The sequence below is a fragment of the Anoplolepis gracilipes genome, chromosome 14, assembly GCF_047496725.1.
Source record: "Anoplolepis gracilipes chromosome 14, ASM4749672v1, whole genome shotgun sequence".
Classification (NCBI taxonomy): Eukaryota; Metazoa; Arthropoda; class Insecta; order Hymenoptera; family Formicidae; genus Anoplolepis; species Anoplolepis gracilipes.
The window spans coordinates 9,241,464-9,313,552 of NC_132983.1; the positions used below are offsets into that span (position 1 = coordinate 9,241,464).

A 72,089-nucleotide genomic window follows, 5' to 3' on the forward strand; every position below is an offset into this window, starting at 1 on the left:
GAAATAGAACAAAATACGTTGTGTACGTGGCTGTGGAGCAATCAAACAAAACAAAAAATTAAAATAGACATTTTAATGCAAAACGTAAAAAATGAATATAACTTTAATGAAGAACAAATGTCGCAAATAAAAATAAAATTGAAAACAGATTTTCTGCCGGTTTATATAAGTAACTGGAATAATACAACGCGAAATCAGCGTGTGTTTAAACAGAAATATGACTATTTCTTCCAAAATACGTTCAAAGTTTTATTTACATCAACTCATATGCGTAAAAGAAGTAATCCAAATTTAAATACCTCGAATGCTAACCAAAATAAAAAATGTATAGGTCGACCGAAATCTGTTTATGAAAATAGTTCTGACCGAACAAAAAAAAGGAGAATTTAAGAATTTCGAAGTTCTTATAACACAGAACAAATAGCCATAGCTAATTCACGTAATAAAAACATCGAATCCCTTCCTATTAAAAAAGTTGCAAATAATAATTTGTTAAATATAACTCTCGCGATGTACATGGATATGCGATTATCAAAAGCAACGTATGAGACACTCCGAGAATACAACTTACTTATGTTTGACAGTAAAAATTATCCACCTTATAATAAAATAAGATCTACAAAAGAAAATTGCTATCCTAAAAATATAGAAGTATCGGAATATGGAGCAAGCGTGAAACTACAATCATTACTTGACCATACTGTCCATAGAATAATAGAATCATCGCGAACATCAGAATTTAGTATGGTGGTATTAAGAATGGTGAAGAATTTGTGTTAGACGGCAAATGGAGAATGGATGGTGCTTCGGAGCAGCAAACTTTCAAGCAAAGATGGGCGTCAAATGATTCCGTAACAGAATTCCAGGAATATTCTTTCGAAGAAATGTCCAACAAATCTATATTCATGATTTCATTTGTCCCATTACAAATAACATCAAAGAATAATAATAATAGATAATATGAATAAACGATCGGCCTTCGTCAGTCAGATACTGCCGACCGATAAAATTTACCTATAGGAAGGAAACACCTTCCACTACATTGACAGAATATAATTATTATAAGAAAGAAATTAATAATTTAATTCCGACAGTAGTGAAAGTAAATCAAATTAGTTTTACTATTATTTATAACTTGCAATGCACCATGATTGATGAGAAGGTGTGTAATGTCTTAACCAGCCAAAAGTCAAATGCTTCTTGTAATATTTGCAGAGCAAAACCGAGCGAAATGAATCAATTAGATCGAATAATGGCATTACCGATAAATAAAGAAAATTATAAATTTGGGTTATCAACATTACATTGTTGGATTAGATTCATGAAGTGCCTCCTGCATATTTCTTATAATATAGAATTTAAAAAGGATCATGCTTCAGGAGAATGTAAAATATTAAAAGAAAAAAGGAAAAAACAAGTTCAAATGGCTCTAAAATCAAAATTATCCATTAATGTAGATTTTGTTAAACAAGAATATGGCACCACAAATGACGGCAACACAACGAAAAGTTTTTTTTCTAACCCGAATGTTGTAGGGAGAATTCTCAGTATAAATACAAATTTAATTCAACGATTTGCAAATATATTACATGTCATTTCTAGCGGTTTCGAGATCGATACAAATAAGTTTGAACAGTATTCACTTGAAATCGCAAAACTATATATACGAGACTATAATTAGTATAAAATGCCTCCTACAGTGCATAAAGTGTTGCTACATGGCGGTAAAATAATGCAAGAATTTAATGTACCAATTGGTCGCCTTTTGGAGGAAGCTTAGGAAGCTAATAATAAAATTTTTAAAGATGCTCGTGCTCATAATAGCAGATGCTGCTTTCGTAAGGCTAACAATGAGGACGTAATGCATTTTCTTCTGGTTGCATCAGATCCATTAATTAGTTCCATAAGATTAAAAAAAAATAAAAAGATTAAAAAATTATCAAAAGAAGCAAAGTCATTACTAAAAAATGTTATCTTGGACGTTGAATAAATTGTTCAAACAATGCTAATATTTCTTTCTATCTATTCTGTAAATTTATGCAAAAACTTATGCAGTTAAAAAATAGAATAAAAAAATTTAAAAATTTTTTTTAACAAAAAAAATTTTTTTTTAATCAAAAAAATTTTTTTTTAATTTTTATAAACATAGAAAATAAAACTACAATCTATCTTTAAGATCCTCTGTAAATTTCAAAAAGATTTATTACGTTTTAAGGATTTGACAGAATTTTGATCGCAAAATTTCATTTTCTCCCATTGTGCGGCCCTCCTTTCCACGCGAAGCGAAATAGACGGGGTGGGTGTGGGAGGGAGAGGGCCGAAGGCCCCCCCTTGTAGTTCCCGTGTGTGTGTGTGTGTTTTGAAAATATTTCCTCGATCATATTTATATTATTCCATGCGAATAAAAATGAAAATTATTAGTACTATTGCACATGTATGAAGGAAAATTATATTTCAAAGTTGCATTTTTTCACACGCACAGCAATTGGTTTGGGTTAGGTTATATCTTTCGGAAGTGGAGCCCCTCGCAGAGGGACGGAACCCATTGTATCCATGTTTATATTTTTTTATGTACACGAAAATGAATAAATCACCGTATACCAACTAACTGCATACAAGCATATACTTTCCATTTGCTATATGATGGAAAAGTAAAAAACAAAACTATCGAAAGTATATGTAATAAAAATATTTATTTATTAGAATAAAAGGAAATAATAAGAAATAGTAAATTATACATATAAATTTTATTTTTGTTATCAGAATGGTGGATAATGTTTTGCCTCTATTCATTCTGTATATGTAAATTTTCGTTTAAAAAGAAATTCTGCTATGTAGCCTGCATAATGTATTTTTTAAATACCATACCATGGAATGTTAGCACGTGTATCTCTCTAATATATCCAGCTCTTTCAATATTTTAAGTATGAGCATTATTATCAGAATTAACAAAATTATATGAGTGGTTAACTGTTAAATATTTATTATTTTCTAGACAATTATAGGCTTTCCAACAGTCAGATATAATTGTTGTACCAGGTTTGATCCATTTTTGTATAACTGATAATAATGTTTCTGCTGTTCGATCTTGTACACACTCAACAAATAATTTTTTTGTTTCGCGTTCAAAACCATCGAAAATGCACTGGCCTGTAATAAGTCGGCCTTTTTGATATTTTCGTTTTCCTATTTTCGCCTCATCTATTTCCACTATTTTTCCTTCTTCCTAACATTTCACTATAGTCTTCGAGCCAATCTATACAAAACTAAAAAAGAATTTTTAAATAAAAAACAATAAATATTAAAAATAGTAATGTAATGAAAAATATACCTCACGACAGAAATTTGATCAATCAACAACGGTTTGATGACTAATATTAAGTTCATCTTTCAAAAATATCGAATCATTAAAAAATATGCTATAAATCTGCACGAATCTTGAAACTTATATCTAAATGAGAGTATGAAAACCATGATTTATGAAATAGACTAACTGTAAAGTTATATCACATTTTGCGTCGTTTTTATTTTTTTCTTTGTTCATACTTTACATTGTGACACAGTAAACAGTATACATTCTCGATTTAAATTGACATTTGCTTTACACCGTGGACATTTTATTTGTGTAGAAATAACTTTTTGATTACCTAGATAATCAATTAATTTATTAATATCTTCAATGGGACTTAAAAATTGTAGTTTTATTATGAATGCTTGTAACGAACTGCAAATAATACACTACCTTTATTGTTGACAATGAAGGCATATATGATCATACTAGTATGTGTTGAACAATGTAAACAAAAACTTTTCACCTTAGAAGGTCAAAAACAGATTATTATAGTATATATTCTGCATTTACATGATTTTGTGTTTACAGAAGAGGATGGAAATTAATAAAAAAAAAATAGAGACAACAACCACCACGTTCTTGTTCGTGTTTCTGGGCTAAGTGTGGTTTTTGTAATATAAAACGTGACGATTTTATAAGAAATCGATTTATATATGCATAATCAGATCTCTTATTCTGAATTAACTACATTTTGGCATCTAATTTATCGTATAAAATCAATCATATATTTGTATTTTTTAACACTAGGAGTTGCATGAATGTCTTAAAAGTTGTTACTTATCTACTTACACTCATGATATTCTTTATATGTAATGGAACACATGCAAAAATTACAATTTTTCATATTCTGATCTGCTATATTGTATTCACCATTTTGAATTTCGGAATTCCAATATTGAAACATTATTAGGGATCTCAACAACTATTGGATAAGTCAACTAGAGGCTAGTTTGATTGATAATTTTTCCCTGTCGCTGGCTCTAGTTGCCTTCACATCGACGCAATTTTCAATAGATAAATTACGTATTTTCGACACTTTCCACAGGTCTCAAGGAATAAGGACCGTCATTTCCACATCTTATATGGTTCATAGATACTCATGGAACTCATATTTTAGGTTCCATTTTTAGGCAAAAAATCAACCTTTTTTAACATCTTCCTTTAGACGAAGCCATCAAGTGGGTTGTAAAGATTACAAAGAATTTAGAAACGGAAAAATTACGTGAATAACAATCTTTTCAAAAGGCTGCCCTTTTATTACGCTCGGATATATGAAATGTAGAGCCATCACACCCCGCACCACCGAAATCAATTCTAAAAAATTCAAGTGCTCCACAACCATGGATTAAACCTTTGATTCCGGACCAATCAGGTCCAAATTCTCCCAATGTATGTAGATATTGTAAATTCCCGGGATATGAAGTATCTTGTAAAAAATTGGCCTTTCGAAACGCCATGCAAAGTTCGGGAAACTCCGAAAGCCGCCCGGAGACGAGCGCGACCCGGGATACGGCTCAGACTGCAGCGTACCCAATCTCCGCGGAGACAGAGCCAATAATAGTCGAGGGTTGAAGGAAATAACTGTAAATAATCAGGGTTTCAAATCTATTCCAGATGCAACGTAGTGACAATAGTAGTGTCAAATTCGGGAACCACTACTTCTTTGCCTAAAGTAATGTTAACTTGTGAAAATCTAAAAGGATATTGTACTTTTATGATTGACTCTGGCTCTGCCATAAATATAGTTAAGTTACAGATTTTAAATGATATTCCTATAGATTTAAATGATAAGATAATACTAAGAGGCATTAGTAGCAATCCTGTCCAAACGTCAGGGTCTATAACTTTTATAATAGTGGAACGAGTAACAAAATTCTATGTAGTAGAGGATGATATATCCTTCCCTAGTGATGGGATTCTTGGCTCGGAATTCTTAAGAGAGAACAATGCTATTTTAGATTATAACACCGAATGTTTAAAGATAGATAGATGATAATTCCATTTTATAAAGATAAGAAATTAAAGATGTCGGCCCGAACAGTGGTACTGGTCTCGTTTAATGTTACAAATCCTGAGAGCACGGATGGATATATTCCATATCAGGACTTGTCAAAGAATTATATCTGGGTAAAGCCATCGTAGCTAATTCACAGGGCAAAGGGCATTTAAAAGTATACAACACCACCGAGGGTGACCATGAAATAATACTGAAGCTCATGCACCTGATTGATTATGATTCCACTGATTTAATTAATTATACTAATCTCGTTGATTCCACTGATTTTACCACTGAATTTCCTAATTCCACCAATTTCACTGATTTTAGTAGTTCCATTGCTATTTGTTACTATAATGAATCAGATAGCGCTAAGGTCAAGGATCGTTATAGTACATTAAAGAATTTAATTAAGCTTAGTTATTTAAACGAGGAAGAAAAAAATCATATAAAAATTAAATATTAAAAGAAAACAAAAACTGCTTCTTTTTGTCAGGAAATAAGTTAAAATTATTTAACTTTGCTAGCTGCTCTATCCTAATCATTGATAATATCGCTATCCATGTTAAGCAATATAGATATCCGCCTGTCCATAGAGGAGAAAATACTAAACAAGTAAATAAACTTTTAGAAAATGACATCATTAGACTTTTCACTTCCCCATATAATGCGCCTTTTTGGATTATGCCAAAGAAATCGATAGGAGAAGGAGAAAAGAGATGAAGAATGGTAATTGATTTTAGGAAATTAAATGAAAAACTATTGGGGATGCTTACCCATTGCCCAATATTATCGAAATATTGGACCAATTGGGGAGTGCTAAATACTTTTCTATCTTTGACCTAGCACAGGGCTTCCATCAAATCCCTATGAATCCTAACGATAGAGCAAAAACGGTCTTCTTTACTCCGTATGAGCACTATGAGTATCAAAGAATGCCCTTTGGCCTTAAAAATACGCCGGATACATTTCAGAGACTTATGGATAATGTTTTAACTGGGTTACAGGGAAACTGTTTGTATATTTAGATGATATAGTCGTTTATGCCAGGTCGCTCGAAGAACATAAACTAAAGATAAAGAAGTTAATGCAACGGTTAAGAGAAATTAATTTACAACTCCAACCTAAGAAATGCCAGTTCTTGAAACATGAAGTTATATATCTGGGTCATGTCATCAGTTCAACAGGCGTTAAACCAGATTCGAATAAAATAATTGCAGTTAAGAACTTTCCTATTCCACAGAACCGAAAGAATATTAAATTCTTAGGTTTAGCCGGGTACTATTAAACCTTTTATTCTTACAACAGATGCTTGTGAGTATGCCATTGGTGGAGTTTTGAGTCAAGGACCAATCGGAAGAGATTTGCCAATAACATATACTTTCAGAATTTTAAACAGTGCGGAAAAAAATTACTCAACGATAGAGGAGGAGTGCCTGGCAATCGTCTACTGTGTATCATATTTCAGGCATTACTTATACGGACGCCATTTCATTATTCTAACGGATCACAAACCTCTGGTTTGGCTGTACTCCATTAAAGACCTCTGCTCACGGTTGTGAAAATGGAGACTAAAGTTATCCAAGTATGACTTTGAGATAAATTATAAAACTGGGAAAACTAACGTGGTTGCTGATGGTTTGGCCAGAAACCCTCCTACCTCGATATCATTTCCTATAAATTTAGTTAACAATGAGTCCAGTGAATCATCATTTCTTTCTCAGTCCACTATTCAATCTTCTCAGTCTTCTGTACTTTCAGTATATACTAACATCCCAATCTTATCGCTTGTTAACCAACACTTCTAGTCCTCTTTGGCAAACTCAGAAAATGTTCTATCAATGCTTTATTCTGGACTTTATAATATTAATGATTTATTACACTCTGAAAATATAAACGACAATGATCAGTCCATAGACTCAGGGCCAAACTTCATTAATGACAATGACGAACAACTCTTAAGACTAAAAGAATCTCGCGACTCGTTATTGACGCAAAAGGACAATCATATTATTTTTATAAAATTGAATGGATAATCTAACTTTTGAAAAAGCTTGCGTAACTTATATAAAGGGCAAAACCTTAATAGCCCTCCCAATCAAGGCAAATGAGCATACCTCAATTGAACCTGATGGGATTATAAATTGCATAAGATTTTTAACTGATGTAATACAAGAATTGCAACTCACCTCCGATAGCATAGCACAGACAGACCATTTTGATAGGATCCCATGGATTTTTTTACACAAACAGTTGAAACGGTTTCTGTTCGACCAGCCAATAACGTTAATCATTTGTAAATCCTTGATACTTTGTCCCGAAGTAAAGGATAGAGGAAATTTAATACACGAGAAACATGCAACAAAAATAGGGGGACATAAAGGCGTGAATAAAACGTATAATAGACTCCGTCAAAATTTCTGTTGGCCTACAATGAAACAAGACATTCAAAATTTCATTAAGAATTACCGAGACTATCAGATTAAAAAATTTACGCGGGTAAAGACTAAGCAGCCTATGTTGATAACAGATACTCCAAAGACAGCTTTTGATAAAATTTCGATGAACATGTGGGACCTTTACCTACTACTCAAAATAATAACTCATATATTTAACTATACAAGACATATTAACCAAATATTCAGTAGCAATACCCCTAGAGAGAGCCGACTCCTTTTCAATTGCCGACGTATTCATAAAAAATTTTATTTGCATTTATGGAGCGCCTAGAGCTCTATTGACTGACCAAGCTCCCACCTTTTTCACCTCTTTAATGAAAGCAGTAGCTTTTAACTTCAAAATTAAACAATGTCGAACCACTGCCTATCGTTCTCAACCTAATGGTTTAATTAAAAAATCGAACCATGTGCTGACAGAATATTTAAAAATGTATACTAATAACAATAGTGAATGGGATAAACATATTATGCCTGCCATGTTTGCCTACAACACTTCTGTGCATGAGGGTACTAACTACACTCCGTATGCCCTAGTATTCGGACATCTTCCTAGAGTGCCTTCTTTCACTACCATTCTGGAAGAATACATGGAAGTATCTTATGAGGATTATTTAACCAACCTTTTTAACGTTTTAAAGTCATCTTAAGAATTAGCACGAAGCAATTTATTAAGCTCAAAAGAAAAAAGTAAACGCTACTATGATCAGAAATTAAACGTACAAAAATTCAAGGTTGGAGATAAAGTTTATCTACTAAAAGAACCTATAAAGGGCAAATTTTCAGACCAATACTCGGATCCACACGAAATTCTTGAGATGCTGAGATGAGATTTCGCGCGCTCAGGCACGGCAAAATGACAAGTGATAATAGTGCTCTTATGAATAGCGCCCTTTTTCACGATAATATTGTATAAATTTTCAATAAGCATTGTCAATATATTTTTTTCCGCTTTTCTATTGCATTAGTATATTTTTTTGCGAAAAATAAGTATAAGAACTAAAGCATTTTGAATTTGATTCAAATAAACATTTCCGACATGTTTCAATTTCATCTGTCAAAGTGTCGATCAATATTATCACCATGAAGGTGTTCACTATGCTACGCGGTGTGTGACAAATAAAATGTAATAAAAACAAGATTAACATTTGTTTATATTTTTAATAAATAATAAGATTACAGAAAGAGCTCCGAATTATTAAATATAAATAAGTAAGTAAGAAAGAGGCAATAGGAGCGAGGAGATATGAATCAAAATTATAAGTTTTTTATATAGGTGATGTGTCGCAGGTATATTGACATTAAGTACATTAGTAACATTCTATATAAAGACGGAAATTATAATAAAAATCTGAACGTTTCGATTCATGTTTTGAATCCTTTTCAGCATAATATATAAAACAAATAAGTAAATTATAAATAGATAAAAACGAAATTAATGAGAAAGCATCGCATAATAAAGGCGTAAGCAATGTGTGAACTAAAAATCGTGATCGTATTCGCATGATTAAATGGATCAATGCCTTAGAACCGCTGTACATATTTGTCGCATGTTAGTTGTATAAATTACATATATATAAAACGATCCAACTTGTTCGGCTCTTTTATTGTACGGCTTGCATAATAATCCCGTGAGGCCTTTCAGACCGTTCGGTCTTTCAGACCGAAGGAGGTATTATGTAATTAGAATGAGGGGTTAAGTCTGTATTAATAAAATGAGTATAATAAATACCTGTTTGTAATAAAGTTATTTACCGCTAGTTTGTGTATAATGGTGGTGACTCAGAAAAAGCTTACAGCATATGCATTCCGTTTGTTGAATCTATGGTATATATGTCGCGCAATTGATATTTAACGTGTGGTTATGCCGATGGTACAGATGATAATGAGCTCAAGGGCGAAAAATACATTTAAAATGGAAAGAGTTAGATAGGTGACATTAGATCTTAGGCAGTTTGTTTATTATATCATCGTAAATAGCTGGCAAACATTCTATATCTGTTTGTAGATTTATGCTATTTATTTGTCGTTTGATGTATAACATTTCAGATATCAGTCTTTTTGTGTAATAAGGCTCATTGTCTAGTATTTGTGCATTGTCCCAGTCAAAGTCATGATTGTATGTTAGGCGGTAGTCAGTGATCACTGATTTGTTGTTATTGGGCTTCATTATGTTGGTCTTATGTTCTTTTATCCTAGTATTCAGCTTTCTGCCCGTTTGACCAACATATGAAGCGTCGCAATTTAAACAATTTTATATACCACGTTTGTTTTCATGGGAATAGGGATAGGATCTTTGTGTCTTAATAAATTTGTTGTTTTTGTTTATACTGTAGTAGGATAATTTAATGTCGACATCTTTTAAAGCATTCTTTATTTTATCAGTTACTGAATGTAAATATGGAATTGTGAAGTATGAGTTATTATTGGATGTTTGTGATTTTCTGGATGGTCTATTGTTAATTAAAAATTTTATACGGTTGTTAATTGTTTTGAATATAAAATCGGTTGGATAGGAGTTGTCCAGTAAAATCTTTATTATAAATTTGATATTCTTTTCATGGAGCATGGGATGTGATAATAAGATACTCTATTGATTAAGCCTATTATAGTGCCTCTTTTTTGGTTGTTAGGATGTTGGGAATGGAAATTGAGATATCTACCCGAGAACGTGTTCTTATGGTACCAGTCAAATATTAGATGGTTATTAGTTAAAATGAGTGTGAAGTCTAAAAAGTTAATCTTGTTGTGGTCATTTTTTTCCACTGTGAACTGTACTCTGTTATGAAAAGAATTAAAAATTGTCACTGTCTGGTCAATAAATTTTGGAGATACCGATATTAATATGTCGTCTACGTATCTAAAGTAAATGGGAGGGGTAAAATTCAATAATGTCAATGCTTTCTCCTCTATGTCTTGTAGGACTATGTCGGCGATGATCGGAGAGAGTGGGGAGCCCATTGGTGTGCCAAAAGTTTGTTGATAAAATTTGTTATTGAAGACAAAGTATGTAGAGTTTAAGACTAGGTTTATTGCTGTTAAAAATTCTGGTTCCGGGATGTTGCAATTATTTGTGATATATTGCCATCTCTTTGATATGCTTTCTACTGCTAAATTGATCGGGATATTGGTGAACAGTGAGATTACATCTAGCGAAAACAACTCATCATAATCATTATCAATATGTAAATTAGATAATTTGTTGACTAGATCGAAACTATTTGCAATATGACTATTCGGTTTCGGGAAGCTGTCATACATGATTTTCTGTAACCAACTGGCTAAGTTGTATAATGGGCTATTGATAGATGATACAATCAACTTGTAAGGGATGTTAATCTTATGGATTTTGGGTAACCCATATGCTCGCGGTAAATTACCTTTACTGAAGGACATTTTACGATATTCAATGGTCGAGATGTATTCTTGTTTTTTCCACCGTTTGAGTATGTCATTGAGGCTTGAGATTAGTTTATTAATAGGGTTTTTATTTAATAAAATATAAGTCTCTTTATCTGACAATAAATTTTCCATTATTTGGGTGTATTTGTCTTTATCTAAAGCAACAGTAACATTATCTTTATCCGCTCTGGTAAGGATAAGATAATTTAATAAATAAATTATGCATAGATTGTGAACGCAATATTCATAAACGAGAAATAGTTTCCTATTGAAAGTATAAAATTACAGGAAATATTTAAGTAATTAATAACATAATGAAATATTTAACAAATTTTAAATTATAAGATATTAAAATAAGCTCTTAAAATAAAAAATAAAAAATGATCAATTTTGATGGCTAGTAAGAGCAAATCGCTGTTCTTGGAGCGCAAGAATTTATTTTGGATATAAAAATACAAATTACATAAAAGAACGTTTCGGTCTACTTTAAGACCCTCCTCAGCGCTAATTACATTGGTAAAAAACGGAAACACTTTGTTTACATAATTCTATGTTTTCGTTAATATTACGTGTCGGATTCGAAATTCGCATAAATATTAGTCAAATTCTAAGTCAAATACAATTAGTCGTTACGGTACTGCGGTAATATTAGCATCACTTTCATAAAAAACATGATTTAATTAAAGTTGAAAATGATGTGTTTAGTGAGTTCTTCCTTTGGTCGATAAGCCAAAGGAAGACAAAGATTCATGGACAGACATGGTCAAACTAAACTGGTTTTTGGCAGTTTTCCTTACCCTTGCAACAAATGTTGGTATTCTTTGAAATTTCTGCCAAATAAAAAAATTTATTTTATTTATGTAAAAATTGTTTTATTAGACGAATATATAATAATCGCCTTTTTTTCCTTCCTTTTTATCTTTTATATTATAATTAATATTTATAATAATTAAATTTTTTATATCTTTTTAAATATACATATATGTATATATTTTGTTTTTAAATACATTAAAAAACATTTTTAAATTTAATTATAATCGGGTGACATTGTCTCTTTTTATTAATGCAAGATACTTCACTGATGCCGTATTCTCGCACATGCGCGTACAGCCGGTCCCATATCGCAACACTGGACTTGCCAGTTTCTTTCTCCAATTTCAGGTTTGGTTTGAAGGGTATGCTGATCGAATTGCAGTCGCTCATTCGAAAGCGTTTGAGAATTTCCTGGATGTAGCTCTGTTGACTCATGGTAATGGAATCCTTGCAATTCGATGCCGAGACATTGACGAACCCTTGCAAATTTCTTTACGGTGAAATGTTGTAAAATAAATTCAGAGACGCGATTAATTTCCTCTTCGCTTCGTGACGCTATAAGTATGTCGTCGACGTACACGGCTATCAGAGTGATGCTCCGTCCCTTCCCGATGCGATACAGACAAGGGTCGGCGTTCGTAGCGATCGCACCATATTACCTTAATACTTTGTTAAGTTTGAGGTACTAGCTGCGCCCGGCTTGTTATAAGCCGTATAGCGCCTTTTTTAATTTGCAGATCTTATTACCGGTAAACATTTGTCGAAGCATCTCCTTTGCTCTATTTCGGATGATGTCATCCTTTTCGGAGTCTGCGATGATCTCGAGTAATCTGGTTGACTCCCTCGGCAGTTCCATTAGAATTTCCTCTTCTAAGTATCCATTCAGGTATGCCGCCGTAACATCCAGTTAGTGAATCTTCATGCTGTAGCAGACGGCTAAGCTTACCATCAGCCGAACTGAACTCATGCGCGTCACGGGAGCGAATGTTTCGTTGAAGTGTATTCCGGGTTTCTGGGTAAACTCCTGAGCAACTAATCTCGCCTTCCGTCGCTGAATCGATCCGTCGGGGTTGATCTTATTTCTGAGCACCATTCGATTGCCGATAATCGTCTCACCGTCGACTCGATCAAGCAATTTCCATGTTTTGTTTCCAATGATCTCATTTCTTCTACCATTGCTGTCTCCCATTCGTGAGCTTCTGGACTCAACATGGCCTTCTTCATTGGAATTTCCGATAAGTAAGCTATCTCTTCTTCCAAAAATGCGGCTTGTTGGTCGTGATAATGGAATTCTTTTCGAGGTCTCCCCTTTTGTCCGGTTCTTACGATCCTCGGTGTTTCAGGTGCTTTTTGGCGTTCTTCCACATTTGCCTGCTCAGCTAGGGGTAGGTCATTGTGGTTTTCCTGATCCTCTAAAGGTTCCACTCCAACATGGATGGGTTCGTCACATTCCATTGGTATTTCGGGGTCTCAGATTGCATCATTTGGGAGATCGGGAAGAGGTCCCAACTCTAGATCGACCTGATTATAATTAGAATTCCGACGCTCGATATTGAGCTCATTTTTCTTCGGTGCTTCTGGATAGAAGTCCTCGTATACCTTCTTCATCGATAGTTCGATATGAAGAAATCTTACATCCCGTGATACGACGATCTTTGCTTCCTTCGGTACCCATATTCTATAGCCCTTTGAGGTACCCGAGTACCCGACGAGGATTCTGGGAATCCCGCGTAATTCGAACTTCCCGATACCAGGCCCGTTATTCAGGATGAACACATGTTGTCCAAATTCCTTGAGGTAGCTAACGTCGAGAACCTTTCCCGAAAAAATTTCAAAAGGAGTTCTTCCATCGAGTGACTTTGATGAGCATCGATTGCGAATGTAATTCGCCGTGTTCACGGCTTCTGCCCAAAAACGTGGGAGGAGGTTGGATTGCAGCAGAAGGCATCTTGCCATATCCACCAGAATGCGCTTCCTTCTCTCCGCTATGCCGTTCTGCTACGGAACTGTCAACCTTCTGAGAATCTCACGCTCCTTGAGGAAGTCGTCGATGACAGCGTTTACGAATTCCTTTCCATTATCAGACTGGATGACTTTAACCTTTCTCCCGGTCTGATTTTCCATCATGGTTACAAAATCCTGGACGGCCTGAAAAACATCAGATTTATGTTTAAGGGAATATATCTGTCCCCTAGAACTATCGTCGACAAATTGTAAGAAATACTTAGCTCTGCCAATGGACGGCGTCCTCATCGAACCACACACAAGTCAGTGTGCACCAGGTCCAATATATCTGTTGATTTGCAGGATTTCACGGGGAACGGGCTTCTAGTCATTTTCCCTTCCAAGCAAATTAAAACCGCTTTATTTAGCAATTAATGTTCCCCGGGAAGGCGAACCCTTCTGGGGTGCAATACAAAAATATCAAGCGGCTCTAACCGCGCGCAAAACTTAAATACTATATGGGCGGGGACAATAACCTCCCCCCCGCCAGTGGCCAACGCTGTAGCGGAGCGACGGGGGAGGACCAGCCTCCCCCAGAGCGCAACTATTTCCATAAATTATAAGAATATTGCCTCGGTTCGCAGGCCAGGGCAATTCGTATAATAAAAATATCACAGCATTTCGCTCCCGAACCTATCACAGTTGCAAAATCAAGAGATAAAACGGCCCAGGAGCGCGCACGCGGTTTAATATTGTGACAAAGTCACCAGGGGCCGAACGCCCGCCCCTGCAAAACAATCGGCGCCTTTCGACGCCACCAAACAGTACGACGTTGGGGCTCCCGGTCTCCCCACTCGACCACCTCCCTACTCTACTCGTAACCGAGAGTGGGAAGCCGGTCGCCGGCACCTAGTTCTGTCCTGATCCCGTCTCGAGAGAGTTCTCCGAGGATCCAGACACCAGCGACTATTCCTGAGCAACCACTCCGGACAACGGGCGTCCCCGTTGCCTCGTCCGGGCGTACTCGGCCTCCGGTTCCTTCACCGCGATCATCCGGCAACGGGCGTACTCGTTGCCTCGACCGGGCGTTCCCGGCCTCCGGTTTCTTTACTGCGATCCTCCGGACAACGGATGTACTCGTTGCCTCGACCGGACGTTCCCGGCCTCCGGTTCCTTCACCGCGATCCCTCGGACAACGAGTATACTCGTTACCTCGACCAGGCGTTCCCGGCCTCCGAACCAACAAACCGTCCGTTTCCGGACGCCTACGAACAAACCGCCGGTTTCCGGGCGTAGAACGTTGACATACGTCCGTTTCCGGACGCCAGCGAAACACCCGCCCGTCTCCGGGCGAACCAGAAGCTCGAGCTGCCGCCAAAGGCTGTCCGCGACCAGGACACACCGAATCCACTGCCTGGCGCCCGACCGCACCGAGCAGTCGCCCAACACCAGGGTGCATTGAACCACCGTCCGACCCCGGACGCACCGAACCACCGTCCAACACCCGGACAAACCGGATCCGTCATTAGACCATCCGAACGCGCCCGACACGTCCAAGGCCGAACGCCTGACCTATCTGTATATATCGCCCTGCATTGTAAATATATCCCCCCGTGTGTCTTCGTTGTATGAAACAATAAACAGATCTAACAATGACTTCGCAGGAGAGTCTCTATCTTCCTTCCCCCCGTGCCAAGCCTTGTCCCGAATCCTGGCCGAGCGAGCGACATCCGCGGCAACGGGAAAGGCATAACGTTACAATATATTATTAAAAAATAATCAGTCAAAAGCGACATATTCACACTCGTTTAAAATACAATATGGTAAGTTGGCGACATTCACACTCGGAACATATACGCCCACACGTCATGCATTATCACCGTTATAGCAAATAAAAATAAGATTATAATATCGCACGCTAATGGATAGTTAAAATTATTGTGGGTAAGACAAATACGCAATAAATTATGCGATATTCATACTCGAGATACATATTGTACGAAACAATAAATAAATATAAAAATAAATTAATAATAAATAAATAAGTTAAATTAAATAATATTGCCATTACTGCCAGCGGGCTAACGCCGGCGAACTGCTCGGGAGGGTGTCGCGAGCACCCCATCACCGGAGGGACGGGAAGGAGCGGCGTACTGGCACCCGCCGGACACGTGCTCCACGTAGACGTCCCGCGACCAGCGAATGGTATCCGAGACAACGAGGCGGCGCAGCATAGAGGCATATGCATTGCCAATATCCAACGCTCGCAACACCGCCTCGTTGGCCGGATCCCAAAAGCCGAGGGAGCCGACGACGAAGGCCGTCACGACGACACGGTACCCTTCGCGCTGGAGTGCCTCCGCCAAGGGCGAGTACTTGGCGATTTTTCTCGCCCTCGCCTCCTCAAACGCCTTCCAGCGGTTTTCGAAGGGCACCGTGACGTCGCACATGACGACACACTTGGAGGGCTCGTGCCTGATCACGAGATCAGGTCGTGGCTCCCCAAGTCCTCGTCAACACCCTCGACACGCTGGTTTACCCGTTTTTCACCAAGCATACAGCAAGCCTTTAGGAGCCGTGCAGCACGGCGTCATGCCTCAGCTGGATGGCGGCAGAGGGGACCTTACAATGATTGATAACGTGGGGAAGGGTCTCGGCCGCCAACCCACATCGCCGACATCTGCGGTCCGCCTCCCCTCAGCGACGCGCGCCGTTAAGAGAGGGAACATCCAAACGCGCGCGATGGACAAAGCGCCAGTCGGCGAAGCGGATATAGCTGCCACCGCGGATAAAGTGATTGCTCACCCCGGACCGCGACGCTACCTCGAACACCTTCCCCTGATCCGGTTTCGCTAATAGCGTGGACGCGTATATGTCGCCACCGCTGAACGCAGACGGGTCACCACCTGGGCACGAACACCAGGTGGGACTTTCACCGCGTCCCCTACGGGCGAACCTCTGCACTCCACGACCAACTCCTCGGTCAGCCCACTCCATTGCCACCGAAGAAACAACCTTTTGGACTGCCTCCGAACGGCGTTCCACACCCTCGACCACAGGGAGTGCTCCCCTCGAGCGAACCCGAGAGGAAGCCTGCTATGTCGTCGCCCGATGGCGGGCCACCAATGCGCCTCGCCACAACTCCCCGCAGAGTCCCCTGACCGTCGCGTCGTAAGCATACGGAAAGCGTGCGCGACGGACAGGACGTCCGCGAGGTCAGACAGCGCAAGTAGCCCACAACCTCCCCGTCTGGGAGGAGGTAGATCACTTTCGCGCTGGCTCTCTGCGGGAGCTTGAGTCAGGCCTTGGCGGCCCGCCGGATCTCTAAATCAATAGTTTTAAAGGGGCGTTTCTCCACTACAGCTTCCCGCAGCAGAAAGTCGACGCGTGGCAAGATGTTGGTCACCAAAGTCTCTATTTTCTGCCATGGGGCGAGAAGAGCACGGTCGACCGCCCGAAGATCCTCCAGGAGGCCTCCGATAGTGACGTATAGAGTCTGGTCGACCGAGAAGCCGGTCGGAACCCCGAAATGAAAGTAAGGCTCGCCGTCCGTCAGGTGACGAACGGGCTGCCCCTGGATCTTAAAGGTCGTCAGCAGGACCCTGCCTACCACTCTTGCACCGATGTGCAGGGTGGCGCATTTCGTAGAGTTGAACCGCAACCCCACCGACGATGCTTCAAGCTCTGCAACGGCGAGGAGCCGCCGCATTCCCTCGGGTGTGTCGGCGACAAGGGGTGTGTCGGCGACAAGGGCTATGTCGTCCGCGTACGCGAAGATGTTGAAGCAATAGCCCAGTAGATCAAACCCCGCATCAACATCGGTGACTGCACGCAGTACCGAGTCAATAGCGAGGTCCAATACTACCGGGCTAAACGAACACCCCTATCGCACGCCCGAGCGAATCGGGACAGACGTGGTGTAGCCGTCGGCCGTTCGCACCCGAGTGGAGCACCGTTATACATGGAGTTCCATACATTGACGAGGCTCCCCTGCACGGAGCGAATAAGCGTGCGGCGGATCGTCGCATGCGGGATCGAACCAAACGCGTTGGAAAGATCCAGCCATGCGACGACTGCCTGCTGCCGAGTCCGCCGGGTGTCAGTCAAGACTCCTGCAGGACGAAGTTGTGCTCATAGCACCCCTTGTCCCTTAGGAATCCCTTCTGTACCCGGCTAAGCTTGTTGTTGCGGACCGGCTAGTCAGTCAGACGATCGGCGACGAGCGCGGCGAAAAGCTTGAGGACCGTGTCACCCAGCGCGAGAGGACTCCAGTTTTCCAACAATTCTCGCGCGACTTTCTTATACACCAACACTGTGTTGGAGGTCTTCCAGGATGCGGGAACTGCCTTGAGCCGATAGCAGATGTTAAAAAGTGTGGTGAGGAGTCGCGCGCCCGGATCCACTTCGCGGAAGTCTTTATAACTGATACCGTCGGGACCCGGCGCAGAGTTATTCATGCGCTGGAGCCGACGGTCCATTACTCGATCCACGAACAGATCAAGCAGGCGCGCGACCTCCTCATCAGCCGAGGGGTCAGCGCACTTCACGTCCTCGTCAGGGCCGTCCAGGAGATCCCCTCCGCGATAAAGGTCTTCGAAGTACGCTTGAACCCGCTCCTTCTGCACTTGGCAGAATTCTGCAGGCCCCTGCAGGACTTCTCGGACCGTCTGGCGTCGGTTCACCCTGTACAACGCCTGTACTATGTCGCTTCGCGCACCTAGTTTCTGCGTTCTTCTCCCGACTGCGAGGGGCCGGCCGGTACCGGCCCCCTTCTATCCCTAGCGTCGTCTCTCGCTGGGGCGGCCCCTTCGCCCCGCTGCTCTCGCGCTTCACACGATCGAACCGGACGGTCACGGGCGCCGGGCGCATTGCCGTTGACCACACCCGTTACGCCTCCCCCGAGGAAGTCAGCGACTGAGGCCGTATATTCCTCGAGGTCAGCGAGCGAGGCAACGTCTCCGGCCCGCCGTATCAGCCCGTCCCGTGCAACCATTCGCTGCCGCCTGTGCTGCCTCGCGACAGCAGCAGGGGTCGGTTGGCCGCTGGGCTGCTGATCCGTCGCACAGTGGGCATAAAGTTGCTTTTTGTGGACAAAAATCATTCGACGGCTGAATTCTCAATCGATTGCAATGAATTTTTTTTAAAAATACACGTCATTTACTGTACTATAGTGGAGACCTGCACATTTTTTGATATTACAATTTGTTAATTAACAAAAAATTGTGTTATAAATTTTTTGGCAAATATTTTTTTATGTTTTCATAATTTCTTCAATTCATCATTTCTTGATATATAAGGGTTTTCTGGGTCGCTGATTATGAAACCGTCACTCAAATTTCAAAATAAAAAAACAAAAAACAAAAATGGGGCTATAAGCTCGCTAGGTCCACGTCTTTAGTCTCGAGTAACGCTAAACGCGAGTAATTGAAAAGTACTCTTATTAAAACTATAAAGTGTACTTCTTTAAATATTATTTAACTATTAAGTGTACTTATTTTAATATTATAATTATTGCCGTTAATAATTAAAACACCTGTATACAAAATTTTACGAAATTTGTCCTTACATTTTTAGTTCACAGCCGCCATATTGAATCCGCCATTTTGAATTTTGAAATTTGAGTGACGGTTTCGTAATCAGCGACCCAAAAAACCCTTATATATCAAGATTGAAGGAATTATGAAAACATCAAAAAATATTTGCCAAAAAATTTATAACACTTTGGTTTTTTGTTAATTAACAAATTGTAATATCAAAAAATGTGCAGGTCTCTGCTATAGTACAGTAAATGACGTGTATTTAAAAAAAATTCATTGCAATCGGTTGAGAATTCAACCGTCGAACGATTTTTGTCCACAAAAAGCGACTTTATGCCCATTGTGCGTCGGGCCGTGAGCGCGCCGCGGGCCTCGGCGGTGCTCCCCGCCCCCGTTGGAAATTTGACTCGGTGTCGACTCACTCGCTCCCGCGCCGCTGGTCACAGTTGCTCCCCGCCGACGGCCCATGACACCGCGGACGCTCGCAGAAACACTCAAATGTCCAGCGATGTCTTCTTCAGCACGCTGATGTGCCGGTGCTTTTCCCGCGTTGATCCCCCGGGATGCGACGATCGCGGCGAGCCCCTCTGGTACACTTTTTTTTTTGTTATCGCAGGAGAAATCTCCAAGGAGATAACCAGTGTACGCGAGGACGGAACACTTTTTTTTTTACCAAGCAATGGGAGGAGAGAATGCATTTAGGCACACCCCCGGATCCTCCCGAAGGTAGTATTGGACTCACTCGGCCTGTCGGCGCAAGCGTCCGGCCGGTCCTACCAACTAAACTCTCCCCCCCCCCTGGGCGAGTGTTGAAACCCGCCCACTGCAGGTAAAGTCCTTCTGCTTCTTCATATGTCCGGGCGACGGGCATGCGTAAGCACTCTTCCGCGACCCGGACGGCAGTTAGACTTTGCAGCCGCCGATGTTGTGTTCATCCCTCTGTGTTGCGCTCCTGTTTTCCGACTGGAAAGGCCCTCCTCGGGACCGGGAGGTGGCGTAATGGGGGACCTGGGGTGGCATGAGGTCCTCTTGCTCCAGTCCTTTTCTGCTATAAGGCCATAGCGGGAAGTTGGTTCCCCTCAAGTCCTCCTGACGATGCATCCAGAGGCACGGCAGTAAAGATAGAACCGCCATTCAACTGGACTCTCTATCTTGGGGTCTCCTGGTCTCATCTTTTATAGGGGAGGTTTCTATGGTATTCTGCTCCACTACGGATCTCTTGAGTAGCTGCTCCTTGGTGATTGTGGCCTGGAGGCTTTCGTCCACCTTGTGCATTTTCTCCAAGTCCTTCCTTAGGAGAGTCACCTCCCGCTTATATCCTGCCTCCTCAGTCACTAGTTCTGCATTCCTCCTTCTCAGTATCGCCCTTGTCTTCCTCTCTCTCTGCCAAGAGGGTAACGACTTCGCTGATTGTGACGAGGCGCTCCTTCATCCACCTCTGGCAGGAGCCATTTAGGTTCCCGCTCTCTCTCCTAATAACTTCCAGGTCGTCGACCCACTTCATCGAATTAAGTCTCAATTGGGTAGATGAGAAGTTCTTCATTTTTTTGCAGATCAAAGTTAGCGACGTCTGGTAACTTTGATCATTCATTCTTTTATTGTTTCCTTACCATGCTTACTCTTCCTCGAGGAGCTATATCCGGAGCCTGTCCCTTCCGAGTCCGCGGAGTGTACACTTGTTGAAGAGCCTCCTGGGCCCGTCAGGTCAATAACGTTCTTGAGTGCTCTCTTCTTCTTCTGCACAACCTTGTTAGCCTCATCTCCCGATTCGTCATCGGTGGGAGGAAATCTTTTCTCTTTATCTTATAGGAGGTTAGCTCCATTTTGTCGTCGAAGTTCTCCTGAAGATTTCTTTTGGTATTTGCAGTTATCGGGAATAGTCGCGGCGACAAATCGCTGGCATCATCCAGTGCTACGGATCTTGGCGTAGCAAATATTTCATCTGCTGGAGGAGGCAGACTATCTATTGTCTTGCAGACGAGTCCACCCTCAACCGCTGGGGGTGTCAAGGTCCTCAAAATCTCCGTATCTGACGAGTCTCCTTTTTCGTTGATAACGGTCTCTGAATAATCAGTGGCCGTTTCCTCAGTTTCACTTTGTCTATTTTTTTTGTATTTATTTTCTTCATTTCGTTCCCACGCAGTTGTCGAAATTATATGGTCGGCCTGGTCAGAGCCGCATGCCCAGGTAAGCCTATTTACACTGGGGGGGTCGGTGCCCCCAGGAGTGGTTTCAGACTGCGAAATTACGCTCGCCGCAGTCAGAAGCCTCTAGGCACCCCCTCTGACCATGGGCTACGAGCGGACAGTGCGAGTATTATGATCAACAATAATAAAATAACAATAATAACGAGTATTATGATCAATAGTAACTAAAATAAACAGCTTATTCTAGGACTTAATCTATGTTTAATAACTAAGACAACACTGCAAACTAACAATTGAACATAATGAACAACTTATTTAAGTGCTTAACCTATAAAAGTTAACTTAAGGGCTTCAAAAGCTATCGTCTATTATTAGGAAGGGGAAAGGGGTCTTATAAAGACCTTTGTACCCAATGCGCACCCTCGCAAATTCATGCAGTTCTGCGCATCGTAAAAGTTTGTTCCAAATAAATTCGTAAAACCAATTGTATGGTGACTCTCAGTGAGATCCCTCGAATACACCCGCACTGACGCGCACGCGTTTTCACCGACTCAAATTTAATGCGCATCCGAAACTAAATTTCGACCCGGGTGATTTATGGGGGGGGGGGAGGGGTCCCCAAGGTCCCAAAAGTCCGAACGCGCATCCGCGGAGACTCACCCAGCACTACTGCGCAGGCTCCAGAGTATGCACTATAGTTAGTTATTGTCAAGCTTTGTGGTCATTGGACATCACCACCTTATAGTCATTTTTGTGATCCGAGCTTTAGAACTCAAGATAAGCGCAAAGTATCGTTTTACCAACTAGTTACTTCCGAACTCACTGCCTGGTGACAAACTGGATGTTGAGTCGGACTTTACGGCTTACGGACCATATGTTATCGGCCAGGGCTTTAAGGCGCACCTAAGATGGCCGCCGTTTACAGATCGCGCCGCGTACACGTGTTATCCGTTTTAATGTCTTATTTTCTCGTGTTTTAGTGTCGTTTAACGTCCCGAAGAATTGCACCAGCGGTAATTTACATGTTTTGTGATTGGCCATGATCCTCGGAGTCCATTTGCGTATCAGACGGACAACGAAAACCTCCAAAGCCTGAGTGATGTGGCAAGTGACAGGTGAGTTGCTGATATCTCGATAGCATTATTATTCTCCGTAATTAGTATTCACGTCTCTTCTCACGCGTCTACATTGACTACTAAGATAACCATTATGATTGCATTTACAGATGTCATCGGTTTTATATTCCTAACCTTTGGTAGCCATCAACCTTCGCATTTACGATACGCTAGCGTTCTGGTTTTATTTAGATAAGTACAAGTACATATACTAACACTTGTGAGTACAACGATTATAATTTAATAACATTTGCAGATAACCAGTGGCTATCAGCTGTTGCGACGCTGGGTATGCATCAGATGCATCGGGGAGGCGCATCGACAGTATCGAGTACTCTCAGCAAAAGCTCTTCATGCGAATATCCTCACACTATCACATATCGATGCGTCTTTATTTCCAGATTATATAGGATCTTATATTGTAACATTGTGTAGTTCTGTTATAATTTTATTAATATTATGTACCGCCCTGTTTCAGGGTTATTCTGTTACAAGTGAATATATATGTTTATGTCTATAGATAACCTACAACTGTCATTTTGCGTGAGAGACTATACACTCTAGTTAACAAGGATCAAAACCTCGTAAGGTAAATATCACTTGCTACACACTTGTTTTAAAGTTACATCTAGTAATAATAATAATATATATAATTATTTTCTTTTGTTTATAGGTACAATTCGAGCACCGGAGAGGATACACATCAACTCATCGACAGTGCCGAATATTTGATGGTACGTTGAGCTACGATATTATGGATAGTTTGACATCCAGTGTATAATAATTCACGTATTATTTCCAGAGCTCTACTACAGCAACGATAACCTTAATACCAACGCATCTCCTATCGTTATCGTCAATTTCAGCCAGGCGCACAGTCCATAGAATATAGATCACATTAAGTTTTTGAACCATCACAGTAACATTATGATATACAGGGTATCCCAGAACCCTCCTCGTTGTGCGCCACCTTGCCGTGGTAAGGAGGCTTAACCCTGAAACCCCATAGAACACCCACACGGCTTCGGCCAGTGAATCTCCGGGATGGAAGGGGAACTAAGAGCGCACAATACCCTTTATAAGGGTATAAAGAGAGACCCAGCGATTCCCTTAGGGATGACGCCCACCCTTTGGGGTGGTTTAAAGTGTCATCCCAATCGCTGGTAGGGGTTGGCAGCCCCGACTTCAACTGCCCGGTGGCGCGGCACCGTTGGGGGAGGATTACTCCCCGCCCGCGATACAGCTGAGTGCTCCCGGCCCAATGAGGGTGCTGCGTGTGTGGGTGTTCCCGCCGCGCAACGTCCCTCCAGGGGGACGTGGGTGCCGGCTTAGGCCGGTGTCCAACAGTGGGGGAGGCTTTTCCCTCGTGGACAAGCGGCTCAGGGGTGGTTTACCTTGAGTGCACGGCCGCGAGGGGGAGCCGTGCGGGTCGATGGTGTCCCGGAACTCCCGGGCCTATCGGGCCGGACGTACTGGACGGGCTGGTATGGTTCCGGAACTCCCGGACCTATCGGCCTGGACCGTTCCGGGCCGCTCGGACTTATTCCGAGGTCGGGGCTGGGACAGCGGAGGGGCCGACGCGGATCGTGGACAGGCACAGCCCAGCGACTCCGGGTCGATCCAGCTGCCAGGGCCGCTTGGACTTATTCCAAGGTCTGGGCCTGGCAGCGGTTGTTGGGTGCCGCCGGCGGTGCATCGCGACTGTTTCCCCTTCCAAAGCGGTGCACCGTCGGTGCCCTCTTCGAGGACTTTGGCCTTGGAGGGAGCGATAACACGGTACGCTGGCTGCCATGGAGGGCAAGACTGGGCCCGGGAGCGGCGACCCAGTCCCAACCGTCCATGGGGCCCCCCAGTTGGCACCACCCGCTGCGGTACCTGCGAGGTCGGAGGCGCAGGATCCCTAAAAGCCCATTGAGGCGTAAAAACCTCCATGGGTTAGTAGGGAGCTGGGGACCAGTGCCGGGGATGCCCACCCCTCGGCCCGTGTCGTATGCCACCCCCCCCCCCGGGGGAACTTGGGGCCCCGTCGTGGAGTGTTGCCGGTCATGTTTCGGGACACTCTGCGGCGGATGAGAGTACACCCTGGATGGCGGAGCCGCAGCGGGGCGTGGGATTAATTCAGAAATGGATTTTGATTACGTTTCTAAATTGTCAGTGGCGGTAGAGGACGAGAAAACTCGTCTCTCTGAGGAAATAGGGGGAGCTGTTGACCTTGACGGAGAAGTCCTTGTCAAAAGGGACCCCTCCCAAGGTGTGGTTAGGTTAGATTAATCGTCAAAGGGAAGCAAAGATCGCCTCAGGAATGATGGCGCAAGGGATCTTGGGAGAGGCTCTGGTAGTGCTGTCCAGGCTCGACGGCCAGAACCCTGCCGGGACCAACTACCCGGCAGCGAAGAAAGAAGGGGAGACCGGGTCTGGCATCGTCAAAAACGAGGTTAAAAGACGGAGCCGGGAAGGGGGGTCCATAAGGACCTGTGTGGAGAGTCCTACTCCAACCCCCTATGCACTGCCAACTGGCAGTAGCAAAGGTAGCCGGAGAAACTCTGGTTCCAGAAGGTCCTCTAGGGTCGCGTCACCGACCGGTTCGAGCGCGTCGCGCCGATCCCGATCGCGAACATCCTTCGCTTCGAAGGGTGAGGAGACGGCGCTGCTCACTGACGAGGAGCAGTTTGACCTGGAGGCTCCTGAGGAAAGGGGACGAAGTAGGCCGCCGATAGCGGAGCAATACTACCTTAACCACTTGCGGTGGAAAGACGTGCCACGCACGTTAACATGCTTTTGTTACCGGAACGCCAGCGACGTGTTACGCACGTCGTTGGGCTATTGTTACAGAAAGATAAATGACGTGCGTGGCATGTCCACTGTTCAATAAAATTCTTTACCGAGGCACAGTTTCTGCTTGCTCTTCATCGTGTAAAGTTATTAGTATTGACCCCAGACTGTAAAATGGAAAGTGATAGCGAAGCCAGTGATGTTATTTCTATAAATAAACGGAGAAGACAAGACAATGTAGAATCTGACAGTGATTTAGAACAAATTGTTTTTCCACGTCGGAATCGGCGTAGAATTATATCTGACGACGAGGAAGATGTTCAGAATGAGAATAGAGAAAGGAATGTTTCATCCCAGGAATGGATTTGGAAAGACGCGGAAAATATAACGCAAGTATGGGAATATTCAAGAATATCTAGAATACATATTCTTGTTGGGCAAAATGTCACAGCTTTGCAAATGACAAGAGAAGTATTAGCAGAAGACTTTTGGAAAATTATTGTGACAGAAACTAATCGTTACGCCAGTCAAACACTCCAAAATGAAAACCGCAAATTACGAAAATTTGAAGACATTTGGTGGGACACCAATATAGATGAAGTACATGCGTATTTTGCTTTGTGCATTTTGATGTCCCAAGTCAAAAAATCTACTGTGCAGTCATATTGGTCTAAAAGAAGCATAATCGAGACACCAATATTTCGAAAAACAATGCCCTATTAGAGATTTGCACAAATTTCACGCTTTTTGCACTTTACTGATAACGAAGTTGTAAACGATAATGACGATCGTTTATGTAAAGTGCGGAGTGTAATCGATTATTTTAATGAGAAATTTCTAAATATTTGCACTCCCGCGGAATACATTTCGTTAGATGAGTCGCTAATGAAGTACACGGGTCGGATCTCGTACAAACAGTATAATCCGTCCAAAAGAGCACGTTTTGGAGTGAAATTTTATAAGTTATGTGAATCCAAGTCGGGTTATTGCATTAAATTCAAAATCTACACTGGTCAAGATTTAGACAGAAATGCGAATGTAGGTGTCTCTGAAAGCGTCACAATGCTTATGTCCACAGTACTAAATAGTTACGGGCATACTCTATTTTTGGACAATTGGTATTCTTCGCCAAGCCTATTTCAAAAGTTACAGTCTAGAAAAATTAATGCCATAGGAACAGTGAGATGCAATAGGAAGAATATGCCTAAAGAACTCGCAGCTGCAAAACTAAAACGTTCTGACGTGATATCGCGCTCCTGTAATGGAATTTTGGTTGCAAAATGGAAAGACAAAAAAGACATATATGTAATGTCCACGAAACATACAAAAATTGAGATGGTCGAAGTGGAAAAAAAGAGGTGGAAAAATAATAATAGCCTTACAACAAAGCCTAACATCGTTTTGGAATACAATGAGGGTATGGGTGGAGTGGATCTGCAAGATAGTTATTTATTATCTTTTAAATTAATGAGAAAATACGTTAAAACTTATAAAAAAATATTTTTTTACATAGCAGATATGGCACTGCTCAATTCATATATTTTATATTGCAAAAAAATGGAAATACCAAGATGTAAAAAGTATTCTTTTTCGAAGTTTCGAATCGATGTAGCCGAACAGATTTTAGAAACAGTATGTCTTCCTGATTACCAAAGACGTGGAAGGATGTCTGCTGGAAATACTCCGAGTCGCTTACAAGCGAAGCAATGGGGACATTTCCCAAGAAATATACCACCTACAAACGCCAAAAAAAATCCACAACGGAGGTGCGTAGTATGCGCTAAACATAAAAAACGGAGTGAAACTACATGGGAGTGTAAAACATATCTTGTAGCGTTACACATTCCAAGTTGTTTTGAAAAGTATCACACCCTGCAAGATTATTAATAAATAAATTTAGTATTGATACAGATGTAATTTTATCCTTCTGCCTCTTTATATTCTCTTCTGGAACCCACCCGCTGAACGCGCCGCGAAGTGATTCCCGCTCGATTGTTCTGGCACGCGCAACCGAGAATTTCTTCGCACCGCAAGTGGTTAAACAAGAAGCGGACAGGCTTGCCCAAGGGAGCGTCAAAGCCAACAAAACAAGTATCCTGGACACGTTCGTCTCGTTTGAGGACAAGGGAGAGAAAGTAGCCAGGTTGGTGGACACTTTCAGGGAAGAGTTCAGCCAGGCCCCGGAGGACGACATTTTTAGTCGCCTCCTTATTGGGGCAAACTCCATCCTGAAGGTTGCCCGGTTCTTGGGAAACCTGCAAGGTCCGCTTCATGCGCTCTCAACGAGCGTCTCGCGAGGGAGAGGGACTCCGCCGGAGATGACCTCCGGAAAGAGGTCTTCTTCCTTGGGAGAGAGCTGGAACAGAGCTAAAAAAAAATCGAGGCCCTTAGGGCGGAGAAGTCCTGCTCTGTTGTCGCTGCGGCCCCTGCCCCTGCCCCACCCAGGGTTATCAATGTGGAGAAGGTCCACCTGAACGTTCATGGCCTGAGGAGTGGAAGCGTCCCTCCCCAAAAAGATGAGGTCTCCCACCCCACGGACCAAAAAGAACCGATGGAGACGGAGCCCTCCCCCATACCCCTCGTATCCCCCGATTTCGAGCGCCCAATGCTCGAGCACCCCCCCCAGGAGTACTAATAAGCATGCTCGTCGCCAGATTAGGGGCCTGAAGAAGGACGTGGAGGAGATCAAGACCCTCCTGAGGAACTTGATCTTCTCCCGCAAAGGCCCTAAGGAGCCCTCGGATGAGGCTCCTAAGCCGAGGAAGAAAGAGGTTACCGGCGCGAAAGAGAGTAAGGGAGAGGTCATCTCTCCCCCAAACCCTAAAGCCCCAAAGGGCAAGAAAGTACCCGAGGCGAGTGAGAGACAAACTCCAGCCTCGGGTAAGAAGAAAAAGAGTAATAAAGGGGAGGAGGTGGATCCAACACCCCCGCTGCCAACACCGCTCACACCCCCACCCCTCCCGCTGCAGCCCCTGGGCCCAGCGGGCTGAGGAGGCAGACCGGTGCCGATGCCCCATCCCCGGCAGCCGCTAAGCCGCAGGTGGAGACCTGGGCCACTGTCGTCGGGAGGAAAAAGGGACGAAAAGGTGGAAGCATGACCGCTCCCCCCTCTGCATCCCCTCCTTCTTCGAAGGTGAGGGACACAGCCCCTCAACACTACGAACCCCAACGCCTGGAGCGAAAAGGAAGACCACTGCAGCCAATAAACCAATTGCTAGGAAGCAGCCATGGTCGGCTGCGGTGGTGGTCACCTGTGCCAAGAGGGATTATTGCGACACTATGCGCCTTGCGCGCAGCAAGGTCCCCCTGGCGGGGCTAGGCATAGACGCTATCAGGACGAGAAAAGCCTGGTACCCTCGTCCTGGAGATCCCCGGAGTCGAAAGCGGGTAGAGGGCCGCTAAACTGGTCTTTGCCCTGCAAGAGGCCCTCGAGGAAAGAAAGGGAGTTAAAGTTCGCGCCCTGTTAAGACGGCGGAAATTAGAATCCGCCGCCTTGATGAATCCATTGCCGCGATGGAGCTGGCCGCGGAAGTAGCGCTGACTGGCGGGTGCGGGGCGGCCGACATCAAAGTTGGCCGGTTCACACAGGCAGCTGATGGCCTTAGGCCGTCATAGTTACATGCCCCGTCCCGGCGGCAAACAAACTTACCAAAGCTGGGACGATCAAGATTGGGTGGAGTAGAGGGACGGTCGAGCTACTGCCCGTCCGCCCTACAATGTTACCGTTGCCACGCGCGTGGCCACGTGAAGGGTTTTTTGCATTGCGGCGGACAGGAGCCAGCAGTGCTACCGCTGCGGCGAGATCGGGCATGCTGTCTTGGACTGCACCAAACAGCCCAACTGCCCGGTCTGCAAGGAGAGGGGGCTCCCGGCGGGCCACAAAGCCAGGGGACCGGCATACCTTCTTCCCCCTAAAAAGAAGGTGAAAACAACCCCCCCTTCCCCTCTTCGGGTGGAGAGAAGGTGGCCCTGCCCTCCACCTCTCTTGAGGTGACCCCGGCGCCACACAAGGGGGAGCCGAGCAAGGCTCAAAAGAAGAGGTCAGGGGAGCAGGAACTTCCTCCCCCGATGTCACAGTCCGATACTATTGCTGTGGGAAAGAGGAAGCGTCTCCGAGAAAATATCGGAGACGCCTCCAACGAGAATGAGATGGAGGTGGTGCAGGTCACACCTAACACCTTCACCCCTATCATGGAGGCAGAAGAGAATGACAGCAACTTAACCGCCGAATGCGGGGAGGGAGTCTCACTCACAATGAGTAGAGCTCCCTCCTTCCCTATTCTGCAGGCGAACCACAACCACTCCTACCAAGCCCGCGACTTATTCGCATAATCCGTGGTAGAGAGTGGTTGTGGCTTCGGAGTAGTCGTCGATCGCGTACGGGTCCCACCTGATGACGACCGCTGGGTGGGTGATACCTTGGGATCGGTGGCTATTGTAGCCGGACCCGCTGCAGGTGCCCTTTTCCCCGTTTTGCGCGCCCGAGGGGAGAGATTTGTAGCGGCAGACTGGGGGCCCATCACGGTGGTGGGGGTGTACCTCCCCCCAGCCTGTCCGTTCGGGAATACGGCGTCTAGACGAGCTGGCCGCCTGCCTTCACGGCCTGGCACCGCGCCCGGCCGTCGTCGCGGGGGACTTCAACGCCCACTCTCCTATGTGGGGTTCCCCGCGAACGAATCCCAATGGAAGGCTGGTGGAGACTTGGGCCGCTGCCGAGGACCTTTGGATCTTCAACCAGGGCAGCGGCAACACATTCGTGAGGCATCGGGGCGGTTCCATCGTGGATTTCACGTGGGCTAGCCCCGCTGCCCTGCGAAGGGTGTCAGAGTGGCGCGTGCTGGACCACATAGAAACCGGATCAGACCACTTATACGTCTGGTTGCGAGTGGTCCTCACGCGCGACGGCACCATACCCCCGCCAACAACGGCGCCTCTGAGGAGGTTGAGATGAGCCCTCAAAAAGCTGGATGAGGACAAACTCCTGGCCTGCATCCATACGGCCTGCTGGCCCGACGAAGGCAGGACGGGTGATATCACTGACCCCAATGCCGAGGCAGATGGCCTCATGTCTGGGATCATTGACGCGTGCGCCGCGTCAATGCCTTTTGTCCCGAAAGGGTCGGTGAGAAGAAGGACCTATTGGTGGGCGCCGGTGATCGCTGCCTTACAATCTGAATGCACCCACCAGGGTCGTCGTCTTCGTCGGGCCACCAGACGATTAGGACCGGACACACGGAACGAACGCGTAAACTATGGCATGATGAGGACTCGCCTTGGCGCCGAGATAAGAGGCGCCAAGCGTCGGGCATGGGAGAAGTTTATCGCCTCCCTCGACGAGAATCCCTGGGGGCGCCCGTACAAAACCGTCTTCAGGAAACTGAAGAAGTCGGGCGCCCCAGTAATAGACTCCCTGGACCCCCAGCATCTTGACGATATCGTCGAAACTCTGTTTCCCGGCGACCCGTTAGAGCCAACCGGCGCGTTGGCCTTAATGCCCTCGACCGGAGCGATCCCTGCCGGGTGGACAGAGGAAATGGGGGTCACAGGGAAAGAGATGGAAGGGATTCTCGAGAGGCTACGGGGGAGCAAGGCCCTCGGGCCCGACGGAGTTCATCGAAGAATATGGAGGCTGACCTTCGATGAACTCGTGGGTGTCCTCAATAGGCTGTTTTCCGCGTGTCTAAAGAGGGGAGGTTCCCGCAGCGATGGAAAAGGGCCAATCTGGTCCTTCTTCCAAAGGCGGGAAAAGATCCTCTCAACCCTTGGGCATATCGGTCCATATGCCTGTAAGACGAGGTCGGCAAAATGCTGGAACGCATCATAGCCGGCCGTATAGTCAGGCATATGAAGGAGGTAAGACCCGACCTAAATGACCGGCAGTTTGGCTTCCGCGAGGGGAGATCTACGATCGACACAATCTTGCGTCTGAGATCCCTCGCGGAAAGTCATAGTGAGAGGGGCGGGGTGTCACTTGCGGTGTCTCTGGACATCGCAAATGCATTCAACACCCTGCCCTGGGAGCGTATTCGGGAGGCCCTGAGAGATTTTGGGATCCCTGAGTACCTCCAGAGGATGGTCGGGGATTACCTCCAAGGCCGATATCTCCTTGCCCCGGGGCGGGACGGTCCGATGCAGGCCAGGCCTGTTACTAAGAGTGTTCCGCAGGGGTCAGTACTGGGCCCCCTGCTATGGAACATCGCCTACGACAGGGTCCTCACCGGCTGGCTTTCCCTAGGCTGCGACCTAGTGTGCTACGCGGACACTTTGGTCGTGGCTGGGGGGGCCAATTGGATGGAGGCACGCAACACGGCGAGGCTGGCAGAGGTGGTGCGCCGAATAGAGGCGGTCGGGCTGAAGGTCGCACTCCAAAAAACCGAGGCCGTGTTCATGCACGACGGCTCTCATGGGGCGCCACCGGAAACTCGACTGCCTCTGGGAAGAGACACTCTGGTATCTGTGGAGCCGAGTTTTAAATATCTCGGCCTCCAGATAGACGGCACCTGGAAGTTCAGGGAGCACTTTGCTCTTCTGACCCCCAAAGTGGCCAAGGCCTCCGCAGCGTTGGACAATCTCCTGCCCAAACTCGGAGGGCCTGGAGGCGTCGTCAGACGCCTCTGGTGCGGGACGGTCCAGGCCTATATGGGGCAGCGGTCTGGGCCGAAAGGGTCATGGGAGATCGCGTATTGCGCGAAACGCTTAGAAAAAGTCAGCGTCCCAAGCCCTACGAGCGGCGCGGGCATACCGCACCGTCTCGCACAGAGCGGCCACGATCCTGGCCGGCCTGCCCCTATGGGAGCTGGTGGCACATTCCCATGCCGAAGCATATCGGCGGGTGCGCCAGCTCCGGGAGGCAGGAAACAACATCCCCATTACGGCCGAGATCAAGCAACAATTAAGGTGCCAGGCCCGACGGCTCTTTCTGGTGAAATGAAGACGCCACCCCACCGTCGAAGAGACCCATGTGGGTCGAAGGACCGTCGAGGCTTAGCTCCCCGTCTATCCGAATGGTTAACGGAGAGCCAGAGTGTCTCTTTCAGGATGACGCGGGTACTCACCTAATACGGCTGCTTCGGTGAGTACCTGTACAGGATTGGAAAAGAGGGCACCACCTCTTGCCACCACTGCGAGGATGGGAGGGACACGGCGCAGCACACATTAGACAGTTGTCCGGCGTGGGCAAATGAGCGCCGTGCCCTTACCGCAGTCATCGGGTTTGACTTCTCCCCTAGGGCGATAGTTGCCGCAATGCTGGAGAGAAAGGTCAAATGGAGGGCGGTGACCTCTTTCTGCAAGACGGTTATGTCGCGGAAGGAGGCTGCCGAGAGAGAGAGAGAGAGAGAGAGAGAGGGAGCGGCACGTTGTGCGACAGCCTCGCCGACGTCGTCGTCTCCCTGCGGGGCAGCCCTCTGTCCACCGGGTTGCCGGCAGGGGGCTATGCCGCCCACGCCACTCCCACCCCCACCGCCTCGGAAAAGAAACGGATGACGGCAAGGGGGAGGAACATAGCCCGGTAAAAAATCCACCGAAGTGCGAGTGCGTTCCTCCCCCCCTCCTCTTACCACCTGCTATCATCCGTTCAGGCGAAGGATGGACGGCCCCTCATGGATAGATGGGCCGTATGACCTCGTCTCTCCTTGGTAAAGAGATAGGGAGAGTCCCGGGACCTAGACCCGGAACTGGGGAGACCGGAGATCGGGGTAGGGACCCTGATCTTCGGATCTTGCACCCCCCCCATCTGAGAGGGAAGCGGGCTACGTGGAGAGGTGGTGTCCCTCCCGTAGCCCGAAATAATTAACATCACACGGCCGGAAGTCGGAGAGCATAGCCAGCTCTCACCTGGCCGGCACCGCGAGGAAGACATAAATATCGAGGAGGGGAGCGTGGAAGATTATGCCACTGCCAATGCCCACGCTCCCCCCATCAATCGACCAGGCCGGACACCCGCAGGGGTTTTAGTGGATTAAAGTCCCACATAACCCGCCGATACTCCCACGGGCTAATATGGGGTTGGCGGGTATGCATAATGCATTTCCCCTGCGTTAACAAAAAAAAAAAAAAAAGGGTGTCCCAGAACAACCTTCCGTCCGTAAAATGACGTATTCCTGACATAATTTTAAGACAATTTTTCCTTTAAAAGTTGATCTTGATGACTAAAAGATGTCTATTGTATTTTTCAGAAATCTTATTGTCATCTTAATATTTCTTTTCAAGACATCTTATCGTCATCTTCAGTATTTCTTTTTAAACATATTTTAGTTATCTTTGAAACTTTTTTCAGATGACTTTTGTCATCTTATTATTAATATTTAGAAAGATTAGGTTAGGTTTATTAGAAGATTTATATTTATAAATACATATATAAATTATATATATATATACAGGTTAGATCCGAAAATTTGCGCAACACTCTTTAAGGGAAGGTGGAGAGTGTTATTCTGAACAGAAAAGTCCTGTATCATTTTACAATTTTTTCAATATTTAAGAAAATATTAATTGTAAAAGATCAGCCAATGAAGTACCGCGAAAAGCTTGCGGTGCAAAGACGCTTCCCACTGTCACTTGATACTAGGACAACGAAGCAGTAGGAGGAGTGCTTTGCGAGCGCGCTTCGCAGCGCAAGTCAAACTGAATAGAAAAGTCCTTTACCATTTTGCGATCTTCATAATAATAACCGAGAAATTAATTAACAAATATTGACAAACCCGCGCGAGTACAAGAGCGCGGCGAGAAGGCCCATCCTACTGCTACGCGGTTACTAGGCGCGCTACTCATACACAGCTATTGCCAGTCGTAGACCGCTCCTCCTATCATTCAATGAGCGTCTAGTAACCGTGTAGCAGTAGGATGGGCTTTCTCGCCGCGCGCTTGTACTCGCGCGGATTTGTCAATATTTGTTAATTAATTTCTCGGTTATTATTATGAAGATCGCAAAATGGTAAAGGACTTTTCTATTCAGTTTGACTTGCGCTGCAAAGCGCGCTCGCAAAGCACTCCTCCTACTGCTTCGTTGTCCTAGTATCAAGTGACAGTGGGAAGCGTCTTTGCACCGCAAGCTTTTCGCGGTACTTCATTGGCTGATTTTTTACAATTAATATTTTCTTAAATATTGAAAAAATTGTAAAATAATACAGGACTTTTCTGTTCAGAATAACACTCTCCACCTTCCCTTAAAGGGTGTTGCGCAAATTTTCGGATCTAACCTGTATATATATATAATTTATGTTATAAGATAAAATAGTTAGCGACTCATGCGGTGGTAATCACTCGTCGGACGGTCAGCTGAGCCCGCGCTCGCGGTGCGCCGCGCCGCTCTTGCCTGCCTTCTATACTCGACGTATGATTTACTAACTATTTTTGCTTATAACTAAAAAACTACGCTTCAAATCAAATTTTGGTAAAAAAAAAATTGTTTTAAAATTGTGTCAGGAATACGTCATTTTACGGATGAAAGGTTGTTCTGGGACACCCTGTATAAACTAATATGATACTTTATTCTTCTTCTAGAAAAATATAAAAGCCTCAAGGAGTATAGTTGTTCTATTCTGCAATGGATATCTGTATTATATGTTGACTTTATTCATAACCTATAGATCAGGTTAGAATATCTGTCACAATCCACCGTATAACCTATAGTATGTCACCTGGTGTTTCTTGTGTATTGAATGGTACTAAACTATATTGTATTGTCTAATTTATTGTCTTATTCCCATTTCAGGGATATTATTCAAAGTACGAACTCGAATCTAGAAAATTGTTCCAGAAAAGACTATCTCTGTCACGTAAGACCACTGCTTGTTTTTCTATGTAAGTTCACACAAGAAAATCTATTTTTATGATATTATGTTTTAGTTATAGCTATCTATAAGAGTAATATTTTAATTGATTGATTCTTCTAATTTTCGGGCAGCTAAATTACTAATCTCAATGCCGGATGGAGTTAACTCGTCGCCAGCATCAAAAGTTCGTAAATATTTTATAGTATAGTTGTGCTATTGTGATTCTACTAGTATTATATAACACTCTGATTTTAGATTGCCGGTCGATATTCCGTACACAATTATTGAATTATCACTGCATCGTCTTATAATAGTTTCTTCCTTTTCAGGTGAACACCCCGAGGACACCGATATCGGAGAGAACCATCGTATTGACAGCACCAGGTACTCCACGGTAAGTGATAACAGTAAGAGATTTTAAATATAACTATGATAGTCTATTATTTAATTATTTAATATTATCATCTAATTTTAAGTTTTAAACCTATCTAATTATTTATCGTCTATCAATATCGCGCTTATTCTAATATTTTCTTTTCTTTAAGGTTTTCCCTCGAAGCTGGCAGAAGAGAATGATGTTTCAAGGAAGATATCGCCGCAATGATCCAAGCATTCGACCGTCGAGTAGTCTTCGCACGTCCACCGGATCATTGAACGGTTTTCTAAAGAAAACAGAGGAGACCGGGCACGTACGATCGTCCGTTTCTAGGTTACTGTCAAGAGGAACGTCTGTCAAGAAATTCCCTGCGCTACTACGAACGGGGAACACTTTAGTTTTATAAGTAAAATATATTTTTCCCTGTTTATTTTAATGTACACCCCGTTAAATAACACCAATGAATTTACTACACGGGCCATTGCACAGCGGTTCCAAGCAATCGTACATCATAACCACTGATCACAAAACCCGCACCCAATCTGCATAACCAAACATTCTTTACTAGTTACTTTCTTTTTATTCCTTTATAAAGAGATTCATCTGTTACTTGTCTATTTAAAGAGAGAACATCCTATTAAAATACTCTTGTCCTTTCATATGTCTATCGGCTATTACATGGAAGCACCACATCACTTGTCCATATTACTCCATGCATGCCCATCCATGTTACGCTATGTCGGTCATCCGTGTACCGTCTTCCTCTCATTGGCTGTTGTAAATCCACATCGCTTCCTCTCGTTGGCTGCGACGGCTTCAACTTGAGGCCGCGGTATATGTAGATACAACAACACTCCGTCTCTGCACTTACACTTCCAGATAAAATGTAATCGTTAATTATGCTGTTACATTAACAATTAGCAACAGCATGTCTAGCCTTGTCTTACACAATCGCAACACACCGCAAATACTATATTCCGTTGCACGTTTTTAGCACTCTCATACATTTCCATTAGTTGTTAAATTGTCCAATTTGTGTAATTGCATGCCTCTAATAAGGCTTAGTTTTACAACTTTATAATCGTCTATTCTTATTTCATAGTGTCATCATCCCACTATTTCACTTTGCGTTAACAAGAGCGCGGGAGACACGTCACACAGTGACGTCACCGCGACACTCAACACCAGTTTTAGGCCAGATACAGCGTTAAATAAATGTTTCAAAAACAGAATGCACTCTATCACCGTTCCTTGGTCTGTACAGCTTCCACTAGTATACGTGGTTTGCCAAATTCACATAACATCACGGCACTACACTATAATACAAGGCCAATGTAGATGTGGACGTGGACGTGACGTCACGTTCTTCCACGTACCCGACCGTCACTTTTCGGCGGAAAAACACACATAGGAGATATTTTCCGCACCAGACCACACCACCTCAGTTTTAAAAGCTACTCAGCTTCGCGTGAAATAGTTTTTAGAAACTGAAAGCTAGAATCAAGCTCACTTCACTCTTACACTTGCCGGCGTGGCTGTGACGCCACCGGCTGAGACAGTTTTCTGTTAATTGTTAATGACTAACAAAGTCCACACTAACCAAAAGTATATATTTCTCGCGTATTCACTACCCCGAATCACACGAAACACGATTTTCCGTCGAAAACACGTTTCGAACCCTCCGTTTTAATGCGTCTTGGCGAAGCGACTCTAGACACGTCTACTCGCCTTGCCAGACACGACCAAACTCCCGGGGGGACGGAACACTGGGTTATGTGGGTTTTAGGGGTGCTAAGATGTTATGTGCGCCCCACTCAAACCCCTGCGGTGACCTGGCCCGGGTCTTTCCAGGGCCCTCCGGGAACGAGCGATTGCATTATTTCCGGAGGGCCCCTTGCCTTTGCTACCCGTGGGGTCTACGTCCGGTTTGAGTAGCCGGACGTGACCCCATTCCTGTCCCAAGTGTGATCGAGAGAGGAGGCCTTCTCGTTTTATATTCGTGGCGCAGGGGGGTCACATCCCCACGCCACCACCTCGGGGGGAAAAATAAAAAAAAGATTCCCCCGGGGGAGGACGAGAACTCGAGTCCCCGTCCTTAGTGTCGCCTCTCAAGAGAAAGAGAAAGAGAGAGAGAGAGAGGCTGTCGCTGCAGCATTAAGCAGCGACAGCGACGATGTGGACGGCGACGGGGGAAGAAGGAGAGGCACGGGACCACGGAGGGAAATGGGAGGGATCAACACTTGATGCTGACTCCTCCCCCTTCTGGGTAATTAAGGAGGGAGGGGATATGTCCCCCTCCATATTCAACTACCGACGGCGGCGGAGTCCGCGGCGGAGGCGTCCGCCTCTCCTTGCCCCGTCGCCGTCCACATCATCGCTGTCGCTGCTTAATGCTGCAGCGGCAGCCTCTCTCTCTCTCTCTCTCTCTCGGGCGTCTCTTTCTGCGACATAACTGTTCTGCAGAAGGAGACGACCGCTTCCCAGGCTTCGTCGCTCTCGACCATGTTTGCAACAATAGTCGGAAGCGACAGATCCTCCCCGACTACATTTTTGTGGACACGGCGCTCATTCGCCCACGTTGGGCAGTGCTCCAGCGTGTGCTGCGCCGTGTTGCTCTCCTCTTCACAGTGGTGACATGCTACCGTGCGCTCTTTCCCTATCTTCCTCAGGTACTCGCCGAAACATCCATGTCCGGCGAGCACCTGAGTCAGGTGGTACGACATCTTGCCGTGGGACCTGTTAGTCCACTCTTCCAGGACAGATCCCACGACCGCGGCGACTCTCCTTCCCGATTCGGTCGGAGGAATGGAGGTTAGATATTCCCTCCATTCCTCCATCATTTGTCACCGGGCTTGGAGCCTCGCGACACCTCTCACCCTAGCGGTTATCGTAACAGCCCCTGGAGTTCCTTTACCCTGGCATATGTTCGGGCATGCGCCCTCAGGAGCTCCATAGGGGGGAGACCCGCCAGTACGGAGGCCGCTGCATGGGACACCGTTCTATACCTTCGGATGAGACGGATGGCCACTCTGCGCTGCATTCGTCGCAGAGTGTCTCGAATACTCTTCGTGGCCACCGCCTCATTTGCCCACACCGGAGCCCCATGTAGGGCTATTGAATTCACGGTGCCCGCATACAGTTTGCGCACACGGTCGTCCGGCCTCCTCAAATTGGGCATTAAGCGGCTAAGTGCCGCTGTAGTCCCGTTGATTCTCTCGGCCAGACGACCAATGTGGTCGCGGAAGCTCCATTTTCCGTCCAGCTACAGCCCCAGATATCAGAGGCTATTGTTCAGCTATGCAGGGATGTCGTCCACCATTATTTGGGCCTGCGGTGGTTTCCCTCTGAGACCATCGTGAAAGAAGATGGCCTCTGTTTTTCTGGGGGCGCCCCTCTGGTACACCTGCAACAGAGCGAATATTGGTACGTTGCAGGATCACCGAGCATGGTTTAACTAAATGTAATAAATCAATTGTTATTATTAAAATTGATGTTCGCCAGCGTTATCGGCAAGCCGGGCAATTGCCGCGGCCCCGCCGTCGCTGGACTACCACCTTCCGCGGAGCCGTCGCTCCGCCGGCGCCTCGCTCTTTTCCCCAAGCTCATCCTCCATTCCCCCGGATCTCTCTCCTCCCCCGATGTCCTTGGGAATGCTCCACGTTGCACCTCCTCCGGTATCCAAAGGGTGATAGTCTCCTGGCGCATCCGCACGTCAACCTCGCACAGTGACACCTCCAAGATGGTCGGGAGGGGGGAGGGACGGAGCGGCGTACTCCTCCTCCCCGCGGAGTACCCCGTGGACATCACGGGGGATCCGCACGTCACAGTGGTCACGGTGTCGGTCGACAGGCCATCGACGTCGCTGGCATTTCCGGTGTATTTGGAATGAGAGGAGACCTCGCGCCGCACGTGCAGATGGTCGGCGATGCGGCGGGGCTCCTCTGGGAGGACGGGGTCCCGCGCTGCAGGAGCGACCCTTGCCGGCCCCTGTGCTCTTCCCGTGCTCCGCGACGTCGAAAGCGCGGCGCTCAAATTTCGCACTGCGGTGCCGACGGAGGTGGCCGGGCCCCCGGGCTCTTTAGTAATTGTTGTTCTACCCGGGGACGCCCGCGGTGCCGCCCTGGCCGATGTTCTGGTCAGGGACTTTACTCTCGCGCGGACAAATTAATATTTTATTTATTTATTAATCTTATTAAACTTAATAAATAATAAATGAATAAAATATTAATTTGTCTATTTCGTTAAAGATTTATAAATCGAAATAATCCTATAAAGAAATGATATAGTTTACATGAATATTAAAAATCATTTGGCAGATAGATTTGCAAAAATAAAATTACCATTAGATAAAATACAAAACTATTATTACTAACTATTATTTGATATATGTATATAAAACACAAAAAGTTACTTTGTTCATATTAATAGATAAAAGCTATAAAAAATAATTAATTTTAATTTGTTAAACGAAACAGATGATATTAAATTCAACGATTTCATATCTAAAGTACATTTAAAATAAATAATTTGTAATATCATTAACATAAAAGAACCTAAATTTTCTTTAATATTTTACTTTTGTGAGATAATTTGTGCGACAGTTACCAATTAATATAACTAACATCTAATTCGTCATATAAATATTATATAGTAAATAAGTATTTTCATATTGTTACGTCCGACGGCCGACTTTGATTTTTACGAATCTTATTCGCAACGCAACTGACACTCGCGGAGTAATTAATAAAAGAAACACCGTTTAAATAAGACAATAACTTTAATAATACTCAAAAAAACTAAACAGAACACATAAAGAGCAAACACAGACATTGATCCTACAAAATATCGCGGAGCTGTCGAAAACGCGACCGCACTTTGTGCGAACCGATCGATATATTGATTTACTTACAGCTGACACGGAATCAATTAATACAGCTGATACAGACGTAACAATATTATTATTTTTTGAGCATTTAACTTTTTAGGTTTTTACTTTTTACATGGTAGCAGGCACAATCAATATTTAATATAAAAAAATTAAGTAATTAAAGGATATTCATATCGAAACATTTTTTACTTCTTAATATTACGATAATATATCTAACTTCTGAATTTTAGGTGCTCGTTTCGATTTACAACTTAAATGTCGATCGTGCGTAGAATATAATAAATTTTAATTTTAATAAATTCGGTGTTTGATTAATATTGATATCAAAACATTTCTTAATTAATATCATATTAAGATATGTAAACGCCGAATTTGGTGCTCGTTCCATCCGGCAGAATAACTTAAACGTCGTGCCCACCGCCCTACAAGAATAAAATCCCTTTATAAAATTAGGTGCTCGATAGTTGTTGGTGTCAAAATACTCGTTGATTAATATCATATTAAGATATGTAAACGCCGAATTTGGTGCTCGTTCCGTCCGGCAGAATAACTTAAACGTCGTGCCCACCGCCCTACAAGAATAAAATCCCTTTATAAAATTAGGTGCTCGATAGTTGTTGGTGTCAAAATACTCGATGATTAATATCATATTAAGATATGTAAACGCCGAATTTGGTGCTCGTTCCGTCCGGCAGAATAACTTAAACGTCGTGCCCACCGCCCTACAAGAATAAAATCCCTTTATAAAATTAGGTGCTCGATAGTTGGTGTCAAAATACTCGATGATTAATATCATATTAAGATATGTAAACGCCGAATTTGGTGCTCGTTCCGTCCGGCAGAATAACTTAAACGTCGTGCCCACCGCCCTACAAGAATAAAATCCCTTTATAAAATTAGGTGCTCGATAGTTGTTGGTGTCAAAATACTCGTTGATTAATATTATTTTAAGATATCTAAACGCCGAATTAGATGCTCGTTCCGTTTGGCAGAAATTCGGACTTAAACATTGGGCGCGTCAACTGCCGTACAAGAGTAAAGTCCAATTAAAAAATTAGGTGCTCGATAGTCATTGGTGTCAAAATATTCGTTGATTAATATTATTTTAAGATATCTAAACGCCGAATTAGGTGCTCGTACCGTTTGCCAGATTTTCGGACTTAAACGACAGTTGCGCGCACGCCGTACAAGAGTAAAGTCCCTGCAAAAAATTTTATTTTGGATATTTCTTAATGGATTCTGAGAGCATCTAATTAGCACCTAATTATTATGTATTTGTTTGTGTTTTTTAATTATTTTATTTATATATTTTTTTATATGGCGGGAGCAGCTTAATGTTAAGTTAGCCCCACCCAATATTAATTTAATTTCCTGCTAAACGGTTTGAGCATCTAATTTTGGACTTCGGCACCTAATTTTACAATTAAAAAAAATTGATTTAGCGTTAGTAGGGGGGGGCTAACTTAATAAGAGTAAGCAGCTTTCACAGTCCACACATGCTTGGTCGTACTGTGTAGCAAAGGAATTCCCCCAGAAATAGATCCCACGAGCGGTAACTCATGTTCAAGTATCTACCGCTCTCCAACGCTCGTAGCAAGGACAGTTTACTAATTTCATTCAATATTATATGAGGCATACGCCATTGTATCTTGAGTAATTCAATCTCAGCTTCAGCCGCTTGAGCTCCAAATAGACAATTGTTGTCATTGCGCGAACGTATTAGAATCAATTCGTGACGAGCGTTAATCACAACGCGCTTATAATCCTCGCAAAGGCCCAGCAACGTTGAGCGGCACGCAAAAATTGAAGTAACCTTCGCCGCCATTATTTGCAACTATATTCCACGCAGCATTGTGCAAGATTTTACTTCTCTCGTGTGTTAAGGAGATGTAGTTTTTAATCGTGCAAATTATTCCAATGTTTCTGTTGCGATCAATTTCCACACCGTTGAATTCATATCGCAGTTCATCAAACATGAATGCAACGCAATTATTTCCCAATATCATTAGTTCATCTTTTTTCTTTATCATCAATTTTCCCTCGACGTAAAGGAAAGTTTCGCACAGTAGCGTGTACATATCCTGATATTGTATAGTATCCATATCTCGTCGCTATATCCAAGTGTTGTATTTGCGTATGGATTGTACGTATGAGTTTCAATCTTTACTATAAGTCGTTAAAGATCGGTTCGCTTCCAATGTTCAAAATGTCAAATATGATCGGTGATTTTTTTCATCTTTATTCCCATACCAAATTTCGTTTTTTACCTTCATGGCCGTCCAAACAGCCATAGTAGCCGCTCTTTCACCAAGAGTCGAATCCCTCACGGTAATATGTTCCTGCGCCTTCGCAGCTAGTATACGATCCGCAACATGTCGTTCGCTGAGGTCGTTGCTTCGCGAGAAAGCTATATCGTGCTCGCGACACGCGACGTCCAATGGATTGATACCTCGATCACCTCTAGCTAATCGTTCTTTTAAACGAGTTCCCAGTCCGGATATTCAGGAATATGCAACTCGATAAGAAGTGCGTTTATCGCATGATTCAACAGACCGCTACCTCTTATAATTCTCGCTGACATTCGTAACAATCTTTTATAAATAGTGCTGGACCGTCGATACATGTTTGCTGCCACGATAAATTATAATGTCGCAAACATCTACGATACTGTCGTACTTCAGAATCAACCTTTATATGTTCGGGAAGTTTGTCCCACAGTCGTTCTACGTAGCGGCTAAACTGTCGCAATAAAATAATCTTTGGTATATATTGTAACTGTTCAGAGGTAAGCTCAAGAATATCACAGTCATCCGACAGGTGAAAAAACATTTTCGATACTGAGCAGTTTCGATTCAGCGCATATTTATAAATAGGTTCTCCCATTATTCATTCTCAAAATGCGGTTTGTGCGGCAAACGACGATAATCGAAGTTATAAATTTTAACGAGAGGGTCTTATTTGACCACAGATACTTTTGACCACGCGTTGCATTTGACCACGTTGCAATTGACCACGCGTTGTATTTGACCACGTTGCAATTGACCACACATGGCAATTGACCATATTGTAATTGATCACGTTGCGATTGACCATGTTATTATTAACCACGTTGCATTTGACCACGTAGCTTTTGACCACGTTACGATTGACCACGCGTCGTATTTGACCACGTTGCGATTGACCACGTTGTAATTGACCACGCGTCGCAATTGATCGCGTTGCGATTGATCACGTCGCGATTGACCATGTGAGTTTGCAACTTTCTACGCAAAGCGAGAGGCCCCCCTTGCACCCCCCCGTGCGTGCGTGCGTGTGTGGTCAATATTTATGTTGTCAATCGCGACGTGGTCAATCGCAACGTGGTCAATTATGACGCGTGGTCAATCGCAACGTGGTCAAATACGACGTGTGATCAATCGTAACGTGGTCAAAAGCTACGTGCTCAAATGCAACGTGGTCAATAGTAACATGGTCAATCGCAACGTGGTCCATTATGACGCGTGGTCAATCGCAACATGGTCAAACACGACGTGTGATCAATCGTAACGTGGTCAAAAGCTACGTGCTCAAATGCAACGTGGTCAATAGTAACATGGTCAATTGCAACGCGTGGTCAAATATAACGTGGTCAAAAGTATCTGTGGTCAATAACAACGTGGTCAAATAATTCCCACTCATTTTAACAATAGACTAAAAGAAATACGCAATGGAAACATGTTATCGATTACTATACGCGGTATTATTTGCGGTCCTTCGAATTGTGGTAAGACTAATATATTGATAAGTCCAATTGAAAGTTCACACGGTGTTCGCTTTGAGAAAACCTGTACGTATACTCAAAATCGCTTCGACAACCGAAATATCAATATTTGCAAAATTTATTAACCCAACAGACGAAATTGGTTATTTTACATTTTCTAATAATAGTGAAGTCGTTCCTCCAAGCAAGGCGCTTCCGAATTCCATTTTTATCTTTGATGACGTGGCGTGCGATAAACAAGATACGATAAGAGTACTTTGCAATGGGTCGACACTCGAGCGTCGACTGTTTTTATCTTTGTCAAACATATGCCAAGCATCTTATATGCGACAATACGAATCTGTTGATTTTATTTAAACAGGATAGTACAAACCCGAAACATGTGTCACATAAATACTGATATGTTATACGACATTTTTCACGCATTATGTCAGAAATGTTGGCAGCACAAGTATGGATTTATAGTTATTGATAAAGACAGCTCGCTAACCAATGGACGATATAGAAAAGAATGTAATGAATTTGCGATACCGTAAAGTGGTTAGTCGCTGTCAACACATCAGTTTAGCAACATCTACAAAATATTTATCATAATAAACAACAATGATAAACGTGAGAAGATTACGAGAGAGATTACAAAAACGAGCGAATCAATTCGCAAAAAAATATCGCGCTTTAAAAACTGGTGAAATTGAGGAAGACGTCGTTTTCGAGAGACATTTTAAACCAATCACTGAACCTCTACAACAAATTGTTAAGAATACTGTCGATGTTGAATCTGATGCGTTGAAAATGAAGCCGTTTGATATACCCGGAGAAAAATAAGAGAGCATAAAGCAAAAATGATGAATCGTTTCACTGACTTATGAAAAAAATCAAACAGAGGGCGAAAACAATCAACCGATTCATTGATAACTTTTACATCAAATCAATCAAAGCAAATGAAACAATTGACTCCGATAAAAGCTGTACAACAACTTCAAATAATTCCGTCTCCTTCTGTTGAAAAAATTTTTGAGATCACGGCCGAAGCGATTGTGACATCGGTTTAACATCAATTACAAACATCCGAAGGTCAGAATATGTTGCGAGAACATCTTGGCCCGCTCGGACAAAGATAAATCAGACCAATTTTGGGCCAAGATGAAAATAATGATGGATTACGTATACGGTGTTAAATTTTCCAACGAAGGAATGATGCTCGGCGATAAACATTTCGAAGTGGATAAGAATGATAATATAATCATCGATGGAGTAAAATATGCGGGGACGCCGGGTCTTTACGAATTAATTTTGTATGCCCGTCTACTCTAAAGTAGAATGGAGAAGGGATTTTGGCTGCCCAAAGGATTAGAACCCACGCACTAAAGAAAACACTTCATACACTATCGTAAAAGAGTATATTTTGTCGACTACAATTATACAGTGGTGGCGCTTAATGCTTATACTGACGACGATGCAAAGATCCTTGCGACGTCTTTATATATCTAATTTTTCGTAGGTGGGAAAGACGGCGGTCCTGATCGGAGCACGTATTGTTTTCATAGTCGCTTCCGCTTACATAGCATCTTTCTGCCGTGTCGTATTCTAATTTCCGTCACGTATGCTTATCTTTCTCAATATCCTTATTTATTCATTCGCGATCCTTTTCTAAACTTTTATATTTAATATTTTTTACTTAATTCCTTCTTCCGTCCTTAATACTTTCTACGAATTTTTAATATTTTATATCTGATCTGGCCTTGACATTCTTCCCTTTTCGGAAAAAGAAAATTAACTATCGGTGAATTTTCGTCTACTTCTAATTTTTTACAGGATTCTTTCGCGTTAATTTTATAATCGTTTCTTAACTGCTATTCTAGTATAATATCGCAGTATCGTCTATTCTATTACTAGTGTCTGCTTCTTCTGGCTTTTGCGTGTGGTATGGCAAGTTATAACTATGTTCTTCTATTATGCTTGGTCTTGCCATCGGGTTCAAATTTCTAGTTACCTGCGGTTTTTGCTTGTTGGCGTATTTTCTTATTGCAAATATTATTACTATCACTCCCATGCAACTTGATATTACATAGTAGACTATTGGCTTATTTAGAACTGTGAAAGTGTTGTTCTGTAGTTGTTTGTCCATGTCTCTTAGGGCCAATTTCACCATCGCCGGATAACTCTAACTACTGGTTAAACTATATCTTTGTCTTTTTCAGATAAGTTTAAGAAAAAGAGACGAAGATATAGTTTAACCTAAGGTTAGAGGTAACCAACAATGGTGAAATTGGCCCTTAAGATTTCACTTAACTCCATTAACTCTGATGGATTTTTTTATTATTTTTCGTAACTTAATTACCTCGATTTTCTTTAATAGTCTGTCTGTTTGTTTTCGTGGCGTCAGTGTTAAATTATAGTCTGGTATGTGCGTCTGAATGTATGTTACTAATGTTTTTTCGTTCTTATTATTATGTCAGGTGTTACGATTTTACATTTCCCTTTAATCGTTAACTGCCCCGTCCTATCGATCTCGACTTTCTTGTTAGTCGTTTCGTTCTCGCACGTTATTTCTATCTGCTGTTTCGTCCGCGTGGAGTATATCCATGAGTTCGCGTTACTCAGCATCGTCCAAATCGTTATGTTCGTGTGTACAGGCACCGGCATAAATGGTGTCCGTCGGTAAATGTGTATGTACGTACGTGTATGACAACCGAGAGCGTCACATACACATGCAGCGCGTACGTACGTGTCACTTGAAGCGCGGCGGAGTTCATGCAGCGGAGGAGAAAAAAGTGGGAGGCAATCCGATGTTGCATCCTTAGCGCAAGCCGCACGATCGAGAGAGAAAGCATGACAAGACGTGATACCGATTAGTGGTGTCCTGTAGCACTGCCTCACTCACTCTACGCTTGAATGCAGGAGGAATGAGCGAGAGAGCTATAGGACACCGCGTTGTCTCTATATGCGTCTCGGTCGTTCTCGCGCTTATGTGATGCTTTCTTTCTTATTCCTTCAAAAAACGTGGCTGAATCCTGCGCATCGAATGCCGGTATTCGTAAAATTATAATTATATTATATTAATATTAGAAGTTCGGTTTCATATATAGCAAAAAAACATATGATTATTCTAATTAAATATTAATTTATTTATGATTGCGTATTTTTTTTCTATTTATGTAAAAAAATTTGGTAAAAAATATATATACATGTATCATTATGAGTAATTTTGAGATTCATTAGAACAGTAATTGTAAACTTGCATCCGTTTGTAATTAAATTTATAATTACATATAAATAAATGTGTAGAAATGATAATTCGTGATATAAAATATTTTTCGTAATTGTATTATTACAAAACTCAAATTTTAAATTCCCGATAAAAAATTTCTTATGTATAGTTATGCAGAATTGAATATTATTATACAGGATTCAACACAATTGTGTAAAAATATGTATAATTATTATAGATGACACCGTATAAAACGTTACGTATATTTATATATAAATGGATTGATAGCTACAATTAGAATTATGTATATGTAAGCTTTAATATTAATATATGTATAATTTAATCAATAATATTTAAAAAAATTTTATGAAGATATCTAAATTTTTGTAATATTACGCAGCATAACGTTATCTTCCTTAAATTAGTTACATTTTTATATAAGTATTGTAAATTTACAGTTAAATGCTCGTTGGTTCATTTGTGACAAACCGTGAATTCGATCAGATATCGATATTGTGTTATAAACCCGGTAAAAAATTTTTATATATAATCAGACAAAAATAGTCGTATCTAATTATACAAATTTATATACGAAATTTGTCCATTTTATATATAATTATATATAATTATTAATAATTATACATAAAATGTTGCAGGCATTGTGTATAAGTATGTATAAGCTTACATATACATAATTCTAATTGTAGCTATCAATCCATTTATATATAAATATACGTAACGTTTTATACGGTGTCATCTATAATAATTATACATATTTTTACACAATTGTGTTGAATCCTGTATAATAATATTCAATTCTGCATAACTATACATAAGAAATTTTTTATCGGGAATTTAAAATTTGAGTTTTGTAATAATACAATTACGAAAAATATTTTATATCACGAATTATCATTTCTACACATTTATTTATATGTAATTATAAATTTAATTACAAACGGATGCAAGTTTACAATTACTGTTCTAATGAATCTCAAAATTACTCATAATGATACATGTATATATATTTTTTACCAAATTTTTTTACATAAATAGAAAAAAAAATACGCAATCATAAATAAATTAATATTTAATTAGAATAATCATATGTTTTTTTGCTATATATGAAACCGAACTTCTAATATTAATATAATATAATTATAATTTTACGAATACCGGCATTCGATGCGCAGGGTTCAGCCACGTTTTTTGAAGGAATAAGAAAGAAAGCATCACATAAGCGCGAGAGCGACCGAGACGCATATAGAGACAACGCGGTGTCCTATAGCTCTCTCGCTCATTCCTCCTGCATTCAAGCGTAGAGTGAGTGAGGCAGTGCTACAGGACACCACTAATCGGCATCACGTCTTGTCATGCTTTCTCTCTCGATCGTGCGGCTTGCGCTAAGGATGCAACATCGGATTGCCTCCCACTTTTTTCTCCTCCGCTGCATGAACTCCGCCGCGCTTCAAGTGACACGTACGTACGCGTTACATGTGTATGTGACGCTCTCGGTTGTCATACACGTACGTACATACACATTTACCGACGGACACCATTTATGCCGGTGCGTGTACATGTCTTATGCTACAGTTATCTGTGTGTGTTCTTAGCTGTACATATGTTTGCACCTCGCATAGCACTTGGTCATCTACGCGATGTATCGGATAATTTATTGATACTGTTTCCTTTTTCACGTCTTGTAGATGTGTGATAATGTTCATCATATCGTTCATTAAGTCTCCTATAATTGCGTTTAGTACAATAAAATGCTCGTCTAGCTCTTCTCTATATCCGTAACCTTTTTCCATTTGTAACCAGCTCTGCCTCATTTTTTCTGTTATGTTGAAATCTGTCTTCGTTTTCTTGAATAACTTTTTCCAGTTGATCAACATGTGCTATTGTGACGTTTAATACTTTGATCTGGTTCTTAATAACATGTTGAAGTGTCTGTTGTTTTCCTTGTAGCAGGTTCATTTGTTCCTTGATTATTCTTTCATCCTCGGTGTCCATTGTTCCGAATAACGTTTTTACTATTGTTCTTAATCCATCGATTAATCCTCTACGTGGTTTTTCCGATGTCTGGTAAATGGTTTTGATTCGGGTTAATAATGCTGTTACTTGCTCTTTATCCTTTTCTGTTAGCTATAAAAGAGTATCGCAAGTATCCTTCATATCTTCTTCCAAAGGTTTATCATAACACAACGCCCTGGTCTACGCCATATATCCTTGCAATTGCTGATGTCGATGACTCAACGCCGTAATGTCTAATTTTATTACCATTTTCCACGCTGATTCGACTTGATTTACTTTCTCAATTTTTTCAACATAAATCCCTGGCTAATAGGGTTATAAAAGGGGTTATAACCTAGGAGCTCGAGGGAAGTGCGAGGGGGGCGTAAGGGGTCTGATGTTACGGGGGGGAAGGGAAAGAGTCCTACTTACGTTCGAAAACAGATGTTTATCTTAGTGTTTGATTTATAGTCGGAGGAGGGGGAGGAGGGGGAAGGGTCCTACTTACGTTCGAAAACAGATGTTTATCTTTGTGATTGATTTATAGCCGGGGGCACTTTAGAAGCCATAAAACTGTTTTTTTCTAATTTTTATGACTATTTTATGACCATTTTATCATTAGGATTTTAAGCGCCGGCGTTCGGCAGCTTTGTACCCTCGCGGAAAATTTCCCATAAAACGGGAGTGAGACATCTTCCTTATTATTTTTTAAGAAAGAATTGCAACTGCGCCAACGTTCGGCTGCTTGAACATATAAGTGAGTGCTCTAGAGCCCCTAAAACTGTTTCTTTTCTAATTTTTATGATGATTAGGATATTGTGGAAAAAAAGATTTTAAGCGTCGACATTCGGTAGCTTTGCACCCTCGCGGAAAATCTCCCATAAAACGGGGAGTGAGACATCTTCCTTATTATTTTTTAAGGAAGAATTGCAACTGCGCCAACGTTCGGCTGCTTGAATATATAAGTGGGTGCTTAAGAGTCCATAAAACTGTTTCTTTTCTAATTTTATGGACATTTTATCATTAGGATGTCGTGGGAAAAGAATAGAAATTTTTGGCTGACGCTGCGACGAACATGTCGGAACGTTTTATAGGTGCAAAAGCGTTGACGTTCGGTAGCATGTGTCCTTAAGACAGCATTAGGCAAAATATAAGGATGAGAGCCCGTCAAACCATAGTACGATTTGAAAGCGCATAGATGAAGCTGTAGAAAAAAAGTTTAGTGGTTACTGTCTGATATTAGAATTGTTAGTGACACAATAGTGAATAAATGGAAAATATTTATTTCGAAGCGATAATAGGCGAATTGTCAGACGAAGATCATGCGTTGTCGGACGATAGTAATTATATTAGTGATACCGATTTTGATAACAACGTAGTGGAAAATGAACAAGTCCGTGCGCAAAACCAACGTAAGACTTGCGCGATAGACTTTTATTATTCTTCGTGGAAGATGATACGCGCGTACGTGATCATTGTCATTTGACCGGGCGGTACAGAGGTCCCGCGCATTCAAATTGCAATCTAAATTACAAAGAATCTTTTTGCATTCCAATAGTATTTCACAATATATTATCAATTGTGCGGAATTTTATTAGCTACAATTTTGATATTCATGTTTTTGCTCGTAAACTTGATACTTTTCGAATTATTTACGAAAAACCGGTTTTGGACCTTTTTGTCACCACTGTGAGTTTTCCGTAGCTTCCACGCATGGGGACTTTTGATATGTCAAAAAGCACCTCAAAACACCTCTCCACTAAATTGCAGCATTTGTTCATTTCTTCAAAAAAGTTTCATTTTACTGGGCTATTAATTTAATAAGGGACAATGTATTACCTGTAGGTTGCAAACAAAACGACGAATTATTGGACCGATTTTTACACGTCGTAATAAATAAATCTTATTTTGAAACACAAAGTGTGCTATATTTAGAATATTCTCATTTAATTGAAGCAAGTCATAGCAACAAAAACTTACAAATTATTGGAGGAAATTGTAGTGATCACTGGCGATGTATATTTTTTGACAGCACCAAGCTTCAAGTGTACGACAGTTTACCCGGTTGTACATACGATAAATTGGCATCTAAAGAAAAAAATTACATTCATCATCGTTATCCACAAATAAATGCAAATGATATAATATTTGCAAAAGTTCAAGTACAACCTGATGGCATATGTTGTGGAATTTATGCTGCAACTTTCGCCACAGCTGTAGCATTAGAAGGAAATCCTTGTAACGAGAAATATTCCAATCGTGTGGAATACATGAGGCAACATTTTTTTAATATTGTAGCCGATATGTGTGTGTGACTATGTGTGTGACTCTTCAGGTTGTCAATGCAGAGGGTTCCTTTCACCGCTTCGTCGGCGCGTCTAGTATCAAGTAACAATGGGAGGCTTCTTTGTGCCGCGCGCTCCTGCCGGGCGCCGATTGGCTGATCTCTTATAATTAATATCTCATTAACTATTGCGAAAATTGCAAAATGGTAGATAATTTTTTTACTCAGTTTAACCTACTCTACCTGCACGTAACGGGTGGTTCGCGAATTATGGGACACCCTGTATATTCATATTCTGTTGCATTTCTTTGTTCGACCAAAATTATTGCCATGCAAAGCTATGTACGAGAGGAATCGTCATGCAAAATGTGTGCAATAAATATAAACAAAATATTTAATTATTTAAGAATTATATGTAAATAACATTGTACATCTAATGTTATATACTTATTTTTATCTCTATACAATAAATACAAATAAATTGTTAAACTTTTTCTTTAATTTTATACATGTATAGTATTTATATATTTGTGAAATAAATATTTTATCATATTTGATATCTCTTAGACACTTTGCGCACGTCTACTTCATCTTGTACATAGCTTTATTATATCATGGTTTTGCATATGCCAAACATGCAATAAATATGGAACTAAATATGCTACAATGTTTAATTTGAGAAATATATATGTGTATATAACACTATATATATCTAATATTATGTACTCTTCTCATTTTTACCTGTATGTAATAAGTGCAAATAAATTGTTTATTATTTATAATACATATTAGGTATTGAGTATATAATTAACTCTATTTTGTATTTTAGACCATAATGCGTGTGAAAAAAGTTATGAATACGTGTATTTACAATAATAATAAATATATGTATGTATATAATATATATATTGAATGCTATTATAAAAATATGTTTTAAAATTTCATTCATTATGGTATAAAATACAAAAAAGCATAATTTTATATTCAATATCTAATTGTATTTCTAATAGACAATTTATTTTCATTTATATTACATACAGATAAAAATAAGAAAAATGTATGACATTAGATATGTGTTATATATACATATTTCTCAAAAAATATTGTAACATACTAAGTTCCTACTTATTGCATATTTTGCATATGCAAAGCCATGATATAATGAAGCCACGTACAAGATGAAGTAGACGTGTGTAAAGTGCTAAGAGATATCAAGTATGATAAAATATTTATTTTACAAATATATATATATATGTAATACTATAAAAGAAAAAGTTTAACAATTTATTTGTATTTATTATATAGATATAAAAATAAGTATGACATTAGATGTTTATATTATATACACATATTTCTCAAATTTAATTTGTTTACACACATTTTGTACATGCCTATTAGTCCTTTACATTACGTTCAGCCTTGCGACGAAATTTTGGTTGAGATAAAAAGTCGTTTCTTTATAACAATTGGAAACGACACATGTACAAAGATTACGCATCAGTGTGTACTATTACCACACAACAAATATCTCTTCGCGAGCGAACGAAAGAGACGATAATAGAAGCGAACGAGACAATAATAGGAACGAGAGAGACAGTAATAAAAGCGAACGAGACAGTAATAAGAGCGAGCGAGACAGTAATAGGAGTGAGCGAGAGGGGCATAGCAGCTGGCAGAGAAAACTCGAGGCTCGAACCTTTTCTTGCACGCTGCTATTCCTCTCTCGCTCGCTCCTATTACTGTCTCGCTCGCTCTTATTTCTGTCTCGCTCACTCTTATTGCTGTCTCGCTTGCTCGTACTACTGTCTCGCTCACTCTCATGCCGACTGTGTCGGTAACATTTTTTTTAGTTCTTTCAAGGCGGCGCTCAAAATCGCGCATGAGTTCGCCGATGACTCCAGCATCCCCTTAAGAGGGAAATGATGTCAACGCCATACAGTAGTTAAAGTCTATATATGATAAATAACTAGTATCAAGGTTCTCTGTGTAAAATTAAAAAACATTAAAGGCAGTAGAGAGCAAATAACGTATAAACGGAATTAGGTGACAATTGAGAATAATTAGAACACTGTATAATAGAATATTTTATGTAGTGACCAAATTATAGCTTTATTATATAATTAATTTATAGCTATATTAAATATAGCTTTATTTAATAGTAATAGAGAATCATCATTCCAATATATTTCTTTTATTGCAAAAAGTCTTGGTGATTTCGATGAAGAATCCTTAAAAAAAGAGTGGCTTGCATTGTCAACAGATTTAATTAAGGAAGAAAAAAAATATATCAAAATTAAAATTTGATGATATGTGGAAAGCAATCTTACAGCGTCAGTCAAATAATATTTACAAATATCCCAATTTGAGAAATCTTCTAAACGCTGTTCGAGCACTTCCTAATTCAAATGCAGACCCGGAGAGAATGTTTTCGATTTTAACTGATTTAAAAACCAAAAAACGAAACAAACTATCTTCGACTAGTGTTAATGCTATTTGCGTAATAAAATCAGGAATGAAAACGAGAGGCGAAACAGCTGTAAGCATGACAGTAACTGAACAGCATCTCGTATGTCGTCTGATAAATTATATGTAGCTTGTCCTAAAAAAGAAAAAAGTAATTTAACTTTATATGCTGCAGATGAAGTTGCCAGTTCTTCATCTACAACGCAGTAATAATGTTGAAAAGAGACTAAATGCTTTGTAATGATAATTTCTTATATATTTATATTTTTAAATTATATATAATTTTATTTATATTTTATATTTTATTTATTTATATTGTTAAATTATATATAATTTTATTTATATTTTATATTTTATTTATTTATATTTTTAAATTATAGTTTTAACGAATTTATATTGCGACCAATATTGTACTTATTAGTTATATTTATTAATGTACGTTGAGGAAGACTCAAAATGAGCTCGAAACGTTCGTTCAATTTTATGTTTTTGAAATTATACTAATTTACAACACATGCGTAGATTTCGTTTATTGTTAATAAACTAATTTGGTCACTATATAAAATATTCTATTATATCTACAGTGTTCTAATTATTCTCAATTGCCACCTAATTCCGTTGATACGGATGGGCAATGTGTCAACCATTGCTCTATGCCGATTTTCAGTAGGTTGATAATGTTTCCAATTTTGATGTATCATCGATCGCGCTCGATTCGTCTACAGGCTACATCCTCGAGGTCGACCTCGAGTATCCGCAGCATCTTCACGATTCGCACACTGACCTATCGTTTTGTCCGACACGCGACAAACCACCCGGCGGCGTGAGGGTAAGCTTCTCGCAACCAGAGATGCCAGGTTGCCCACGCCAGCAACCGTATTTGCTGCGTGCGCATGCGCGTGCGACCGTAGGAGAGGGAAACACGCACAAGCGCCGTATCGCGTACGTGTGAGCTCGGTGCTCGGCTAGCTTCGGCTGGCTAATAGAAAAGGATGGATAGATTATTTTCTGTCTCCTTCCCACCAAGCTGGCAACGAGCGATGCTTCTCGCTTCTCGATTCTTGATACGCGTGAAAACATTAAATGTGTTTTTTTACTTTTTGTATTAAATATATTATGAATTATATGTTTATTATTATATATATTATATATGTATATATATCATACATATTAATTTATTTATTATGATTTTAAGATGTATATTTATTAAAAATTTTTATATTACACACGTAGAAAAATGTATATTTCAAATTGATGACTTGAAAGAATAAAGAATATCCATATGGAAACAACCAAAAAAAAAATATAATTAATTAAGTAAAAAAGCTCTCTTTAATTAAGAGGGAAATGATGTGAACGCCATACAGTAGTTAAAGTCTATATATGATAAATAACTAGTATCAAAGCTCTCTGTGTAAATAAAATTAAAAAACAATAAAGGCAGTAGAGAGCAAATAACGTATAAACGGAATTAGGTGGCAATTGAGAATAATTAGAACACTGTAGATATAATAGAATATTTTATGTAGTGACCAAATTAGTTTATTAACAATAAACGAAATCTACGCATGTGTTGTAAATTAGTATAATTTAAAAAACATAAAATTGAACGAACGTTTCGAGCTCATTTTGAGTCTTCTTCAGCGTACATTAATAATTATATAACTAATAAGTACAATATCGATCGCAATAAAAATTCGTTAAAACTATAATTTAAAAATATAAATAAATAAAATATAAAATATAAATAAAATTATATAATTTAACAATATAAATAAATAAAATATAAAATATAAATAAAATTATATAATTTAACAATATAAATAAATAAAATATAAAATATAAATAACATTAAATATAATTTAAAAGTATAAATAAATAAAATATAAAATATAAATAAAATTATATATAATTTAAAAATATAAATATATAATAAATAAATAAGAAATTATTATTACAAAGCATTTAGTCTCTTTTCAACATTATTACTGCGTTGTAGATGAAGAACTGGCAACTTCATCTGCAGCATATAAAGTTAAACTACTTTTTTCTTTTTTAGGACAAGCTGCATATAATTTATCAGACGACATACGAGATAAATGCTGTTCAGTTACTGTCATGCTTACAGCTGTTTCGCCTCTCGTTTTCATTCCTGATTTTACTACGCAAATGACATTAACACTAGTCGAAGATAGTTTGTTTCGTTTTTTGGTTTTTAAATCAGTTAAAATCGAAAACATTCTCTCCGGGTCTGCATTTGAATTAGGAAGTGCTCGAACAGCGTTCAGAAGATTTCTCAAATTGGGATATTTGTAAATATTATTTGACTGACGCTGTAAGATTGCTTTCCACATATCATCAAATTTTAATTTAGATATATTTGTTTTTTCTTCCATAGTTAAATCTGTTGACAATGCAAGCCACTCTTTTTTTAAGGATTCTTCATTGAAATCACCAAGACTTTTTGCAATAAAAGAAATATATTGGAATGATGATTCTCTATTACTATTATATAAAGCTATAGGTGAGTCAAAAACTAGTAATTTTGTCAAAAAGTTATGTTTAATGGGCAATCTTTTACGTATTTCTTGTGCAGCAGTTATATAAAATTGTAAACAATTCTGTCGAATGATTATAATTGTATTTATATGACCTTCTATCATTAAATTATTAAGATATTCTTGACATTCTGACCCAACAAAAATTTCATTTATATCCTTCTGAATTTCTTTTTGCAAAAAATCAATACTTGTGGCTGTATCTTTTATATATTCTTTTTTAACAAAGTTTTGGCAGACTTGGGAGAGAAAATTAGCTGATTTTAACGGTAGTAAATGGATTCTCGTTTCCGTTGACTGAAAAAATGCGTTGAATACATTAAAGAAATTTAAAATATATTTAAGAAAAAGAAAATAAGCTTTCATTTCTACATTATCCATCATAGACAATAGATATTCTCCAGATTTTGTTTTATCGCTCACAACCATTTCTTGCCAAAAATTTTTAATTGTATTCCATGATTCAAGAAGTCTTTCGACACATGTGTGATGAGACAACCAGCGCGTTTCACTTAATTTTAAAATTTTGTGATAACTTTCTTGAAAGCAATCGCAAAATTCATGAAAAATTGCCGAACGTTTTGGACTACTATTAATATAATATGCTATTTTTTTTAAAAACTCGTCACAAAATGACGGTATTTTTGCACATGCGGCGTGTGCAGCTAACGCGGCTGAATGGCAAGGACATGGAAATGTTAATACATGTTTGCACATCTCTTCTAACTTAGTTTTAAACGATAAATGTTTCCCTGTCATTACTGATGCATTGTCGCATGACAGGGCAACAATATTTCCAAAAGGAATCTGTAATTTCCACATTTCAGTTTTAAATGCGTGGAATAACTTTTCAGCACTACTGTCTCTTGCATCAATATTTATTAATTTGACTAGTTGTGAGCGAATTTCTAATGTCTCAGGATCAATGTATCTAACGAAAAATGTCATCCATTTTTCATTGCAGATATCTGACGTTTCGTCAACAAAAACAGAGAATTTTGTCATTTAAAGCTTATTAGCAACATTTTCAATTTCAACGGGGCACAAAACATTGGAAATTATATTTTTACATTTAGTTCAACCCATAGTCATTTTTTTTAATACATTAGAGTCTTGTCCTATATGTTGAAAAAAGCTCAAAATTTCTTGTGCAGTTTGATAAGGTATATTTTTTTCTACAATTAAAGCGGCATATTTTACTTCCGCTGATTTTTTACGTTCATCAAACGACACAAGTGGATCATCTATTATCATGTTTAAATCTTTGTCTGTGTTTCTTGTTTCTGTTTCATTTTTTTAGACATTTTTATATGTGATTCGGATTCTGCGTGACGATAAATGTGTGATAAATCACCAAACATAGATTTATTACAAAATGAGCAGAAAAATGAATTTATGTCATGTGATACTTCACGTAACCATGGTTTAAATAATTCAATTTCCAGCCATTGTGGTTGAAATTTATATTTTTTAGATATATTTTTCTTTGAACTCTCATCATCATTATTTAATGAAGATAAATTATTTTTGTGACACGCAGAATCCGCATGTCTTAAAACATATGTGTTGCAGGAAATATTTTTATTGCATATGGTGCAATGATATAAGCTATCATTAGAAGATACTTTAGATATCCAAGATTTAATTCTATCATTAAGCCAAGCTTCTTGGAAGGTTCGCTTAAATTTTTTTCTTAATTGATTAGACATTTTTGTAGAACAAAAAACAGAAACAAAGAATTTAAGAAGAATGAATAAAAGAATGAAAATATACAAATTTAAAACAATCGAGATTTACAAACTGGTTTGTTTATAATCTGGATTGCTTCTACTTCTCTCTCTCTCTCTCTCTCTCTCTCTCTCTCTCTCTCTCTCTTTCTTTTTCTGTGCGAGAGTGCGGAAAAGGAGCAGACTAGGCGTGAAGAGACGAAAGGCGTCCGTTATTAAAAATTCAATAAAGTCAGGTTTATTAAGATATTTATGTACACGACGATTCCGTGGAGTATCGCGCGTAACCGCAAATTTTGCCGCAACGAGAATTATCGCTTTGATAGTCGAAATCGTGTTCCGTGAACGACGGAATTAAAAGAGCGCAAGTCTCTTTTCGCGTTTTCTGTATACGTAGTATCACACACTATCTCTACTAAAGCTTTCGATCAAGTGCCAGGAAACGGTCGCGCGAGGGGAATTTTATAGCAACAAAGCTTCGAGAAGATTATCGAATTTTCTCGGCTCTTATTTTATTGTTATTTTTAAATTCAAAGTCATTCTTTGTTACAGTAGCTTGTTATTTGTTGTTGTTTGTCACCCCTCGGGCGATCGTTTTTTGAAAAGACGGTTTCATTTTTGAGCGTTTTCATGCGCGCCGTGCGGCATGATCAATACGGCATTATCAAAATAGTAAGAGATCATTGCATTATATATTCGTCAATTGCGCTGGTTCGTAACATCTTGTTTTCCGACAATCGATACATTTATATATATAAGGTAAAATGTTATCGTACGATATAAATAATTATAATATATTAGATTGCGCAACGCTATATATAGTTCTCTTTTTTTTTATCTATATATATTTCTTATTTTTATGTATATAATTTAAGAAACATTAACATCATTCATTATATATTTATTATATATTTATATTTTATTTATTTATATTTTTAAATTATAGTTTTAACGAACTTATATTGCGACCGATATTGTACTTATTAGTTATATTTATTAATGTACGCTGAAGAAGACTCAAAATGAGCTCGAAACGTTCGTTCGATTTTATGTTCTTTAAATTATACTAATTTACAACACATGCGTAAATTTCGTTTATTGTTAATAAACTAATTTGGTCACTATATAAAATATTCTATTATATCTACAGTGTTCTAATTATTCTCAATTGCCACCTAATTCCGTTTATACGTTATTTGCTCTCTACTGCCTTTATTGTTTTTTAATTTTATTTACACAGAGAGCCTTGATACTAATTATTTATCATATATAGACTTTAACTACTGTATGGCGTTCACATCATTTCCCTCCTAATTAAAGAGAGCTTTTTTACTTGATTAATTATATTTTTTTTTGGTTGTTTCCACATGGATATTCTTTATTCTTTCAAGTCATCAATTTGAAATATACATTTTTCTACGTGTGTAATATAAAAATTTTTAATAAATATACATCTTAAAATCATAATAAATAAATGAATATGTATGATATATATATATACATATGTAATATATATAATAATATATAATAATAAACATATAATTCATAATATAACAAAAAGTAAAAAAAACATATAATCTTTTCACGCGTATCAAGAATCGAGAAGCGAGAATCGAGAAGCGAGAAGCATCGCTCGTTGCCAGCTTGGTGGGAAGGAGACAGAAAATAATCTATCCATCCTTTTCTATTAGCCAGCCGAAGCTAGCCGAGCACTGAGCTCACACGTACGCGGTACGGCGCTTGTGTGTGTTTCCCTCTCCTACGGTCGCACGCGCATACGCACGCAGCAGATACGGTTGCTGGCGTAGGCAACCTGGCATCTCTGCTCGCAACCTTATACGATAAGAAGCGTTACGTGATACACTACCGCAAGCAATGTTCACGTCACGGTCTTCATGTTACAAAAATTCATCATATATTACAATTCACTCAATCTCCGTACTTATATAGAACTCAACACAAAATTAGAACACTGACAAAAAATGATTTTGAAAAAAACTTGTACAAACTAATGAATAATGCCGTGTTTGGCAAAACGATGGAAAATTTGCGCAATCGCGTAGATGTTAAACTTTTAACAAAATAGGACGGAAGGTACGGCGCAGAGGCATTGATTGCAAAACCAAATTTTCATAGCAGAAGCGTTTTTTCGGAAAATCTAATCGCTGTAGAATTACGTAAACTCGAGGTGAAATTCTACAAACCAATTTATGTGGGTATGTGTATTCTCGATATATCCAAATATGTTTGTACGAATTTCACTACGATTATATGATGTCAATGTATCGGGAGAGATGCAAAGTCATGTACACTGACACGGATAGTCTTATATACCACATTGAGTGCGACGATGTGTACGAGAATATGAAACGCAACATCAGCAGATTTGATACAAGCGACTATGCAATAGACAATGCATACGGTATACCGCTCGTGAATAAAAAGATACCGGGTCTAATCAAAGATGAAAACAACGGTACCATAATGACCGAATTTGTCGGGCTTAGAGCAAAAATGTACGCGTTGTGCGTGGATAATAAGAAGGATACGAAAAAGGTAAAAGGCGTCAAGAGTAACGTTGTCGCGAGAACGATAACGTTTGACGATTACACGCAGTGTTTGAACGAAGAGATTGAAATGACACGTAGTCAATCGTGTATAAGATCGAAATTGCACGAGGTATACACCATTCGCGAAACAAAAATTGCTCTAAGTCCGTAGGACGACAAGCGGTATATCGTACCTACAACTACTGATACGTTACCGTGGGGACATTATAAGATACCTTTATAAAATATAATGTATGTGATTTTTCTTTCTTGTATGAGTATTTCATATTTTATATATTGTAATGACTATTGAAAAGGATGTATTAATAAAGATTTTGTATATTTCAAATATTTCATATATTTTTATATTGAATAGATTGTATTTCTTATAAAATTAAATTACATGATCTTTATGTACCCAAGAATTGTACGAACTATCAAATCCCAGCCATTTCACATAAACCTCGTCACCCCTCCTGCACAGTACTTTCTCCACGAGATACACATCTGGATAATTCGCGCAATGCAACTCGTGCTCGTAAAACGCTCCAGCGATAGATTTTTTGCGAAAATCCTCGAGTAGATATGTTACAGGATTAGTATGCTGCACTTTAACAATCTTAAACACCTCGGTTGTCCAATTTGGTGTGTAACCCTTTTCGAAAAGTTTTTTATATTTGCTAACGCGTACCAGGTCACCTACTTTGAACTTTGCACGAGCAGCAATTTTTATACTGTTGTATACCGTAATTAAAATCTATCAGCGATCGTGGGAATGACATCGATAGGTCTCATATTGATAGTGCGATGTTTTCGCGCGTTATATTCTGCAACGAGTCGGAATAACGCGTCGATCCACTTGTAAATTCAGCGTAAACATCTTCCATGTCGTTCTTCAGCGATTGAATCGCTCGACGACAGACGCCTTCAATACCGAATATGTGGAATAGTGATTAATGTTATGTTTCCGTATAAGCCGTTGCACATCGGTATTGTAAAATTCCTTCCCGTTATCAGTTTGCATGTTTTTCGGGCATCTTTTGCTATCTCGAATTATTTTGGCGATTGCATCAGCCGTCTCGCTTCCACCTTTACTCTTGAGTGGTACAGGCCATGCATACTTGCTCAACACATCGATGACGGTAAGTATGTAGTAGTAACCTTTGTTGAAACGAAAATACGGACGCATCTCGACGATGTCGGCTTGCCACAGATCATCGTATCCCCGCACTATGACGTGTCTTCGGAGAAAATTTTTTCTCACCTGTGCGTGCAGTTCGTTCACCAACTGCCGTTTCTCCAAACTATGTTGATTCTTTGCTTTGTCAGTTTTTCTTGATGACTGTTTGTTGTTCGCTTTTTTATCATTCATTTTCGTTTATCGCCCTTTATAGCCGTTCTTTATGTTTTGCTTGCGTTTTTTGACCCATTCTTGACCTGTTCTTGACCTGTTCTTGGCCTGTTCTGACCTGTTCTTGACCTTTTTTTTTTTTTATCGCAGGGAAAATGCATCATGTATACCCGCCGACTCCACATTGGCGCGTGGGAGGGAGTGTCGGCGGGTTAAGTGGGACTTTAACCCACTAAAACCTCTGCGGGTGTCCGACCTGGTCGATTGACAGGAAAAGCGTGGGCATCGCCAGCGGCATAATCTTCCACACTCCCCGCTCGACATATCTGACTTCCTCGCGGTGCCGGTCAAATGTGGGCCGACACCGCTTGATCGGGGAGCTGGTTGTGCTCCCCGATTTCCGGCCATATGATGTTAACTATTTCGGGCTACAGGAGGGACACCATCTCTCCACGTAGCTCGTCTCCCTCCCCAGATAGGGGGATGGGGAGTACGAGGTCCGAAGATCAGTGTCCCTACTCTGATCTCCGGTCCCCCCAGTCCCGGGTCTAGGTCCCGGGGCTCTCCCTATCTCCCTAACAAAGGGAGGACAAGGTCATACGGCCCCTCACGATGAGGGGGCCGTCCATCCTTCGCCTAAACGGATGACAGCGGTTGATAAGAGGGGGAGAGGAACGCACTCGCACCCCGGTAGAGTTTTCACCGGGCTACGTTCCTCTCTCCTTTGCCGTCATCTGTTTCCTACACGAGGCGGTGGGGGGGAGGGTGGCGGGGATGGCATAGCTCCCCCGCCAGCAACATAGGAGACAACGGGTTGTCCCGCAGGGAGACGACGACGCCGACGCCGACAAGGCTGTCGCACGACGCGTCGCTCCCTCTCACTCTCTCTCTCGGCAGCCTCCTTCCGCGACATTACAGTCTCGCAGAAGGAGGCCACCGCCTCCCATTTGACCTCCCCTTCCAGCATGGCGGCGACTACCGCCCTGGGGGAGAGGTCGAAACCAATGACTGATGTGAGGGCACGGCGCTCCTCTGCCCACGCCGGACAGCTGTCCAGCGTGTGCTGCGCTGTGTTCCTCTCATCCTCACAATGGTGGCAAGAGGTGAAGCCCTCTTTTCCAATCCTGTGCAGGTACTCACCGAAGCAGCCGTATTCGGTGAGTACCCGCGTCATCCTGAAAGAGACACTCTGGCTCTTCGTTAACCAATCCGATAGACGGGGAGCTATGGCCTCGACGGTCCTTCGACCCACATGGGTCTCTTCGACGGTGAGGTGGCGTCTCCATCTCACCAGAAGGAGCCGTTGGGCCTGGCACCTTAATTGCTGTTTGATCCTGGCCATGATAGGGATGTTATTTCCTGTCTCTCGGAGCTGGCGCACACGCCGATAAACTTCGGCGTGGGAACGTGCCACCAGCTCCCAGAAAGGCAGGCCGGCCAGGATCGTGGCCGCCCTGTGCGAGACGGTGCGGTATGCCCGCGCCGCTCGCAGGGCCATGGGACGCTGTATTCTTCTAAGCATTTCGCGCAATACGCGATCTCCCATAACCCTCTCGGCCCAGACCAAGGCCCTATATAAGGTCATGGCCTGGACCGTCCCGCACCAGAGGCGTCTGACGACGCCTCCAGGCCCTCCGAGGTTGGGCAGGAGATTGCCCAGCGCCGCGGAGGCCTTGGCCACTTTGGGGGTCAGAAGAGCAAAATGTTCCCTGAACCCCCAGGTGCCGTATATCCAGAGGCCGAGATATTTGAAACTCGACCCCACAGATACTAGGGTGTCTTTTCCTAGAGGCAGTTGGGTTTCCGGTGGCGCTCCATGAGAGTCGTCGTGCAAAAACACGGCCTCAGTTTTTTGGAGCGCGACCTTCAGCCCGACCGCCTCTATCCGGCGCACCACTTGTGCCACCGCAAGCCTCGCGGTGTTGCGCGCCTCCATCCAGTTGGCCCTCCCAGCCACGACTAGGGTATCGTCCGCATAGCATACAAGGTCGCAGCCTGGGGGAACCTGTTCTTGACCTGTTCTGACCTGTTCTTGATCTGTTCTTGACCCGTTCTTAACTTGTTCTTGCGTTATTCATCGCCGTCCTTCACCCATTCGAAAATCGTTCCTGATCCGTTCGCAGCCTTTTTCGCAGTCGTTTTTGACTCGTTTATAGCCGTTTCTGACCCGTTCGTAGCTTCGTTCACAGACGTCTTTTGACCAATTGTAGGAGTTCTTGAGTTGTTTGTAACCTTGATTGTAGCCGTTAAGAACGTGTTCGTAGCCTCGTTCGCAGCCCTGCTTGAGATGCTGATAGCCTCGTTCGAAGCTGTTGCTGCTGCTGCTGCTAGGTCGTTCACTGCCACTGCCACTCATTGTAGTTAGATAGCAATTCGGTAATCCTTCGTAGCTGTTCGATAACCGTTTAATAACCGCTCCTAACCCGTTCACTGATTCTCATTCAGGTTAATAGCTGTTTCTAAGTTAGCGTTAGCAGGGCGTTGAAGTTCGTTTAGCACAATCTGTATTGCTCGCACGTCTTTCTCAAGCGAAGTCAGCTTCTCGTCTGATTCTTTCTGTCGATTCATTAATCTTTTAACGCAGGACTGCACGTACAGTTTGTTGCCGGCATCGGTGTCAGCCTCTGGTTGCGCTGCACGGCGAATCTTACGCGACCTTGCATCGATGTCTGTAACGACGCGGCACAGAGCGTTTTCGTGCACATAACTTTTTACCAATCTATCCTAAGAACCGTTTGTGCCGGTTGCATCATTTCTTGGATCGAATAATCCAAATTTGTTGATAGGCATTTTTTTTCCGATGCTTTGTAAAGTGTCACGCGACGTTGATCGACTGATTAGTTTTGTCGAGACACCATTTAATTTATAATAATTCCTGCTTCGCGAAGTTCCTCGATGATCGATTGGATCTCGTTGTCGTAAGCGTTGTGACCAGCTTGGCGCGAAGCGTCAAGCAATGGTAGCCGATCCACTAGCTCGTTGGGGTCATCCTAATGCACGTAATCAATCACATTGTTAGTTAGCGTCATAGCGCGTCATAGGCATAGATACCCCCTCCCTCCAGATTTTGTATTTTTCGATTCGAGCGACATCAACGGTGCAATTATTTGTTTACACTTGTACCCTTCAAATAACCCTGCGCATCATAATCGCGTCTATACGCGTTCGTCACCAATAATATGCTCTTATATTTTTCCAAATCGTTCCTCCTCGTGTAAAATTCGTCATCGGGAATTCTCTTGAAGATCAACTCGTACAATCCTGGCGTTCCAATGTACCGCACGTTTCCTATAGTAATAGAGTCATTTTTGTTGATGTCGAATCGTTTGTTGCCGAATCGCATTTCATTCTTTCTGTCAAAATAGATTCCATACACATGATCAATCTCGTGATTTCTGTCGTCACTGAGCAAAGCGCCTATGTACTTTTGCCCAAATGGTCCAAAGTACTCCCGCAATGTTTCTTGACTTTCCTGCGTTTGTAACTGGTTTCGAACAAACGATGTTTCGAGCATGTTGCTCGAGGTTTCGAAAACATCTTCGTTTACGCTTGTTAGTGCGGCTAACGGTGTAGAGGCTATCGACGGTTCATACAGTAAAACGTCCGATCGTTTCCTTTCTTTCGGTGTCACATCTTCTTTTTCCTCTTTCTCCTCATCTTTATCTTCTTCCTTCTCATCCTCCTTGTATCGCTTGATGAGTAAGATTTTAATCTTTGCGCTACTCTCCGACTTATTTTTTACCGCGATCGAGTTGTCGACAATCTTTTGCAGCGACTCGATAATAGGTTTAAAATGAGTCTTGACCGCGATATCGTCATCGATGTTACCGGTCTTCAAAGCGCGATGTTTCTTGCGGATCGATTCGCTCGTTTTCGCAATCTCCTTCGCCATCTTTTCACGCTCGCAAATATTATCGCTCCCAGCCATATCGGTAGAGTGTTGAACTCTCGCGTTTCACCCCTCACGACAGAATATAGGCAACGACTAATCATTTTGTGATATCACAAATACGTTAAATCCGTTTCTGTATCGTCCGTTTGTAAGCAAACTATCCTTGTCTATCGCTAGAAATCCATACTTTTGCTGCCAACAAGTACGACATAACTCACTGAAATCCTCGTATGACATGTCGGTATTCACATGATTGTTGTACACATGTTTCAACTTGGTGCCATCCTGTTTAAACAAGATTAGCAGGTTCGCATTGTCGCGTAAAAGATGTTTCGGTATTCTCGCGTATGTCTGACAGAGATAAAAGCAGTCGACGTTCGAGTGGCGTCCCACTGAAAAATATTCTCTTATCGTATTTTGTTTGTCGCACGCCACGTCATCGAAAACGAAAATCGAGTTTGGACGTGCTTCGCTCGGTGGAATGACGTCACTGTTATTGGAGAATGTAAAATAGCCGATTTCATCGATCGACGTTGACAAATTCTCCAGATATTCGATATTTTGGCTGTTGCAGTGACTTTGAATACACGTACACATTTTCAAAGCGGACGCCGTGCGGGCTTTCTATCAAACTAATCAACACGTTAGTTTTACCACAATTCGAGGGGCCGCAAACGATTGCGCGTATAGTATTCGGCAGCATCGTACCGTGTCTACCCATCTCCGCGTTGTCCTCCATCGAGCGTAACTGGCGTCGTAATTTGTTACGCGTATCGCGAAAGGTTGTCGCACGAATTTCATTTTCCCACTTCCGATTCAGATTGCACGCCTTTCTATTTATAGCTGCGCGGAACTACAAAGTGCTCAGTAACGAAAAAATGTTTGTCCTGCTATCAAGTTCTTACGATATTCTCGATTTGAGTACCGAACAGCTACAGTTTGTATCTAAAGCAGTTTTATTGCGAATGTGGCAATCACGTCCACTACGTGTGGGACAAACTTCCGGAATACATAAAGGCAGATTCAGAAGTTCAGACCTATCGTCGCTGTTTCGAACATTACAATCGACCGTGACAACAAACGCACATTGACGGTCCAGCGCCGATGATAAAAGATTGTCGTGAATGTCATCGCAAATAGGTAGAGGTCTATTAAATCGTGCGATAAACGCGCTTCTTATCGAATTGCATATTCCTGGATATCAGTTTTGCGGTCTGGGCACGCGGCTAGAAAAACGATTGAGTAGAGGCGATCGAGGTATCAACCCATTGGACGCGGCGTGAACACGATATAGCGTACTTTCGGAGTAACGATCTTGTCGAAAGACACGCGGCGGATAGAATACTCGCCAAGAAGGCAAACTCGCATCATTGCAAAAGATTCGTCTCTCGGGGAGAGAGCCGCAGTCACAGCTGTCTGGACAGCGATGAAAAAACGTATACTTCCGGTAGCGAAACGCAGGGGTGTATTACCGCTTCTACCAGTGTTGGGCGCTCTCGGATCTCTGATTGGTGAAGCGGCTGGTGTAGCAAAGATGGTGAACGACGGAAAAGCTACACAACGTCAGTTTTAAAAGATGCTACGTCACAATCGCACCATGGAAGGTCGCGGATTGTATCTCGCGCCATACAAATACGGACGAGGAGTCTCAATGAGAAAAAAGAAGAAAAAAAAACGTCAAAGAGACACTAAAAATGCCGTAACTACCAACATACAATTGCTGCAACTAGCAAAACGTATGCACATTCCGTATTTTAGAGGTGTTTTTATGCGTGATCATTACTGATCGGTGGTATATATCGAAACGAGAGCGGCATCATAAATTTGAATAACGCTAAAGGCTCGAGTACTCACTAGGTAGCGTATGCAAAGAGGGGGAATCGCGCTATATATTTTGACAGTTTTGGCAACTTTCGACCGCCGAATAAATTGGTGCGATATTTAAATGTGACAAAAATAGAATATAATCACACATCCTATCAAACTTATAATCAAAACATCTGCGGACAATTGTGCTTGCAGTTTCTCCGAGTGATCGATGCACGCAAATTTAAAGACATACATTGCGCTATTTAACTTAGTATTCGTTAAACAGTTTGGTCAACATGTCTATGACATTCACGCTGACTGGAAAGAGCAGCGTTCTCGCGGCAAATTACTTTCCCACCGTAGATTTAAGCGACGGTGAATACGAGCTCGGTCTAGCGGATTTTGAGAGTTATCACACGATATCGAACGTGAATTTTTCGAATAATAAATTTTACTTTGGCAAAGACGATGCGGAAATTACGATTCCCGAGGGATCGTACGAGCTGCAAGCGATACATGAATTTTTGAAACATACAATTTCACGAAAACGTTCGCAACACACAGTTCGTGATGGTGAAAAAAAACACACTGACGACGACGATGACTTTGAGGCTTGAGAATGGCCGATAGTGCTCCGCGCTAATTACAATACGATGAGGAGCGAGATCAAATGCGCCTACAAAATAAATTTTAGCAAGCCTAACATTGGATCACTGCTAGGATTCTCGAACCGTATACTGCAGCCGCGAAAATGGTACGAATCGGACGTGCCGATTAATATTATCAATGTGAACATTATCCGCATCAAATGTAATGTCATCGCGGGTGCGTACAACAACGGCAAACTCGTTCATACGATACACGAATTTTCACCGAGGATACTACCAGGATATAAGATATCGGAAACACCAGCGCACATCATTTACCTACCGATCATCGTACGGAGCATTATGGATTTAACGTTACGTGTTGTCGATCGGGAAGGACGATTACTCGATTTTTGAGGAGAAGAGATCACCATTAGAGTGCATGTACGACGGCGGCAAAATTAGCGTGTGATGACCGGATCGAAAGACATAAGAGACAACACAATCTTTACGACACTAGCGGTAACAACATCGACATTTGCTAATATCCAATCATTCGGCACTAAGAAAAAGAAATTGAACGCATCAACGTTGCGTTTTTCTTTGGGATTCGCGGTGCGAAACAATTGAACGATGACTGACATTCTCAACAACGCGGACGAGCCAATCTTTGACGATCGCATCGTCAAGATTGAGACTCGCTCCTACAACCCATTCGCCAACACAACGTTCGGACACAGTGACGAGATAAGAATACCCATACAACAACAGGATCTGTATACATTGCCATACGAGAGTTTCTTATACATCGAGGGAGAATTGAAGATAAACAAGCCAACTGCCGGATCCAATGTGGTACTGCAAAATAATTGCGTTGCATTCATGTTTGATGAGATTCGATACGAACTCGATGGCGTGGAGATTGTTCGCAACAGAAACGAAAATTAGGAATAACAAGTATGCTCAAAAACTATGTAACAATATCATTCGATAGAAGCGCGATTATGAGAAATGCTGGCTGGAGTGAACCAACTACTGTGGATGGACACTTTAATTTTTGCGTACCGCTCTACATGTTATTGAGATTTTGCGAAGATTATAGACGCATAGTAATTAACGCTCGTCACGAGTTGATCTTAATACGATCGCGCAATAACAACAATTGTCTGTTTGGAGCTTCGACGGTGGAGCCTGTGATCAACATATTCAAGATACAATGGCGAATGCCACATGTGTTGTTGAGTGAAATTAAAAAGCTGTCTATGCTGCGCACTTTGGAAAGCGGACGTTACCTCAGCATGGGTTTTCTCTCGTGGGATCTGTACGAGTTTCCGCTGTTGCAGCGTACAACCAAGCATTCGTGGCTCATTAAGACCGCGACTCAGCTGAAGAAACCACGATGCGTTATCTTCGCTCTGCAGACAGGCCGGAAGAATGTTATGTCTGAGGATACGAGTAAATTCGACGACTGCAAATTAATAAACGTGAAACTCTATCTGAACTCGGAATGTTATCCGTACGACGACATGACTCTGGATTTCGATAAAACCAAATAGTCGATTCTATACGACACGTACACGCACCGGCATAAATGGTGTCCGTCGGTAAATGTGTATGTACGTACGTGTATGACAACCGAGAGCGTCACATACACATGCAGCGCGTACGTACGTGTCACTTGAAGCGCGGCGGAGTTCATGCAGCGGAGGAGAAAAAAGTGGGAGGCAATCCGATGTTGCATCCTTAGCGCAAGCCGCACGATCGAGAGAGAAAGCATGACAAGACGTGATGCCGATTAGTGGTGTCCTGTAGCACTGCCTCACTCACTCTACGCTTGAATGCAGGAGGAATGAGCGAGAGAGCTATAGGACACCGCGTTGTCTCTATATGCGTCTCGTTCGCTCTCGCGCTTATGTCATGCTTTTTTTTTATTCTTTCAAGAAACGTGGCTGAACTCTGCGCATCGAATGCCGGCATTCGTAAAATTATAATTATATTATATTAATATTAGAAGTTTGGTTTCACATATATCAAAAAAATATGATTATTCTAATTAAATATTAATTTATTTATGATTGCGTATTTTTTTTTCTATTTATGTAAAAAAATTTGCTAAAAAATATATATATACATGTATCATTATGAGTAATTTTGAGATTCACTAGAACAGTAATTGTAAACTTGCATCCGTTTGTAATTAAATTTATAATTACTTATAAATAAACGTGTAGAAATGATAATTCGTGATATAAAATATTTTTCGTAATTGTATTATTACAAAACTCAAATTTTAAATTCCCGATAAAAAATTTCTTATGTATAGTTATACAGAATTGAATATTATTATACAGGATTCAACACAACTGTGTAAAAATATGTATAATTATTATAGATGACACCGTATAAAACGTTACGTATATTTATATATAAATGGATTGATAGCTACAATTAGAATTATGTATATGTAAGCTTATACATACTTATACACAATGCCTGCAACATTTTATTTATAATTATTAATAATTATATATAATCATATATAAAATGGACAAATTTCGTATATAAATTTGTATAATTAGATACGACTATTTTTGTCTGATTATATATAAAAATTTTTTACCGGGTTTATAACACAATATCGATATCTGATCGAATTCATGGTTTGTCACAAATGAACCAACGAGCATTTAACTGTAAATTTACAATACTTATATAAAAATGTAACTAATTTAGGGAAGATAACGTTATGCTGCGTAATATTACAAAAATTTAGATATCTTCATAAAAAAGTTTTTTAAATATTAATGATTAAATTATACATATATTAATATTAAATATTAATTTAAAGTAAATTAAAAACTCTATTTATTTTCTCTCTTTTTTTATTTATTTTCATAAATACATATATATATATTTTTACATATAATTATATATAAAATATAAAATAAAAAAAAAATATATATATATATATAGAGAGAGAGAGAGAATTTATATATAAAAAATATTATATATATATATAATTATATAGAATTATATATACTGTTACGTCCGTGTCAGCTGTGAGGAAATCGATATATCGATCGGTCAAAAGTTTGAAAAAAAACGAGCGTCGCAAGAAGACGAGTCTGCTTTCGGACGTAACACTATATATATATATATATATATATATATATATATATATATATATATATACATATATATATATATATGCTCTGTATATATATATATATATACATATATATATATATATGCTCTGTATATATATATATATATATATAGTGTTACGTCCGAAAGCAGACTCGTCTTCTTGC

General features: G+C 41.3%; 3 protein-coding genes and 1 pseudogene across 3 annotated transcripts; 1 reads left to right on the forward strand and 3 right to left on the reverse strand.

The window, feature by feature from the left end:
• Positions 1 to 2,789: 2,789 nt before the first annotated feature.
• On the reverse strand, positions 2,790 to 12,454 carry LOC140672919 (uncharacterized; annotated as a pseudogene).
• A 13,254-nt stretch (positions 12,455 to 25,708) lies between these two features.
• Positions 25,709 to 26,257, forward strand: LOC140672920 (uncharacterized). Its single transcript, XM_072905405.1, has one exon. The coding sequence runs from the start codon at positions 25,709 to 25,711 to the stop codon at positions 26,255 to 26,257; it is 549 nt and encodes a 182-aa protein (XP_072761506.1).
• Positions 26,258 to 36,927: 10,670 nt separating this feature from the next.
• On the reverse strand, positions 36,928 to 38,523 carry LOC140672921 (uncharacterized). Its single transcript, XM_072905406.1, has 2 exons — positions 38,140 to 38,523; positions 36,928 to 37,002 (listed from the first exon to the last, which is right to left on the reverse strand). The coding sequence occupies exons 1-2, from the start codon at positions 38,521 to 38,523 to the stop codon at positions 36,928 to 36,930; spliced, it is 459 nt and encodes a 152-aa protein (XP_072761507.1).
• Positions 38,524 to 63,220: 24,697 nt separating this feature from the next.
• On the reverse strand, positions 63,221 to 64,426 carry LOC140672922 (uncharacterized). The gene has a single exon (XM_072905407.1). The coding sequence runs from the start codon at positions 64,424 to 64,426 to the stop codon at positions 63,221 to 63,223; it is 1,206 nt and encodes a 401-aa protein (XP_072761508.1).
• Positions 64,427 to 72,089: the final 7,663 nt, after the last annotated feature.

Bases quoted from the DNA above. Each gene is read 5' to 3' on its own strand.
- LOC140672922 (XM_072905407.1), bottom strand. From the start codon at position 64,426: ATGGAGGCGCGCAACACCGCGAGGCTTGCGGTGGCACAAGTGGTGCGC.
- LOC140672920 (XM_072905405.1), top strand. From the start codon at position 25,709: ATGGAAAGTGATAGCGAAGCCAGTGATGTTATTTCTATAAATAAACGG.
- LOC140672921 (XM_072905406.1), bottom strand. From the start codon at position 38,523: ATGGAGGAATGGAGGGAATATCTAACCTCCATTCCTCCGACCGAATCG. The intron at 37,003-38,139 runs GTTATGTCGCAG...CTTGTATTATAG, and splicing joins TCGTCTCCTTCTGCAGAACA to TGTAGTGCCGTGATGTTATG.